This window comes from Triticum dicoccoides, chromosome 4B (assembly GCF_002162155.2).
Source record: "Triticum dicoccoides isolate Atlit2015 ecotype Zavitan chromosome 4B, WEW_v2.0, whole genome shotgun sequence".
Lineage (NCBI taxonomy): Eukaryota > Viridiplantae > Streptophyta > Magnoliopsida > Poales > Poaceae > Triticum > Triticum dicoccoides.
In genome coordinates, this window is record NC_041387.1 from 189,985,969 (window position 1) to 190,058,057 (window position 72,089).

At 43.1% G+C, this 72,089-nt stretch overlaps 2 long non-coding RNA genes across 10 annotated transcripts; both read right to left on the reverse strand.

The window, feature by feature from the left end:
- Positions 1-32,101: 32,101 nt before the first annotated feature.
- Positions 32,102-32,610, reverse strand: LOC119295731. Its single transcript, XR_005144190.1, has 2 exons — positions 32,522-32,610; positions 32,102-32,428 (listed from the first exon to the last, which is right to left on the reverse strand). It is a non-coding gene; the product is annotated as an uncharacterized LOC119295731 (long non-coding RNA).
- Positions 32,611-33,076: 466 nt separating this feature from the next.
- LOC119295729 lies at positions 33,077-40,761 on the reverse strand. Of its 9 annotated transcripts, XR_005144184.1 has the most exons (9): positions 40,111-40,761; positions 39,876-40,026; positions 39,169-39,769; positions 38,914-39,074; positions 38,657-38,816; positions 37,384-37,600; positions 37,158-37,281; positions 36,866-36,927; positions 33,077-33,435 (listed from the first exon to the last, which is right to left on the reverse strand). It is a non-coding gene; the product is annotated as an uncharacterized LOC119295729 (long non-coding RNA). The 9 variants fall into 9 exon arrangements; XR_005144188.1 differs by having other exon boundaries at positions 38,914-39,769; positions 39,876-40,023; XR_005144189.1 differs by having other exon boundaries at positions 38,724-38,816; positions 38,914-39,769.
- Positions 40,762-72,089: the final 31,328 nt, after the last annotated feature.

Here is a 72,089-nt window from a genome sequence, read left to right on the forward strand (position 1 = left end):
AAGAATTACTGCGTCATCATGACATCAGCGGTCAAAGTTCACCGTTGACCATTCAACTCACGGGTGGGTCCCGCATGTCATAGGCTATTAACTAATTAACAGTAGTTAGTTTTATTAGCAGGTTAACTATGTTTAAATAAACTAGATTAATTACATTAATTAATTGTTCAATTAATTATCTTTTTATTTATTTTATTTTTCTTAATGTTCTCAGGGTGTGGGCCCCGGCTGTCAATGGGCTAGCGGCCATAGCGGGTGGTGGGCGTTGCGGGTACGGGCATTGCGAGCGCCTGACCTGCACGAGGGCTAAGCAGGCGCTTCTGGGGACTGGCGCCGTGTCGGAGGTGGCCGCGGGCATGGCGGAGTGAAGCAACAGCAAGGTTGGGGCGGCGAAGCCGCGGCAGCACGGCGAGGAGGAGGGCCGCGGGTCGGATGGCCGCCGGCGGGTGCAGCCAAGGAAGTGGGAGGTGGAGGCGGGCTCGGTGTCGGGGTCGCGGCAGTGAGCACCGGTGGAGGCGAGGCGGCGCGGTAGCAGCGGGGTGCGGCGAGCGTCTCGGTTGGGCGCTGTGGGGAGGACCGTTGGCCACGATGCAGCAGGGGGAAGCAGAGCGCGGCAGAGGCGGCCAGGGCCGCTGGCGAAAGCGAGGCGGGTCTATGCTCAGGCGCGCGTCGCGGGACTCAGGGGGACAGCACTCAGCGAGCTCGAGCGGGAGGCAGGCGGGTGCGTCGTTGTGGGCGAGCGCCGGCCGGAGTCGGGCGCGTCGGGCGAGGCGTTGGGCGTGGCCAACACGCACGGTGGGAGCGGAGGTACAGCCATGGACGCGGTGGGTAGCGCGATAGAGGAGGAAAGGAGGGGAGGTGCGGTGCTCACGGCGGGAACTGATAACCCACAAGTGTAGGGGATAATTGTAGCCTCTTTTGATAAGTAAGAGTGTCGAACCCAACGAGGAGCTAAAGGTAGAACAAATACTCTCTCAAGTCCTATCTGCCACTGATACGACTCTACGCATGCTTAGTGTTCGCTTTACCTACAACAAGTATGAAACTAGAAGTACTTTGTAGGTGTTGTTGGATAGGTTTGCAAGATAATAAAGAACACATAAATAAAAAGTAGGGTCTGTTTAGATAAAGAAGCAATAAAGTAAATATAGCGAGTGTGGAAAAGTGGTGGTAGGAGTTGTGAAATTGTCCCTAAGCAATTGACTATGTTACTAGATCGGTATTCACTATTGCAATTCTATTTGAGGGGCAGGCATAAGCTAATATACTTTCTCTTCTTGGATCATATGAACTTATGATTGGAACTCTAGCAAGCATCCGCAACTACTAAAGATCATTAAGGTAAAACTCAACCATAGCATTAAAGTATCAAGTCCCCTTTATCCCATACGCAAACAACCTACTTACTCGGGTATGTGCTTCTGTCACTCACGCCACCCACCATAAGCAAATCATGAACATATTGCAAACGTATAGCGGGAATCCCTCACGCTTGCGCGACACGGAGGGCACAATAGGCCAGCACCAATAATAAAACATGCATTTCAAACCAATCATAGTAATTCATCAATCACCGGTAGGACAACGAAAATCTACTCAGACATCATAGGATGGCAACACATCATTGGATAATAATATGAAGCATAAAGCACCATGTTCAAGTAGAGGGTACAGCGGGTTGAGGGAGAGTGGACCGCTGAATATAGATGGGGGAAGGTGATGGAGATGTTGGTGAAGATGGCGGAGGTGTTGGTGAAGATCGTGGTGATGATGATGGCCCCCCGGCAGCGCTCCGGCGCTACCGGAAGCAAGGGGGAGAGAGCCCCCTTCTTCTTCTTCTTCCTTGACCTTATCCCTAGATGGGAGAAGGGTTTCCCCTCTGGTCCTTGGCTCCCATGGAGTGGGAGGGGTGACATCCCCTCCGAGATTGGATCTATCTCTCTGTCCCTCTCTGTTTTTGCGCTCGCTGATTCTGCCCCTTCACTGTTTCTTTTATATCCAGAGATCCGTAACTCCGATTGGGGTGAATCTTTCACCCAGATCTTTCTCATGAAATTAGCTTTCTTGCAGCAAAAGAAGAGATTCAACCGCCTTACGGGGTGCCCAAGGGAGTCCAGGGAGCGCTGCCTCCTTGGGGCGCGCCCCCTGTCTCCTGGCCCCCTCGGGCACCGTCTCGCGTTGATTTTACTTCCCAAAAATCATAAATATTCCAAAATAATTTTCCATCCATTTTTATCCCGTTTGGGCTTCGTTTGATATTGGGTTTCTGTGAAACATAAAACATGCAACAAACAGGAACTGACACTGGGCACGGGATCAATATGTTAGTCCCAAAAATAGTATAAAACGTTGCCAAAAGTATATGAAAGTTGAATAATATTGGCATGGAACAATCAAAAATTATAGATACGACGGAGACGTATCAGCATCCCCAAGCTTAATTCCTGCTCATCCTCGAGTAGGTAAATGATAAAAAAGATAATTTTTGATGTGGAATTCTACCTAGCATAATCTTGATCATTTGACTAATCATGGCATGAATATTAAGACACGAGTGATTCAAAGCAATAGTCTATCGTTTGACATAAAAACAATAATACTTAGGGCATCCCAACAAGCAATCATGTCTTTCAAAATATCAATGCTTCCAGAATGTTATCCCTACAAAATCATATAGTCTTGTATGCTCCCTTTTCTTAACACAAGGTACCCCTCATGCCTATCCCGGTGTCAGCCAAGCAATTGTTACATACATTAGTATTCTCAAACTTTTTCAACTCACGCAATACATGAGCGTGAGCCATGGATATAGCACTATAGGTGGAATAGAATATGATGGTGGGGGTTATGTGGAGAAGACAAAAAAGGAGAAAGTCTCACATCGACGCGGCTAATCAACGGGCTATGGAGATGCCCATCAATTGATGTCAATGCGAGGAGTAGGGATTGCCATGCAATGGATGCACTAGAGCTATAAGTGTATGAAAGCTCAAACTGAAACTAAGTGGGTGTGCATCCAACTTGCTTGCTGATGAAGACCTAGGGCATTTGAGGAAGCCCATCATTGGAATATACAAGCCAAGTTCTATAATGAAAATTCCCACTAGTATATGAAAGTGATAACATAGGAGACTCTCTATATGAAGAACATGGTGCTACTCTGAAGCACAAGTGTGGTAAAAGGATAGTAACATTGCCCCTTTTCTTTTTTTTTCTTTTTTTCTTTTTTTGAATGGGCTTCTTTGGCCCCCTTTTTTTATTTAGGCTTCTTTGGCCTTTCATTTTTTTTCATTTTGCATAATAATTTTTTTTCATGGGGCAATGCTCTATAATGATGATCATCACACTTTTATTTACTTGCAACTCAATATTACAACTCGATACTGGAACAAAGATATGACTCTATATGAAGGCCTCCAGCGGTGTACCGGGATGTGCAATGATCTAGTGTAGCAATGACATCAAAAAACGGACAAGCCATGAAAACATCATGCTAGTTATCTTACGATCATGCAAGGCAATATGACAATGAATGCTCAAGTCATGTATATGATGATGATGGAAGTTGCATGGCAATATATCTCGGAATGGCTATGGAAATGCCATAATATGCAGGTATGGTGGCTGTTTTGAGGAAGATATAAGGAGGCTTATGTGTGATAGAGCGTATCGTATCACGGGGTTTGGATGCATCGGTGAAGTTTGCACCGACTCTCAAGGTGAGAAAGGGCAATGCACGGTACCGAAGAGTCTAGCAATGATGGAAGGGTGAGAGTGCGTATAATCCATGGACTCAACATTAGTCATAAAGAACTCACATACTTATTGCAAAAATTTATTAGCCATTGAAACAAAGTACTACGTGCATGCTCCTAGGGGGGAGGTTGGTAGGAGTTAACCATCGCGCGCCCCCGACCTTCACGCAAAGATAAACAATCAAAATACAATGCGCGCCAATTTGGTTACATAGTTAGTAGACCATACGTGCATGCTTCGGGAATCACAAACCTTAACACCAACATCCTTACTAAACACAACCATCTACTAGTACCTCCCACATATTATCATCTCTATATCGCAAAACTATTGCCAGGAATCAAACATATCATATTCAGTGATCCACAAGTTTATGTAGGATTTTATGACTAACCATGTGAATGACCAATTCATGTCATCTCTCTAAATAGATATAAGTGAAGCAAGAGAGTTTAATTCTTTCTACAAAAGATATACCCACGCTCTAACAAATATAAGTGAAGCAAAAGAGCATTCTACAAATGGCGGTTTTCTATGTGAAGAGAAACAGGCAATCCAAACTTAAAATGATATAAGTGAAGCACATGAAGCATTCTATAAAGCCATACTCAAAAGATTTAAGTGAAGTGCAATGAGCATTCTATAAATCAACCAAGGACTATCTCATACCAGCATGGTGCACAAAATAAAAGTGAAAACTAAATGCAAAAGACGCTCCAAGACTTGCACATATCACATGAACGAAACGAATACGAAAACATACTGATACTTGTTGAAGAAAGAGGGGATGCCTTCCGGGGCATTCCCAAGCTTAGATGCTTGAGTCTCCTTGAATATTTACTTGGGGTGCCTCGGGAATCCCCAAGCTTGAGCTCTTGCCTCTCTTCCTTTTCCTCATATCGAGACCTCCTCGATCAAACACTTCATCCACACAAAACTTCAACAGAAAACTTGGTAAGATCCGTTAGTATAATAAAGAAAATCACTACTCTAAGTACTGTAGCAAACCAATTCATATTTTTTTTTGAATTGTTCCTACTGTAATATAGCTTTTCCATGGCTTAATCCACTGATATAAATTGATAGGTTCATCAAAACAAGTAAAGTATGCATCAAAAACAGAATCTGTCAAAACCAGAACAGTCTGTAGCAATCTGAACATTCACCATACTTCTGGTACCCCAAAAATTCTACTAGAATTAGTAAAAATAAAAAAAATTGTATGGAAATACAGTACAAAAAGAATTAGAACGGTTTGACATTCCAGTAAAAAATGTAAAATCACACACTACAGCCAAAGTTTCTGTCCTGCACCGTACAAATCGACAAGCATTGTAAACATCCTAAAGGCAAACCTTGGCACATTATTTTTACAATACAATGAATTTTACAAGGGGATAATTATTTTTTTTGAAAAGTTTCTGTAATCAAGATTCACAAAGTTTCCGTGAGCATGAACAAAGTGCAAGGCTAGCTCCCACTTTAACAATGCTTATCTCTCTCACTTTCACTTTCCTTTTTGAAACGTTTTGGGTTCCCCTCTTTATTTTTTTGTTTTTAGACTATATGAAAGCACACAACAGAAATAAATGACTCTCTAAAACTTCCGGGTTGTCTCCCTGGCAGTGCTTTCTTTAAAGCCATTAAGCCAGGCATATATTGCTCAAGTAATAGATCCACTCGGATCCCAAGGTATATCAAAGCCAATTTTAATTAACAATGATTTATAATTTAGTAGTGAGCACAAAGTAACATATATCATGCAACAATGAAGTCTAACTCTCTTCCTATGCATTGGCATGTCATAAAAGAACAATTCATGCACACATAGTAAAGGCCAATGCATAGTATAAACAGTTTCTTGCAATTTTATTGTATTGGAAACATACAGAGGTGGAGATGTAGTTCCTCTCTCATAATAATTGCAAGTAGGAGCAGCAAGCACATGCATATTATATCTATCAAAATTATCATGTGCAATGGTAAAAGGCAACCCATCAATATAATCCTTAATAAGCACAAACTTCTCTGGTATAGTGTAGTTTGGAGAATTTAAAAAGATAATAGGACTATCATGCGTGGGTGCAATAGCAATAATTTCATGTTTAACATAAGGAACTATAGCAAGTTCATCTCCATAAGCATAATTCATATTGGCATCTTGGCCACAAGCATAGCAAGCATCATCAAAAAGGGTTATTTCAAGAGAATCAACAGGATCATAACAATCATCATAGCAATCATCCTTCGGTAAGCACAAGGGGAATTAAACAATGTATGAGTTGAAGAGTTACTCTAATTAGAAGGTGGGCACGGGTAGCTAATCCGCTATTCCTCATTTTGTTCTTCGCTCTCCTCGTCATCTTTTTAATCCAATGAGCTCACAGTTTCATCAATTTCTTCTTCCATAGACTCCTGCAAAACATTAGTCTCTTATTGGACAGCGGAGACTTTCTCAATAAGTGCATCAATATTGTAATTGTATTCATAATTTTCATAGCAATATCTAAGTATAGCAAAATTTTCAGGTCTATAAACTGAATCATCAAAATCGTCAAACGTTTTAAACATAGATTCAATCTCATAAGCACCCATAAAAGCAACAAATTCTTCTATTTGTTCCACATCATAGTAGTCATAGATACCATTAGCATAAGAATCTAAGGTTTTATTCTCATTAAATTTGCATGAAAAGGAAAGGTGTGGAGCCTTCATCCTAGAGCAACAAGTATAATCATATATCAAGCATAGTTGACGAGCATACCAACATAACATATGAATTTGATCCCATAATAGTTTCCCTTTTTGTGTCAAGCGATAATCCCTAAAGTATTCACGTTGATCCAACGTGTCTCCCATAACATAATTGAATGGGGTTTTCTCAGGATTATCAAAGTAGTACATAATATCTTTCACATAACCAGCATCGAGGGTTTTAGGAGGTTCCCCGTCTCCATAAGTAGAAAGTACACCTAATTTTTTTGGTATTTCGTGTTCCATATCCATAACTAAAGATAGAGAACAACTTAGAACAACAAATAAAAATTACTTAGTGATAAAGCAAACAAGCACACACGAGAATATTAACCCCACGCTATGACTCCCCGGCAACGGCGCCAGAAAAAGGTCTTGATAACCCACAAGTGTAGGGGATAATTGTATCCTCTTTCGATAAGTAAGAGTGTCAAACCCAACGAGGAGCTAAAGGTAGAACAAATACTCTCTCAAGTCCTATCTGCCTCTGATACGACTCTATGCACGCTTAGTGTTCGCTTTACCTAGAACAAGTATGAAACTAGAAGTACTTTGTAGGTGTTGTTGGATAGGTTTGCAAGATAATAAAGAACACATAAATAAAAAGTAGGGGCTGTTTAGATAAAGAAGCAATAAATTAAATATAGCGAGTGTGGAATGGTGGTGGTAGGAATTGTGAAATTGTCCCTAAGCAATTGACTACATTACTAGACCGGTAATCACTATTGCAATTCTATTTGAGGGAGAGGCATAAATTCTCTTCTTGGATCATATGCACTTATGATTGGAACTCTAGCAAGCATCCGCAACTACTAAAGATCATTAAGGTAAAACCCAACCATAGCATTAAAGTATCAAGTCCCCTTTATCCCATACGCAAACAACCTACTTACTCGGGTCTGTGCTTCTGTCACTCACGCCACCCAACATAAGCAAATCATGAACATATTGCAAACCCTACAGCAGGAATCCCTCACGCTTGCACGACACGGAGGGCACAATAGGCCAGCACCAATAATAAAACATGCAATTCAAACCAATCATACCAATTCATCAATCACCGGTAGGACAACGAAAATCTACTCAGACATAATAGGATGGCAACACATCATTGGATAATAATATGAAGCATAAAGCACCATGTTCAAGTAGAGGGTACAGCAGGTTGCGGGAGAGTTGACCGCTGAATATAGATGGGGGAAGGTGATGGAGATGTTGATGAAGATGGCGGAGGTGTTGGTGAAGATCGCGGTGATGATGATGGCCCCCAGCAGCGCTCCGGTGCCACCGGAAGCAAGGGGGAGAGAGTCCCCCTTCTTCTTATTCTTCCTTGACCTTCTCCCTAGATGGGAGAAGGGGTTCCCCTCCGATCCTTGGCTCCCATGGCGTGGGAGGGGCGAGAGCCCCTCCGATATTGGATCTATCTCTCTGTCCCTCTCTGTTTCTGCGCTCTCTGATTCTGCCCCTTCACCATTTCTTTTATATCCAAAGATCCGTAACTCCGATTGGGGTGAATCTTTCGCCCAGATCTTTCTCACAAAATTAGATTTCTTGCGGCAAAATAAGAGCATCAACTGCCTTATGGGGTGCCCAGGAGAGTCCAGGGAGCGCCTGCCTCCCTGGGGCGCGCCCCCTGTCTCCTGGCCCCCTTGGGCACCGCCTCGCGTTGATTTTACTTCCCAAAAATCATAAATATTCCAAAATAATTCTCCGTCTGTTTTTACCCCTTGGACTCCGTTTGATATTGGGTTTCTGTGAAACATAAAATATGCAACAAACAGGAACTGGCACTGGGCACTGGATCAATATGTTAGTCCCAAAAATAGTATAAAAAGTTGCCAAAAGTATATGAAAGTTGAATAATATTGGCATGGAACAATCAAAAATTATAGATACGACGGAGATGTATTAGGACCGTAGGGAACTGGCAGCGGGCTCGGGAGGAGTCGGGGTCGGCGAGATGAGGCAGAGGAGCTCGGGTCGTGGAGGAGTGTAACGCCCCGAGGCCGATGCTCTAGTTTCCTTCCTTTTATTTTAGTTGTTGTCGTGGGGTTATTGTGTTTGTTGCATTATCATAATTATTGTTGTATATTTCATTCCTATATGCTTGTTGCCATGATCATGTTGAGTGCCTTGTCATATTTGCTTCTTGCTTCATGATCATCTTTGTTTACATTGCATTGTGCCTTTTTTCATTTTGCATTTCATCATAATCACCATGTGCATTGCATTCTTCATGATGTTGTCTTGCTCTATGCATGTTGCATGTGACCAAACCCCTTGCCATGTCTCTCAAATCTACCCATGCATCAACACCTCCTTCTTCCTTCTTATTTCCTTTCATTTTTGCTAGTGCCATTTTCTGTCCTCCATAAATGTTCATTCTTTTCCTATAAATCTTGCACATTCCATACAGCCTATCTGCCAAATTTCACCCTTTTTGAAGTGGTTTTGGTTAGGTTAACAAATGGAGCAAGTTTGAAGTAAATTCAAACTTGATTTATTTTTCTATCGGTAAAAGTGCCCAAACCAATTTATTCAAATAGTGCACATTTCAAGGAGCATGAGGATGTTCTCATATCTCTCTCAACCCTCGCATATATTCCTGTGCTTTTCGGTCTTTATTTTTTCTGTCTGAAGAAAAAATAAAAGAAAGAAGAAGCAGTAGCAGCCCAGCGTAGCAGCCCACCTGTCACTTACCTGTTTGATTTCAGCCCACTAAGCCCATCAGAGACGATCCTCCTGTTCTTCTCCTACCTCATGTACGGCAGGCCATCAGGAGGCTCCACGTGGGTAGCCGGCTTGATTTGATGGCCGGGACAGCCTCCCTACCTCCTATAAATCATTACCCGGTGCCCTAGTCTTCATCCTCCCTCCATTTCACCCTTCCCTTCCTCCTGCCACCGCCAGGTAAGGCACCAAGCTTCACGCCGACGCCATGGCCAAGAAAAGGCCGAGCTCCTCCCCGACTTGACCAGCTCGGCCCGTCCTTCTCCTTCCGCGGGGAGCAACGCCCGCGTCTCCATCTTCTTCCTCAACCTCGCAAGCGTCCATTCGAGCCCGGATCGACCTCCTCCTCGACGTCTTCTTCCCCTGCTTCCTCTTCTTCATGTACCCCGAGAACCGTAGCCATGATCAGCACGTATTCCCGCCGGCCACGGCCACCCTCGACCTTGTACAACTCCAGCAGCACCCCCACGGTGACGATCCGCTCCTCTTAGCCCTCCTCTCTCATGTGTTTCATTCCCGTAGACGTTGTCCAGACAAGCAGGAACTCATGGTCTCCATGAGCGCCATGGCGTGAGTTCGAGTTCGTCTTTGTGCCGCTGCTTCTTCCCGCTGATCCCAGACACCGCCGTCTGCACACACACACAGCCTCCATGCTCGCGTCCTTGCTAGTTTCCACGCCTCGCCGCGTTTTTCTTCCCTGCCACTACGCGCGTCCGCATGCCCGAGCCGAGCAACGCTCGAGCTCGAGCGCCCCGCATCCCTCCGCTTGAGCGCGCCAAATCCCCCTACCAAACTCGCATGCCCGCCACTACTCAGCCGCCCTCGCCGCCGTCGTGTTTGCTCGCCAGCAACAATGGCCGAAGCGAGGCTCAGCCTTGCGCCAGCCCCGCCTTGCGCATCCAGGCCCGCACCCTCGCATGCTCGCACACATGCATCACAACCCATCACCCTGTATGCTCCATCCAGGGAGTAGCAGCTCCTTGCAGCTCCTTGACATGGCCGGCCCTTGCTTCCTGAGCACGTCGGAAGGCAAGTCCGGTGAGGTGGCTCTGCCTCCTCTGCTTCTTTGCACGCACGCACGTCCTCTGCACACGTGCTTCCCCTTCGCTGTCACACATCCACGCACACGCATATGCACACCCGCATGCCCGTAGCGTCTACTTGCCTCACCCAGTGCCTGCCCGCACATCTCCGAGGTGACCATGCCATGGCCGAGAGCATCGAACTCGCGTGCATCCCTCCCTAGCGAGCCCAAGCACATGTGCGCCCCATAGCTGCTACCCTCACCGCCTTCTGCAACCCCGCTGGCCCTTTGCTGCCGCGGTTTCTGTTGTTGTGCCCGTCTGCGTCGCCGGCACCATCGTGAGCATCCATGGCTCCAAGCTCGAGCATTTCTGTAGCTATTAAAGTTGTTCTAGTAGCCCATTGGTTTCAGCAACGTAGCTGCAACACAGTGGTCAGAGCATAACGCAAGCACAGGAGGTCTTGGGATCAAATCCCAGGGTGCCCTCAATTCTTTTGCCCCTCCTTTTCTCTGCTTCTTTTAGTTTTGCACACACTCAGCCGCTGGGCCAAATCTCCTCCTGGGCCGCTGCACTGTGTTGCATTCGGCCCGCGTAGTTTTTTTCCCTTCTCTGTAGTTTTAGTATTTTTCTCAAGCGCATGCATAATTACATGACTGCCACTGTTTTGCATTATTAACAACTAAATGTGCATTCATCCAAATTAAACAAACTATATATGTAAAATGCTTAGAATCTCATGTAGTTTCACAATATTCAACTTTCATCTATGTTAAAGATGTTTAAAATTACTGTTTGCATTAATTTGCATGTTTGATAAGTTAAAATGGTTTATTTCATAACTAAATAACCGTAGCTCTAAATTTAATAAACTTTATATGTAAATGGGGTAGAAAAATGCATAGAGATTAACATGATGAACTTTCTTTGCATGCTTAACAACTTTAAAATTGTGTATAGGGCAGAACAGTACCAAATTTGAAATATGCATATGAGGATTTCCCGGAATTGTTGTTTGTTGTTCCGGCCTCATTTAAACTTGCCTAAATAGGTAGTTTTATTGTGTTGCACCTCTTGCCATGTTAACAACATTTAATATTGTTGGGTAGCATAAATGGGAGTGAATTAAATAATTGGATGTGGTGTTTCATCAATGTGCAACTCGTTGCATATTGAGCTCCACTTAATTTGTAGTATTGTTTGTTGCACTTTGCCATGCCATGACTCTTTAAACTGGACATGCATCATGCTTGTTTGTGCATCATGTCATGTTTATGCTTGTGTGTTTACTATGTTGTTTGCTTCTTTCCAGTTGTGCTTCTTCTCGGTAGTTCTTGTTTTGTTGCGGTCGTGAGGATTTGTTCGACTACGCTTGGTTAATCTACGCCCGTTCGTCTTCTTCATGGACCCAGTCTTCTTCCTAGCGGGATTTCAGGCAAGATGACTGTTACCCTGGATCTCATTACTATCATTGCTATGCTAGTTGTTTCGATGATATCGCTATGTCGCGCTTCCTACCACTTGTTTATCAAGCCTCCCAAATTGCCATGTCAGTCTCTAACCTTTTTCGCCCTTCCTAGCAAACCGTTGCTTGGCTATGTTATCGCTTTTGCTCAGCCCCTCTTATAGCGGTGTTAGTTGCAGGTGAAGTTGAAGATTCCTCCATGATGGACAGGATTATGTTGGGATATCACAATATCTCTTATTTAATTAATGCACCTATATACTTGGTAAAGGGTGGAAGGCTCGGCCTTATGCCTGGTGTTTTGTTCCACTCTTGCCGCCCTAGTTTCCGTCATACCGGTGTTATGTTCCTTGATTTTGCGTTCCTTACGCGGTTGGGTTATTTATGGGACCCTCTTGATAGTTCGCTTTGAATAAAACTCCTCCAGCAAGGCCCAACCTTGGTTTTACATTTGCCTCACCTAGCCTTTTTTCCCTTGGGAGTCGTGCTCCTGAGGGTCATCTTATTTTACCCCCCCCCCCTCGCCCCACGGGCCAGTGCTCGTCGTGAGTGTTGGTCCAACCTGTCAGCCGCCGGTGGCCACCGGGAGCAACTCTAGGCTGGCCTACCAGAAGTTTGGACAATCCGGTGTGCCCTGAGAATGAGATATGTGCAGCTCCTATCGGGATTTGTCGGCACATTCAGGCGGCTTTGCTGGTCTTGTTTTACCATTATCGAAATGTCTTGTAACTAGGATTTCGAGTCTGATCGGGTCTTCCTGGGAGAAGGAATATCCTTCATTGACCGTGAGAGCTTGTGATGGACTAAGTTGGGACACCCCTGCAGAGTATAAACTTTCAAGAGTCGTGCCCGCGGTTATGTGGCAGATGGGAATTTGTTAATATCCGGTTGTAGAGAACTTGACACTTGACTTAATTAAATGCATCAACCGCGTGCGTAGCCGTGATGGTTTCTTTTCGGTGGAGTCCGGGAAGTGAACACGGTTTTTGGGTGATGTATGAACGTAAGTAGTTTCAGGATCACCCCTTGATCCCTTATAGCTTCTCGACCGTTCCGTTTGCTTCTCTTCTCGCCCTTATTTGCGTATGTTAGCCACCATATATGCTTAGTCGCTATTGCAACCTCACCACTTATCCTTTCCATACCCTTTAAGCTTTTCTAGTCTTGATACCCATGATAATAGGATTGCTGAGTCCTCGTGGCTCATAGATTACTACAACAACAGTTGCAGGTACAGGTTATGCAATAATCTTGACGCGAGAGCGATGTTAACTTGTTTTGGAGTTCTTCTTCTGCTTCTTCTTCGATCAGGGGATAGGTTCCAGGTCGGCAGCCTGGGCTAGCAGGGTGGATGTCGTTTGAGTTTCTGTTTGTGTTTCATCCATACTCGGATATTGATCTTATGTATGATGTGTTGTTGTATTCATGTGGCATTATATGCCTCTGGTATGTATCCCCATCTATTATGTAATGTTGACGTAATGATATCCACCTTGCAAAAGCGTTTCAATATGCGGTTCTATCCTTGGTGGGACCTTCGAGTCTCTTTAGGATAGTATCGCATATTGGGCGTGACAAGTTGGTATCAGAGCCTCGACCGACCTTAGGAGCCCCCCTTGTTTGATCGTGTAGCTTGGCGGCTGTCGAGTCTAGAAGAAAACTTTTCGGAGTCTAGGTATATTGGAGAGTAGGAATTCTTTTTTACTCCTCAGCCCCTTCGTCGCTCTGGTGAGGAATCTTGGCGTAGGTGATTTGAGTTACTCCTCTTCACCTTCAAATTTTTCTTTAGGATCACGCAGTTGGGTTTTTTTGATCGTTGTTCCTCAGCTCTTTGCATCTGGTGCATTTCTCGTCAAGTTGACTCAAGCCTCTTCTTCTTTGCCAAGTTCAATCCTCAGTTGTTTTCTTTTTCCTACCCGCCCACCCCTTTTCATCTCGGAGTCGGAGTCCGTAATTGAGTATCCATCCTACTCATGCGAAGCATTTGCATTCTTTCAACTGGTGTTTCCTCTTAAATTTATTCATCGGTTTTCCCCTTCCAAGTTGCCTTTGTTTTCCCGCCCTCCCACCCTCTTCTTCCCGGAGTCTGAGTCTTGATAACCCACAAGTATAGGGGATCGCAACAGTTTTTGAGGGTAGAGTATTCAACCCAAATTTGTGGATTCGACACAAGGGGAGCCAAAGAATATTCTCAAGTATTAGCAGCTGAGTTGTCAATTCAACCACACCTGGAAACTTAGTATCTGCAGCAATGCGTTTAGTAGCAAAGTAATATGATAGTGGTGGTAATGGTAACAAAAGTAAAGACAGCAAAAGTAATGTTTTTGGTATTTTGTAGTGATTGTAACAGTAGCAACGGAAAAGTAAATAAGCGAGAACCAGTATATGGAAAACTCGTAGGCACCGGATTAGTGATGGATAATTATGTCGGATGCTTTTCGTCATGTAACAGTCATAACATAGGGTGACATAGAACTAGCTCCAGTTCATCAATGTAATGTAGGCATGTATTCCGTATATGGTCATACGTGCTTATGGAAAAGAACTTTCATGACATCTTTTGTCCTACCCTCCCGTGGCAGCGGGGTCCTATTGGAAACTAAGGGATATTAAGGCCTCCTTTTAATAGAGAACCAGAACAAAGCATTAGCACATAGTGAATACATGAACTCCTCAAACTATGGTCATCACCGGGAGTGGTCCCGTTTATTGTCACTTCGGGGTTGCCAGATCATAACACATAGTAGGTGACTATAGACTTGCAAGATAGGATCAAGAACTCACATATATCCATGAAAACATAATAGGTTCAGATCTGAAATCATGGCACTTGGGCCCTAGTGACAAACATTAAGCATAGCAAAGTCATAGCAACATCAATCTCAGAACATAATGGATACTAGGGATCAAACCCTAACAAAACTAACTCGATTACATGATAAATCTCATCCAACCCATCACCATCCAGCAAGCCTACGATGGAATTACTCACGCATGGCGGTGAGCATCATGAAATTGGTGATGGAGGATGGTTGATGATGACGACGATGACGAATCCCCCTCTCCGGAGCCCCGAACGGACTCTAGATCAGCCCTCCCGAGAGAGATTAGGGCTTGGCGGCGGCTCTATATCATAAAACGCGTTGATTTCTTCTCTCTGATTTGTTTCTCCCCGAAAGCCAATATATGGAGTTGGAGTTGGCGTTGGAGGGCCACCAGGGGGCCCACGAGGTAGGGGGGCGCGCCCAGGGGGGTGCCCCCCACCCTCATGAGCAGGGTGTGGGCCCCCTGGTCTTCATCTTTGGCGAGGATTTTTTATTGTTTTTTCTAAGGTGTTCCATGGAGTTTCAGGTCATTCCGAGAACTTTTACTTTCTGCACATAAAACAACACCATGGCAATTCTGCTGAAAACAGCGTCAGTCCGGGTTAGTTCCATTCAAATCATACAAGTTAGAGTCCAAAACTAGGGCAAAAGTGTTTGGAAAAGTAGATACGACGGAGACGTATCAACTCCCCCAAGCTTAAACCCTTGCTTGTCCTCAAGCAATTCAGTTGACAAACTGAAAGAGAAAAAGAAAAACTTTTACGAACTCTGTTTGCTCTTGTTGTTGTAAACATGAAAAGCCAGCATTCAAGTATCAGCAAATATTATGAACTAACCATACTAACAACAACACGTAGGTCTCACAATTACTCATATCAATAGCATAATCAGCTAGCGAGCCATAATAATAAAACTCGGATGACAACACTTTCTCAAAATAATCATAACATGATATAAAAAATGGTATCTCGCTAGCCCTTTCTGAGACCGCAAAACATAAATGCAGATCACCTTTAAAGATCAAGGACTGACTAAACATTGTAATTCATGGTAAAAGAGATCCAGTCAAGTCATACCCAATATAAACCAATTATAATGAATGCAAACGACAGTGTGCTCTCCAGCGGGTGCTTTTTAATAAGAAGGGTGATGACTCAACATAAAAGTAAATAGATAGGCACTTCGCAGAGGGAAGCAGGGATTTGTAGAGGTGCCAGAGCTCGGTTTTGAAATAGAGATAAATTATATTTTGAGCGGCATACTTTCATTGTCAATATAGCAACTAAAAGACGACGATATCTTCCATGCTAAACATATTATAGGCGGTTCCCAAACAGAATGGTAAAGTTTATACTCCCCCTCCTCCACAGGCATCAATCCATGGCTTGCTCGAAACAACGAGTGCCTCCAACATTCAATGGGTCCCAGGGGGGTTTTGTTTGCAGTTATTTTGATTTAGTTTGCATAAAGCATGGGACTGGGCATCCCGGTTACCAACCATTTTCTCATGAATGAGGAGAGGAGTCCACTCCTCTTGAGAATAACCCACCTAACACGGAAGATAAGGGCAGCTCTAGTTGACATATGAGCTATTCGAGCATGCAAAACAGAATGTTTATTTGAAGGTTTAGAGTTCGGCACATACAAATTTACTTGGAACGGCAGGTAAATACCGCATATAGGTAGGTATAGTGGACTCATATGGAACAACTTTGGGGTTTAAGGAGTTTGGATGCACAAGTAGTATTCCCGCTTAGTACAAGTGAAGGCTAGCAAAAGACTGGGAAGCGACCAACTGAGAGAGCGACAACAGTCGTAAACATGCATTAAAATTAATTTACACCGAATACAAGCATGAGTAGGATATAATCTACCATGAACATAAATATCATGAAGGCTATGTTGATTTGATTCAACTACATGCATGAACATGTGCGAAGTCGAGTCACTCAATTCATTTAAAGGAGGATACCATCCCATCATACCACATCATAATCATTCTAATAGCATGTTGGCACGCAAGGTAAACCATTATAACTCATAGCTAATCAAGCATGGCACAAGCAACTATAATTTCTAAATGTCATTGCAAATATGTTTACTTCATAATAGCTGACTCAGGAACGATGAATCATCATATTTACAAAAACAAGAAAGGTCGAGTTCATACCAGCTTCTCTCATCCCAATAAGTCCATCATATATCATCATTATTGCCTTTCACTTGCACGACCGAACGATGTGTATAATAATAAGAGTGCACGTGCATCGGACTAAGCTGGAATCTGCAAGCATTCAACTCAAGAGAGTAGACAAGTAATATGGGCTCTAAGTTAAATAAACAATCATGCATATGAGAGCCACTAAGCATTTTCAATATGGTCTTCTCAACCCCCAAAAGAAAGAAAATAAAATAAAACTATTTACACGGGAAAGCTCCCAACAAGTAAGAAGAAGAATGGGAAATATTTTTTTGGGTTTTCTTTTTAATTTCTACTACAAGCAAAGAAGTAAACTACTACTGATTTTTTTTGGTTTTTCCTTAAGGTTTATTAAACACACAAGAAGAAAGCAGGAAAAAGAAAATAAACTAGCATGGATATTACAGTGAAAGAGTATGAGCACCGACATCTAGCAATGAGTGTGTGTGAACATGAATGTAATGTCGGTGAGAAATACGTACTCCCCCAAGCTTAGGCTTTTGGCCTAAGTTGGTCTATTGCCAGGGGTAGCCTGGCGGATACCCTTAGGTGAAGCTGGGGTCATACTGCGATGAAGAAGGCTCCGGCTGCCACTGGCTGGCAACCTCCTCTGGATCCCAGGAATAAATAGATAGTCGTGGAGGCTCATCTTGTGGCTCCGGTTCCGGAGCTGGTGCAGGATTCTGATAGGCTTTAACAGCCAACCACGGGACGAGGTGAGGACCTGCAGATAAGTTAAACAAAGAAGGAGCAGGCAAGGTAATAGTCTCAGGGTGATGTTTATCAAAGTATAATTTGTATTTGAGCTCCCCTTCGCGACTCTTACCAAGAAAGTCATGCGCTATCAAACTCTTATAATCTAAATAAGCACGGGGCAGCGCTGTTTCTTCTTTCTCCTCATGCCTAATAGGTATTTCAAAATGTTCAGCTAGGCGTGAAGCATAAATGCCTCCAAAGATAGGGCCCTTAGTACGGTTCAGACTTAACCGTCTAGCAACAATTCCACCCATACTAACAGAGTTATTGCGGTGTAAACCATGGAACAAAATAATAATATTAGGAATACTAAGGTTCCCACAGTTCCCGCGTCCAATCAAGCAACGACTAGCAAATAAGGCAAAGTAGCGTAAAACAGGAAAATGTATGCTAGTAATCCTTGCATCAGAAACCTTCCTGGTTTCTCCCACAGTGATAGTGTTAATAAAAGCTTCTACTTCGTTACGGTGGGGTTCATCTAAGGTGCCCTCAAAGGGTATTCTGCAAACCTCACAGATTTCAGCTAATGTCATCTCTTTAACAATGTCATATAAATGAAACTCTACTATTGGAGGTGATTTCTTAGGGAAAAAGTAGAAGTTTTGCACAAAAGTATTTGTGAGTAAGAGATACTGATGACGTTGGTCGTGGAGGAAGTTGGTGAGGCCAGCATTCTCAATCAATAAATAGAAATCCTCATAAATCCCAGCTCTCCTCAAGAAGTCATCAGAAGGCCATTCACACGGCCGGACCTCCGCGGTGCGAGGCAAATTAAATTTGGGCTTCTGCTCTTCTTCCTTTTTTTTTCCTTCGAGCTTCGGCTCGACGAGCCCCTCAAAATTCTCTTCATTATTTCTGAAACAATCTGAAATTTTTAATAACCTCAAATAAAAGTGAACCAACTTCTGTAAAATTGATAGCAACCACTCCCACAAGTGCCTAGAGCCTATATCAAGCATTAGAACTACTTGGAACCATATAAATTTGACATGCAAGCTCAAGAACATGGTCACCTATGCAGCACAAATTTGCAATGAATAAAGCACTAGAACAAAAACCAACTGGACCAATGGAGGAGTCACATACCAAGGGACAATCTCCCCAAGAAGTTTTGCGAGAGGTGCTTTGAGCAAGGAGATCGAAAATCACAGCAATGGGGGCTGGAACTCGTGCTTGAGTTGGTTTTCATGTTTGTGTGAAGCAGAGGAAGAAGATGGGTGCAGGGATAAGTGGAGGAGGGCCATCATGGGCCCACAAGGCAGGGGGGCGCGCCTAGGGGGGTAGGTTGTGCCCTCCACCCTCGTGACCAGGTGGCAGCTCCCCCGGCGGTAATTTTTGCATAGTAAATCCTCAAATATTCCCGAAAAAATCATATTAAATTGGCATGGCATTATGAGGACTTTTATTTTTGGGATATTTTTATATTGCACGGATAAGTCAAGAGACAGACAGAAAAATACTATTTTACTTTATTTCTACTAAATAACAGAAAATATAAAGAGAGTACAAAAGGTTGTGCTTCTAGTTTCATCCATCTCGTGATCATCAAAATGAACCCACTAACAAGGTTGATCAAGTCTTGTTAACAAACTCATTCCGAATAATCACGAAACCGGAGAAATTTCGAATAACACTAAGTTACCTCAACGGGGATATGAAAATCCCCAACAACAAGAATATCATACTTTTTCTTAACAGTAGGGACAGGAAATTCAAAACCTCCAAATATAATCGATGGAATTTTTCCAATAGAGTTGATACTATAAACTTGAGGTTGTTTTCTCAGAAAATGTACCGTTTTCTCATTGCCATTAACATGAAAAGTGACATTGCCTTTGTTGCAATCAATAACAGCCCCTGCAGTATTATGGAAAGGTCTTCCAAGAATAATAGACATACTATCATCCTCGGGGATATCAAGAATAACGAAGTCCGTTAAAATAGTAACGTTCGCAACTACAACAGGCACATCCTCACAAATACCGACAGGTATAGCAGTTGATTTATTAGCCACTTGCAAAGATATTTCTGTAGGTGTCAACTTATTCAAGTCAAGTCTATGATATAAAGAGAGAAGCATAACACTGACACCGGCTCCAAGATCACATAGAGCAGTTTTAATATAATTTCTCTTAATGGAGCATGGTATAGTAGGTACTCCTGGATCTCCAAGTTTCTTTGGTATTCCACCCTTAAAAGTATAATTAGCAAGCATGGTGGAAATTTCAGCTTCAGGTACCTTTCTTTTATTAGTAATGATATCCTTCATATACTTAGCATAAGGATTTGTTTTGAGCACATCAGTTAATCGCATACGCAAAAAGATGGGTCTAATCATTTCAGCAAAGCGCTCAAAATCCTCATCATCCTTTTTCTTGGATGGTTTTGGAGGAAAAGGCATGGGTTTCTGAACCCATGGTTCCCTTTCTTTACCATGTTTCCAAGCAACGAAGTCTCTTTTATCATAATGTTGATTCTTTGATTGTGGGTTATCAAGATCAACAGCAGGTTCAACTTCTACATCATTATCATTACTAGGTTGAGCATCAACATGAACATTATCATTAACATTATCACTAGATTCATGTTCATCACCTGATTGTGTTTCAGCATTAGAAATAGAGATATCATTTGGATTCTCAGCTGGTTTAGCAATAGGTTCACTAGAAGTTTGCAAAGTCCTATCATTTTTCTTTTTCTTCCTCTTAGAAGAACTAGGTACATCAATATTATTTCTCTGAGAATCTTGCTCGATTCTCTTAGGGTGGCCTTCAGGATACAAAGGTTCCTGAGTCATCCTACCAGTTCTAGTAGCCACTCTAACAGCATAATCATTTTTCTTACTATTCATTTCATCAAGCACTTCTTTCTGAGCTTTAAGTACTTGTTTCTACTTGAGTGGTAACCATAGAAGCATGTTTGCTAACAAGTTTAAGTTCACCTCTAATATCAGCCATATAATCACCCAAGCGCTTAATCATAAAGGTATTCTATTTTAATTGTCTACCAAAATAAGCATTAAAGTCATCTTGCTTAAACATAAAGTCATCAAACTCATCCAAGCACTGACTAGCAATTTTATTAGGAGGGACTTCAGCTTTATCATATCTATAGAGAGAATTTACCTTTACTACTTGTGTCGGGATATCGGGAGGTTCTTCAGTAAATAAGTAATTGAGATCATATACTTCTTCAACAAGTGGTAAATTAACCATGTATTTCTTCAATAGGAGGTAAATTCTTACCTTTTTCTTTCATAGATTTCTTTGCCTCTTGCATATCTTCAGGACTGAGAAATAGGACACCTCTCTTCTTCGGAGTTGGTTTAGGAATAGGCTCAGTAATTGGCTCTGGAGCTGGCTCAGGAGGTGGCTTCGGAGGTGCCCAATTATTTTCATTTGTCAACATATTATTCAATAGAATTTCAGCTTCATCCGGTGTTCTTTCCCTGAAAATAGAACCAGCACAACTATCTAGGTAATCTCTGGAAGCATCAGTTAGTCCATTATAAAAGATATCAAGTATTTCAGGTTTCTTAAGAGGATGATCAGGCAAAGCATTAAGTAACTTGAGAAGCCTCCCCAAGCTTGTGGGAGACTCTCTTCTTCAATTTGCACGAAGTTGTATATTTCCCTCAAAACAGCTTGTTTCTTATGAGCTGGGAAATATTTAGCAGAGAAGTAATAAATCATATCCTGGGGACTTTGCACACAACCAGGATCAAGAGAATTAAACCATATCTTAGCATCACCATTTAATGAGAACGGAAATATTTTGAGTAAATAAAGGTAGCGCGATCTCTCATCAATAGTAAACAGGGCAGCTATATCATTTAACTTAGTAATATGTGCCACAACAGTTTCAGATTCATAGCCATAGAAAGGATCAGATTCAACCAAAGTAATTATATCTAGATCAACAGAAAATTCATAATAATCCTTATCGGGAACACAGATAGGTGAAGTAGCAAAAGCAGGGTCGGGTCTCATCCTATCTCTAAGAGATTCTTTACTCCATTTAACTAGCAACCTCTTAAGTTCGTATCTATCCTGGCAAGCAAAAATAGCTGCAGAAGATTCTGCATCAAAAAGATAACCCTCAGGAATAGAAGGCATATTCTCATCATCACTATCATCATCGTATTCAGGTTCAATAATTTCTCTTTCTCTAGACCTAGCAATTTGCTCATCAAGAAATTCACCAAGGGGCACAGTAGTATCAAGCATAGAAGTAGTTTCATCATAAGTATCATGCATAGCAGAAGTGGCATCATCAATAACATGCGACATATCAGAATTCATAGCAGTAGCAGGTTTAGGTGTCGCAAGCTTACTTATAACAGAAGGTGAATCAAGTACAGAGCTAGATGGCAGTTCCTTACGTCCCCTCGTAGTTGAGGGCAAAATAGTAGTTCGATCGTCTTTCAAGTTCTTCATAGTGTCCATCAGATATAAATCCCAAGTGACTCAAAGAATAGAGCTATGATCCCCGGCAACGGCGCCATAAAAAGGTCTTGATAACCCACAAGTATAGGGGATCGCAACAGTTTTCGAGGGTAGAGTATTCAACCCAAATTTGTTGATTCGACACAAGGGGAGCCAAAGAATATTCTCAAGTATTAGCAGTTGAGTTGTCAATTCAACCACACCTGGAAACTTAGTATCTGCAGCAAAGCGTTTAGTAGCAAAGTAATATGATAGTGGTGGTAATGGTAACAAAAGTAAAGATAGCAAAAGTAATGTTTTTGGTATTTTGTAGTGATTGTAACAGTAGCAACGTAAAAGTAAATAAGCGAGAACCAGTATATGGAAAAGTCGTAGGCACCGGATTAGTGATGGATAATTATGCCGGATGCGGTTCGTCATGTAACAGTCATAACATAGGGTGACACAGAACTAGCTCCAGTTCATCAATGTAATGTAGGCATGTATTCCGTATATGGTCATACGTGCTTATGGAAAAGAACTTGCATGACATCTTTTGTCCTACCCTCCCGTGGCAGCGGGGTCCTATTGGAAACTATGGGATATTAAGGCCTCCTTTTAATAGAGAACCGGGATAAAGCATTAGCACATAGTGAATACATGAACTCCTCAAACTATGGTCATCACAGGGAGTGGTCCCGATTATTGTCACTTCGGGGTTGCCGGATCATAAAACATAGTAGGTGGCTATAGACTTGCAAGATAGGATCAAGAACTCACATATATCCATGAAAACATAATAGGTTCAGATCTGAAATCATGGCACTCGGGACCTAGTGACAAGCATTAAGCATAGCAAAGTCATAGCAAAATCAATCTTAGAACATAATGGATACTAGGGATCAAACCCTAACAAAACTAACTCGATTATATGATAAATCTCATCCAAGCCATCACCGTCCAGCAAGCCTACAATGGAATTACTCACGCACGGCGGTGAGCATCATGAAATTGGTGATGGAGGATGGTTGATGATGATGACAGCAACGAATCCCCCTCTCCGGAGCCCCGAACGGACTCCAGATCGGCCCTCCCGAGAGAGATTAGGGCTTGGCGGCGGCTCCGTATCGTAAAACGCGATGATTTGTTCTCTCTGATTTTTTTCTCCCTGAAATCCAATATATGGAGTTGGAGTTGGCGTCGGAGGGCCACCAGGGGGCCCACGAGGTAGGGGGGCGCGCCCGGGGGGGGCACCCCCCACCCTTGTGAGCAGGGTGTGGGTCCCCTGGTCTTCATCTTTGGTGAGGATTTTTTATTGTTTTTTCTAAGGTGTCACATGGAGTTTCAGGTCATTCCGAGAACTTTTATTTTCTGCACATAAAACAACACCATGGCAATTCTGCTGAAAACAGCGTCAGTCCGGGTTAGTTCCATTCAAATCATACAAGTTAGAGTCCAAAACAAGGGCAAAAGTGTTTGGAAAAGTAGATACGACAGAGACGTATCAAGTCTCTTTCGAGCATCAATTTTCATTCGTACGGAGCCTCTTCAGTCTTTCGACAATTGTTTCAACCGGTGAATTCTCGTTTTATTCGAGATTCTTCATCTCTTTTTCTTCTCCAGTGGACTCAATTCAAGTTTTTTGGTTGATCATATTCTTTTCCTTGGATCAAGTGTTTTCCCTGCTCGTTCGCCTCTCGCCAGTTTATCCTTCCGGAGTGCTCAAGACATCTCAGGAGATTCGTCTGTGTTTGAATTAATTCGAGGTTGTCACCTCATTCAAATATTTCAATTGTTCCGGTGCATCATCTATCTCTTCAATAATCCTTTCCAACGGTGTTATCTCTTTAGTGGGCCCTAACCCACAGGACTTTTCCCAGGATCTTACCTGACTCTTCTAATTATTCCGGAGCTATTCCCAATTCTTTTCAAAGTGTGATGTAAGATTGGATTCCGTTAGTCACATGCCTTCTCCAAGATCGCTTTCAAATTCTTTTCATTGTTGGCTCAACCTCTTCGCTTTTCATTCTTACGGAGTGTCTCAACAATTTTGGTGGTGTTTCTCGTCGTCATTCTACACAATTGAAGACCGAAGAAGAGTTTCTCTTAAATCTTCTCCACTCTACCGAAGATTTGCGGTTCTGGTTTCTTGTTATCCTCTCGAATTATTCCGTTTGTCAGATATTCTCTTCTTACCCATCCAGATTATTTCAGGAGTTGATTTCTGTTTCGTTTCACCAGAGGCCATCATTCCGGAAGAATTCTTCGTCCTCACATTCCAGCTACCGTCATCCAATTATCTCGGCGCTTCGTTCAAGTGCTCTTTAATCAGTTCGAGTTCTTCCCATTATTTTGCATCTAAATCCCCTCAAGCATATTTGTTCTTCTAATTCTTCTTGGTGATTCATTCTCTTTCATCAACCATTTTCTAATTCTTACGGTGGTTCCTTCAAATTCCTTTTCCTTCGACATCATATTAGTTCATTCGTTTTTTCCAATCCTACCAGTGGTTCATTGAAGACCTTTCTCAAGTTTTGCGCCATATACCCCTCAATCCTTTTCCAACAAGAATAAGTAGTATGCGAAATCCATTGCTTGTCATCAATTTAATTTGATGAAGGATAAGCATACAATAAATCTTATTCTATTTTCCTCAAAGTGATTAATCCCTTCCTTCGGAGTTTGTTCTTGATAATAAATTCTAGTTCCAAGTGTTTCATCATTTTCCTTTCCGGAGTTCCAAGTTTTCTCGCTTATGTCGTCGGAACCTCCATCTAAATCACCGCAGAGCCTTAATCTTATTATTTTCATTATTCAATTCTATCTTATCATCCTTTTGTCACTGAAGTTCTTCATGGTGGTTCTTCATGATTTAATTCATTCCTCAAGTGTTCATCAAGATTCATGCTAGTGGAGCTCAAGTTTTATTATTCGTGCATCTCGAAGTGCAACTAATTCTTCGTATTCTTCTGAAGTGGAGTTTTGCATTCCTTTTGTTCTTCTCAGCTATTCAAGCATTCGGTTGTGGCATAACTTCACCTCAAGTTTTTGAGATGTTTTTCCAAAAGTCCACAACAAGCTTATTCTTTTGTTGTTGATTTTCCAACAACTCCGTTCAATCCTTCCTTCTAAGGATGCTATCTAATTCATTCGTGGTGGTAGTTGTTGTTCTCTTATCCGTTCTTTTCGTTCCTCTATTCTTTCGGAGGCATTGTGTTGTTTGTTTCGTCAAGTGTCATTCCAACTTGTGAAGTTCATGTCTCCATTCCTTCCATTTTCAGCCGGAGTGCTGCCCAAATTCTTTTGTTTTTATTTCCTTTTTTACCTTGTTCTAACCGGAGTGGTTTCAGAGTCTATCTTATTCAATGGGCTTTTGGTTCTCGTCATGTTCGTCGTTCCTCTTTTCTACCGAGTGCTCTCGGTCTTGTTCATCTTCTCTCTTGCGTTCTTACTTCACCTATTCCTCTTTCTCTTCCGTCTCGTTCCTAAGATCTCGGGACGAGATCTTCTGTTCGTGGAGGAGAGTTGTAATGCCCCGAGACCGATGCTCTAGTTGCCTTCCTTTTATTTTAGTTGTTGTCGTGTGGTTATTGTGCTTGTTGCATTATCATAATTATTGTTGCATATTTCATTCCTATATGTTTGTTGCCATGATCATGGTGAGTGCCTTGTCATATTTGCTTCTTGCTTCATGATCATCTTTGATTACATTGCATTGTGCCTTTTTTCATTTTGCATTTCATCATAATCACCATGTGCATTGCATTCTTCATGATGTTGTCTTGCTCTATGCATGTTGCATGTGACCAAACCCCTTGCTATGCCTCTCAAATCTACCCATGCATCAACACCTCCTTCTTCCTTATTTCCTTTCATTTTTGCTAGTGCCATTTTCTGTCCTCCATAAATGTTCATTCTTTTCCTATAAATCTTGCACATTCCCTACAGCCTATCTACCAAATTTCACCCTTTTTGAAGTGGTTTTGGTTAGGTTCAAAAATGGAGCAAGTTTGAAGTAAATTCAAACTTGATTTATTTTTCTATCGGTAAAAGTGCCCAAACTAATTTATTCAAATAGTGCATATTTCAAGGAGCATGAGGATGTTCTCATATCTCTCTCAACCCTCGCATATATTCCAGTGCTTTTCGGTCTTTATTTTTTCTGTCTGAAGAAAAAATAAAAGAAAGAAGAAGCAGTAGCAGCCCAGCATAGCAGCCCACCTGCCAATTACCTGTTTGATTTTAGCCCACTAAGCCCATCAGAGGCGATCCTCATGTTCTTCTCCCACCTCCTGTACGGCAGGCCATCAGGAGGCTCCACATCGGCAGCCGGCTTGATTTGACGGCCAGGACAGCCTCCCGACCTCCTATAAATCATCCCCCGGTGCCCTAGTCTTCATCCTCCCTCCATTTCACCCTTCCCTTCCTCCTGCCGCCGCCAGGTAAGGCACCAAGCTTCATGCCGACGCCATGGCCAAGAAAAGGCCGAGCTCCTCCCCGACTTGACCAGCTCGGCCCGTCCTTCTTCTTCCGCGGGGAGCAACGCCCGCATCTCCATCTTCTTCCTCAACCTTGCAAGCGTCCATTCGAGCCCGGATCGACCTCCTCCTCGACGTCTTCTTCCCCTGCTTCCTCTGCTTCATGTACCCCGAGCACCGTCGCCACGATCAGCACGTCCTCCCACCGGCCACGGCCACCCTCGACCTTGTACAACTCCAGTAGCACCCCCACGGTGATGATCCGCTCCTCTTAGCCCTCCTCTCTCGTGCGTTTTGTTCCCGTAGACGTTGTCTAGACAAGCAGGAACTCACGGTCGCCATGAGCGCCATGGCGTGAGTTCGAGTTCGTCTTTGTGCCGCTGCTTCTTCTCGCCGATCCCACACACCGCCGTCTGCACAAACACACAGCCTCCGTGCTCGCGTCCTTGCCAGTTTCCCCGCCTCGCCATGTTTTTCTTCCCTGCCACTGCGCGCGTCCGCATGCCCGAGCCGAGCAACACTCGAGCTGGAGCCCCCCGCATCCCTCCGCTTGAGCGCGCCAAATCCCCCTACCAAACACGCATGCCCGCCACTGCTCAGCCGCCGTCGCGTTTGCTCGCCAGCAACCATGGCCGAAGCGAGGCTCGGCCTTGCGCCAGCCCCGCCTTGCGCATCCAAGCCCGCACCCTCGCGTGCTCGCAGACACGCATCACAACCCATCGCCCTGTATGCTCCATCCAGGGAGCAGCAGCTCCGTGTAGCTCCTTGACATGGCGGGCCCTTGCTTCCTGAGCACGTCGGAAGGCAAGTCCGGTGAGGTGGCTCTGCCTCCTCTGCTTCTTTGCACGCATGTGCGTCCTCTGCACACGTGTTGCCCCTTCGCTGTCACACCTCCACGCACATGCATATGCACGCCCGCATGCCCGTAGCGCCCGCTTGCCTCACCCAGTGCCTGCACGCACATCTCCGAGGCAACCATGCCATGGCCGAGAGCATCGATCTCACGCGCATCCCTCCCTAGCGAGCCCAAGTACATGTGCGCCCCATAGCTGCTACCCTCACCGTCTTCGCACCCCCGCCGGCCCTTTGCAGCCGCGGTTTCTGCTGTTGTGCCCGTCTGCGTCGCCGACACCATCGTGAGCATCCACGGCTCCAAGCTCGGGCATTTCTGTAGCTATTCAAGTTTTTCTAGTAGCCCATTGGTTTCAGCAACGCAGTGGTCAGAGCACAACGCAAGCACAGGAGGTCTTGGGATCAAATCCCAGGGTGCCCTCAATTCTTTTGCCCCTCCTTTTCTCTGCTTCTTTTAGTTTTGCACACACTCAGCCGATGGGTCAAATCTCCTCCTAGGCCGCTACATTGTGTTGCATTCGGCTCGCGTAGTTTTTTTTCCTTCTCTGTAGGTTTAGTACTTTTCTCAAGCGCATGCATAATTACATGACTGCCACTGTTTTGCATTGTTAATAACTAAATGTGCATTCATCCAAATTAAACAAACTATATATTTAAAATGCTTAGAATCTCATGTAGTTTCACAATATTCAACTTTCATCTATGTTAAAGATGTTTAAAATTACTGTTTGCATTAATTTGCATATTTGACATGTTAAAATGGTTTATTTCATAACTAAATAACCGTAGCTCCGAATTTAATAAACTTTATATGTAAATGGGGTAGAAAAATGCATAGATTAACATGATGCACTTTCTTTGCATGCTTAACAATTTTAAAATTGTGTGTAGGGCAGAACAGTACCAAATTCGAAATATGCATATGAGGATTTCCCGGAATTATTGTTTGTTGTTCCGGCCTCATTTAAACTTGCCTAAATAGGTAGTTTTATTGTGTTGCACATCCTGCCATGTTAACAACATTTAATATTGTTGGATAGCATAAATGGGAGTGAATTAAATAATTGGATGTGGTGTTTTGTCAATATGGCAACTCGTTGCATATTGAGCTCCACTTAATTTGTAGTATTTTTGTTGCACTTTGCCATGCCATGACTCTTTAAACCGGACATGCATCATGTTTGTTTGTGCATCATGTCATGTTTATGCTTGTGTGTTTACTATGTTGTTTGTTCTTTCCGGTTGTGCTTCTTCTCCGTAGTTCTTGTTTCGTTGCGATCGTGAGGATTCGTTCGACTACGCTTGGTTCATCTACGCCCGTTCGTCTTCTTCATGGACCCAGTCTTCTTCCTAGCGGGATTTCAGGCAAGATGACCGTTACCCTGGATCTCATTACTATCATTGCTATGCTAGTTATTTTGATGCTATCGCTATGTCGCGCTTCCTACCACTTGTTTATCAAGCCTCCCAAATTGCCATGTCAGCCTCTAACCTTTTTCACCATTCCTAGCAAACCGTTGCTTGGCTATGTTATCGCTTTTGCTCAGCCCCTCTTATAGCGGTGTTAGTTGCAGGTGAAGTTGAAGATTGCTCCATGATGGACAGGATTATGTTGGGATATCACAATATCTCTTATTTAATTAATGCACCTATATACTTGGTAAAGGGTGGAAGGCTCGGCCTTATGCATGGTACTTTGTTCCACTCTTGCCGCCCTAGTTTCCGTCATACCGGTGTTATGTTCCTTGATTTTGCGTTCCTTACGCGGTTGGGTGATTTATGGGACTGATGACCCGCAAATATACGGGATAGTTGTAGCCTCTTTCGATAAGTAAGAGTGTCGAACCCAACGAGGAGCTAAAGGTAGAACAAATACTCTCTCAAGTCCTATCTGCCACTGATACGACTCTACGCACGCTTGACGTTCGCTTTACCTAGAACAAGTATGAAACTAAAAGTACTTTGTAGGTGTGATAGGATAGGTTTGCAAGATAATAAATAGCATGTAAACATAAACTAGGGGTTGTTTAGATAAAGATGCAATAAAGTAAATATAGCGAGTGTGGAAAAGTGGTGGTAAGAGTTGTGAAATTGTCCCTAAGCAATTGACTATGTTACTAGACCGGTAATCACTATTGCAATTCTATTTGAGGGAGGGGCATAAGCTAACATACTTTCTCTACTTGGATCATATGCACTTATGATTGGGACTCTAGCAAGCATCCGCAACTACTAAAGATTCATTAAGGTAAAACCCAACCATAGCATTAAAGTATCAAGTCCCTTTTATCCCATACGCAACAATCTACTTACTCGGGTTTGTGTTTCAGTCACTCACGCAACCCACTATAAGCGAATCATCAACGCGTTGCAACACCCTACAGCGGGAATCCCTCACGCTTGCGCGACACGGAGGGCACCATAGGACAGCACCAATAATAAAACATGCAACTCAAACCAATCATAGCAATTCATCAATCATCGGTAGGACAACGAAAATCTACTCAGACATCATAGGATGGCAACACATCATTGGACAATAATATGAAGCATAAAACACCATGTTCAAGTAGAGGGTACAGCGGGTTGCGGGAGAGTGGACCGCTGGATATAGAAGGGGGAAGGTGATGGAGATGTTGGTGAAGATGACGGCGGTGTTGGTGAAGATCGCGGTGATGATGATGGCCCCCGTCGGCGTTCCGGCGCCACCGGAAGCAAGGGGAGATGGCCCCCCTTCTTCTTCTTCTTCCTTGACCTTCTCCCTAGATGGGAGAAGGGTTTCCCCTCTGGTCCTTGGCTCCCATGGTGTGGGAGGGGCGAAAGCCCCTCCGAGATTGGATCTATCTCTCTGTTTCTACGTTCTCAGATTCTACCCCTTCACCGTTTTTTAAATATCCGGAGATCCGTAACTCCGATTGGGGTGAATCTTTCGCCCAGATCTTTCTCATATAATTAGCTTTCTTGCGGCCAAAAAAGGGCATCAACCGCCTTACGGGTGGCCCACGAGAGTGGGGGCCGCGCCCTCTTTAAGTGGGCGTGGGCCCCTATCTCGTGGCCACCTCGGGCATCGTCTCACGTTGATTCTTCCTCCCAAAAATCACAAATATTCCAAAATAATTCTCCGTCCGTTTTTATCCCGTTTGGACTTTGTTTGATATTGGGTTTCTGCGAAACAAAAAACATGCAACAGATAGGAGCTGGCACTGCGCACTGGATCAATATGTTAGTCCCAAAAAATAGTATAAAAAGTTGCCAAAAGTATATAAAAGTTGTAGAATATTGGCATAGAACAATAAAAAATTATAGATACGACGGAGACGTATCAGCATCCCCAAGCTTAATTCCTACTCGTCCTCGAGTAGGTAAATGATAAAAAAGATAATTTTTGATGTGGAATGCTACCTAGCATAATCTTGATCATATGTCTAATCATGGCATGAATATTAAGACACGAGTGATTCAAAGCAATAGTCTATCATTTGATATAAAAACAATAATACTTTGAGCGTACCAATAAAGCAATCATGTCTTTTCAAAACAACAAGGCCAAAGCAAGCTTATCCCTACAAAATCATACAGTTTGGCCATGCTTCATTTTCGTCACACAAAATGCCCCCATCATGCACAACCCCGATGACAAGCCGAGCAATTGGTTCATACTTTTTAACGCGCTTTAGCTTTTTCAACCCTCACGCAATACATGAGCGCAAGCCATGGATATAGCACTATAGGTGGTATAGAATATAATGATGGAGGTTATGTGGAGAAGACAAAAAAGGAGAATGTCTCACATCGACCCGGCTAATCAACGGGCTATGGAAATGCCCATCAATTGATGTCAATGCGAGGAGTAGGGATTGTCATACAACGGATGCACTAAGAGCTATAAGTGTATGAAAGCTCAACAAAAGAAACTAAGTGGGTGTGCATCCAACTTGCTTGCTCATGAAGACCTAGGGCATTTGAGGAAGCCCATCGTTGGAATATACAAGCCAAGTTCTATAATGAAAATTCCCACTAGTATATGAAAGTGACAACATAGGAGACAATCTATATGAAGAACATGGTGCTACTTTGAAGCACAAGATATGAGACTCACTTCATGAAGAACATGGTGCTACTTTGAAGCACAAGTGTGGAAAAAGAGATAGTAACATTGCCCCTTTTTATTTATTTTTTTATTTTTTTATTTTTTTATTTTTTTTATTTTTCTTTTTTTTGGCATTTCTTTTTTTTTGCCTTTGGGGGGGCAATGCTCTAATAATGATGATCATCACACTTTTATTTAAACTCGATATTACAACAAAGATATAACTCTATATGAATGCTTCCGGCGGTGTACTGAGATGTGCAATGATCTAGCGTAGCAATGACATCAAAAAAAAAACGGACAAGCCATGAAAACATCATGCTAGCTATCTTACGATCATGCAAAGCAATATGACAATGAATGCTCAAGTCATGTATACTAGATAGAAAGTGTGGTTTGCCGCACCCGACGGCGGTGCTGTCGGGTACACTCATATCCAATCCCAATAATGTAGTCAATGGGAAAACTAATTTTCTGTTAAAAAAACCAATCACTCCGTCCAAAAGCAAGACATCACCGAATTTAGCACGATCATGAGAATATAGAAGCTAATAAGAGAACAAATGCTCATATTGCCTACGACAATAAGTTCAATGCAAAAGAAGCACGCATGCAATCTGTCTCGGCACTAACCATGCATTTGATATTTCACATAATATGACATAGATCAAAAGCGCTAATTAGGAGCATTGAAATTGCATAATTAATTATTAAAATAGCCATGCGACTTGAAAGGAGCACATATGTCAGACTGACAACTTAACAAAGTGTATGAGAGATTTAAATTAATGGTGGTCTCACTTGTTCATAAGATAACTGAAACACACACCACAAATTTCATCCTATATTATTGGTAGACCTTAAATTCAACTCTAAACCCCTCGACATTCCTCCCTGAGAATTTGGTAGGAAAACCCGGCCAATTCGCCACAACAAATAGTCAAATATGATCTAAGGATAATAAACCATAAAAACACAAGCATCTTCTCAGTTTTCTCATTCCCTCTTCTTGCACAAGGCTTGAGCATCCACAACTTCCTCAGTTCCTCTCCAACCCACCTTTGTAACTACTATTCCTGCAGGTTGATTACATTGGTGTAATTAACATTAATAAATAAAAATATACTTAAATTGATAGTTTAATTGAAAATTCTACCAAGGACGAATACCTTTCATGGCTGTGGTACCCACTTCAGCTTTGTATACAACTGTGCGGGAGGCCATTTATAGCAAAACAAGTTCAATTTTGAACCTGTTGGAACAATAGATCTATTGATTGTAAGCCATTTTTTTATGCAGATGAGATAGACCAACATCTATATCATTTACAGCTATTTATAAACAAAATAGTTGTAAGGCATGTTTACAGCTCAAAACTCATGAATTTTGCTCTCTATGATTTGGCAAAAAACTCAACATTTTAACTTACTTGAGCATGGATCAAGTATCTAAAAGCTAAAACTATTTATTTTTCAAGGCAAGTATCTAAAAATGTGGCTCAGGCGAAGAAATAATCCATGCAAACTAAAGGAAAATAAAGGTCATATTATGAAAGTGGTACACAACACAAGACAAAGATTATATAATAAGCATGGAAGATTTTTCTGGTAGCAAGGGTAGAGGAGAATATCATACTTATTTGATTAAGCTTTAGAGAGGGAGTGGACCATAAATTATTCAATCAGAAATCACCAAATATATCAAATACAGTTTGGAGGCTTGCCTCGTTCTTATTTGAACAAACTGAAAAGCCAATCCGACGGTCGAGAGTGCCTGAGCGCTGAGAGGGCTCCATTCTCCCCTAGGTTCTTGTTTCTTGATGAGTAGTAATACTAATCCACGTGGAAGCAAGCCATAAAGGCACACCTCCCAAGCTATGACCAATTTAAGTCCGGTTTGACTTGATGTGTGCTTACGCAACGCTACCAGCTCCAAATCTGCTATACCTGTTAGCAGATAAATCATCAGGTGACATTATTTCAGTTAATTATTTTGTATGGATTGTTTGTCCAGAATATATCTGTTTTGCTGGTGTGCCTTGTTTTCTGCACGCAGATTACTGCAGCCGACATCTCTTGATGATCTGATAAATTTATTAGCAACATTTGTAGACAGTGGCAAGCCCCTCAAATATATAAACATTTGTGCAGCAAACAGTATAACCAAAAATCTGTCAGCAAATTCACAGATGTAAACTACTACCTCCATTCCAAAATATAAAACGTTTCGGTAGGCTAAAATGGCCTACCAAAACAGGATCTCCTATGCGCCGCTCGTTGCGGCAAATGCCGAGCAAACGCACAGGGGCGACTCCAGCTGGGCCGGTCCATTAGCGAAACACAGTAAAAAATACAAAAAAGACTAAAACTGCTGGAGGAGGTAGGAATCGAACCTGGCACCTCCTGTGACTTACGCACGACCCTAGCCAATGGGCTACATAAGTTTACTTGTTTTACTATGGCGAGCGCAGCTAGAGGTAATGCGGATGCGAACATTATTTTGAGAAAAGTATTTTTTAATGCGAACACTTTCCAAATTTGAGAAGAAAAACTAAAAAAATATAATCAGAATTTACTGCACCAACACGAGTTTTAAAAAAATTCGATCAACACAAAAAAGTTTTTCGAAAATCTGAACAAGTATTTAATAGTGATTTTTGCAAAAACATGAATATTTTTGAAAGGAGAACAAATTTTGAATTGTGAACAAAAAAAATTTGTAAACATGATTTTTTTTGGTAAACATGAACATTTTTAAAATTATCGAACAAAATTTAGAAATGGGAACGAGTTTTAAAATAACAAGCAAATTTTGAATTTTTCGAACAAATTGTAAAATGGAGAACAATTTTGAAAATCCCAAACAAATTTGAAATGTGAACAATTTTTTAATAAGTGAACAAAAAATTTAAAAACAAGAACATTTTTCTGAAATTTTTGAACAATTTTTGAATACAGGCATTTTTTGAAATCCATGTCATTATTTTCAAATTTCTTAAAAAATGGAAAAAGGTAATTCGAACATTTTTTGAAAAAACAAGAACATTTTCTGAAAATTCAGAACAAAAATTTTGAAACCCGAAACATTTTTTGAGTTTATGAACAAATTTTGTAAAATGGGAACATTTTTTGAATTTATGAACAAAATCTGAAAAACAGGAACATTTTTTGGAATTCGGATTTTTGTTGAAATAAACTTGAAAAGGAAAAAAAGATAAAAGAAAAGAAAACAGAAAAAAAGAAACAGAAAAAAAGAAACAGAAAAAAGAAAAGAAAAAAGAAAAAGAAGATAAATAGAAAAAGAAAAACGAAAAAGAAAAAGACGGTTTAGGAATCTTCTAGAAGGTTCCCAAAACCGGAAAAAACCGGCTGGAGAAGGTTCCCAAAGCCGAGTCTGCTTTAACGCTAAATGGGCCGGCCCACTCGTTCGCTCGCTCGCACCTCCCTATGCGAAGCTTTGACAGCTTGTCGCAACGAGCGGCAAGTAGGATTTTCCGACTCTTTGCCCCCCAAAGCGTGGGGTGACAGGCCTGTGCCACCAGGCCCGGCGATACAGGTGCACGAGCGTCTCCTTTTAAGCATGTCGCCAACGATCACAATTACCCGTGTGGGACTAAAAATTGGGAACTCCTATTGGACGCCTTCTGCGTCAAAATGTCGTCGCCACGCACAGGGGCGCAGCCTGACTGGGCCGGCCCATCGCAGTGTACCGGTGGAAAGAAAAGGAAGCAAAAAAGGGTCGCCACGCACAAGGGCGCAGCCTAACTAGGCCGGCCCATCACAGTGTACCGGTGGAAAGAAAAGGAAGCAAAAAAGGGAAGGGAGACGCCACTCGAACCTGCGACCTACAGATTCGAAGTGCATGCTCCCAGCCAGTCCAACTGAGTAGTATTGCTTGTATAAATCCAACGCACACTTATAATAACTTAGCACAACCGTACAACCGAACTTCTCTACTGTATCGAACCAGAATTACACACTGTAGTGAACATCTTAAAACAAATTCTAAATTTTTTTTTAAAGTGTATATTTTGAAAAAGTGCAACCATTTTTTTCATTTCTGAACATATTTTGCACATAGGAACATATTTTGTACAAAATGTGTATATTTTTTGTACACAGTGTTCCAAATATTGAGAACAAATTTTGAAACTGAGAACAAATTTAGAAGAACAAACAATTTTTTAAAGCACAAACATGTTTTGAATCTTCAAAACAAATTTAGAAATGGAGAACAAATTTGGAAGCGCGAACAATTTTTAAAGCACGAACATTTTTTGAATCTCGAGAACAAAATTTGAAAACTCCTGAACAAATTCGGAAGCACGAACAATTTTTTAAAGCACGAACATTTTTTGAATCTCGAGGACAAATTTTGAAATAGAGAACAAATTTGGAAGCGTGAACAATTTTTTAAAGCACAAACATTTTTTTGAATCTTGAGAACAAATTTTGAAATAGAGAACAATTTTGAAAATTCCAAACAAATTTGGAAGCACGAACATTTTATGAAATCCAGTATATTTTCTGCATTTCGAAAGTTTTGAACTTTTTTGTGTAATGGGAACAAATTTTGGATTTGGAGAACATTTTTCGAATAACTGAAAATTTTATCAAAATACGAACAAAATTTGAATATTTTGAATTTATTTTGAAAAAAGAGAACAAAAAGGAAATGAAAAAGCAAGAAAACAAACAAAAAAATCAGGAACATTTTTCAAAATTGTGAACAAAAATTTGAAAATCTGAAGACTATTTCGGAAATATGAACAAAGTTTGATAAAAAGAACATTTTGGAAAATTCTGAACCATATTTGAACTTTTTGAAAAGGTTACAAAGAAAAATGAAAAATATTAAAAAATAAAAAAATAAAGAAAACGTGAAAAAATAAGAACAGAATAAGACTGTGAAGAAAAACTAGAAATAACCAGTAGAAGGAACAAAAGTTTTTTGGAATTACCGCAAACTGGTTTTATGTTTCGCTTTTAGTTTCTTTAGGTTTGGCACTGTTTTTCTAACACATCCAGGTGCTAGGCGCGGTGGCTACCGCGGTCTGTGCGTATACAAGAGGTCGTTGGTTCGATCCCAGGAGCGACAATTTTTGCCGTTTTTAATCTCGCGAAGCAAAACCACTCGAATGGGCCCGGCCCAGGTAAGCTGCGCCCCTGTGCGAAGCGGCGACTAGTTGCCGCAGTTAGCGGCAAATAGGGAATTCCTACCAAAACATCTTATATATTGAAACGGAGGTAGAGTAAGGTACTAACAAAGCAAACCGATATTTTCAGTGCTTGACATTAAAAGCTCCACCATGGAACTGGTAAATGAAGACCACTAAATAGGAATCCAAGTTACACAAATAAAAGACACATTGCGATTTACATTTCAAAGTTCAAAATAACTTTGCTGCAACGTGGCTCTGGTTAGTGAAACCATCACCATCATCGAAGAAAACATTTTCTCTTGTATGCATCACAAAAACGGAGTCACAACGAACATGTAACAGTCGCACTCACCTAAGATGAAGTGCAGCATATGCGTACATATGCTCCATTCAAATACTTCAATGGCTCCAATCCTGCACATACCAGGGTGAAAATGTCAAAGTCAGCTTACCGCATCACCAATAAGAAACAAACAAAGATTTTGTTCCCAAGAACATGAGTGAAAAAATGTCCCTAATTCAAGTGATATTAGAATATCTTGAGTAATTAAAATATCGGCAATAAAGAGGAAGAAAGAGCAGATCATCACTCTCAAAATTCCATGGGCACTTAACATCAAACACTGACATGGTTAGTTGGTTACCATTCACTGATTTGAAAGAAACCCATCCCAAGCAGATGGTTAGCATCCCATGTCCTGGATCTGCCCCCCATAGCTCGTCCCTTAGATATGACTGGATGCTGACGTTTACACGATGGTTCTTCTCCTAAATTAGCAACATGTGATCATCTATTTAACGAATGATTCAGTTAAACAATAAGCGAGCGCGGAAAGGGTACATCAAACACTGACATGGTTAGTTGGTTACCATTCATGATTCTTTTTAACAGAACTGAATCTCCAAGAAGTCCTAACCAAGAATAACTGGTAGTGGTTTTTTCTTGAACAATACAGCAACACCAGAAAAATAAAAAAGGACCCCGTCTACCATTTCAACAGAAACAGAGCTGTGGGACACCAGCAACAGAGCTAATTAGAAACTTGATCATGCCTCCCAGCCTGTCGTGTCTCTACAGCAGCTGAACCTGAGGAAAGACAGGTCTTACTTAGATGAAGGAAACCGAGTTCTAAGTGTATAAACCGCGATGATTCATTCATTGCAGAGAAATAGTAGTTTCTAACATATTGTATTGCCAACTAAACTCTCACAAGTAAGACAACTCATCGGCAAGCTAAATGTCAAAGATCACAAGAAGTATTACTTCCGTCCCAAATTACTTGTCTTAGGTTTGTTTGGATACATCCAAATGTAGACAAATCTAAGATAGTAATTCAGGATGGAGGGAGTACTTGTGAACTGTATCTTGCAAGTTCAGACCCTTGCTTGAAGCCAGACAAAAAGAAAACAGAATGGCCATAGCAAGAACAAACTTCCAGTGACAACACATAATGATAATTACCGATTGGTTAACACCACACGCATGGACAGGGTGCCACGAAATCAAACAGCATAATAGATAGGTGATAGTGCTCTTTCTGGGCCATCCATTAAAAATGTAAAAATAGTGACTAGCAGCATGCACTTGTAAGTGAATCTAAACCACCATAAAAACACACTCCAATGTAGGAAGAAACAACCAACACAATATTGTAAGAGTTCAGAGGGAGGATTAAAATGGTAGCTGCTAATTGGATAAGAACACTCTACTTACAACATTTCACATAGAAAAAATAGATTAGGGATGTGTTGTTGTCTACGCAATAAAAAAAGGACCTTGCAAAAGTTTGGTAGTAAACATGCAAGCAAAATAATGTATGCAAGAAAAGAGACGGACCTAAGCAGCAAAGCAATATCCTTTGCAACCAATCATTTCCATGCTTTTTATTTTAAATTTGTTGGCGATGATCGAATACTAACAGAAATTCCTCACAGAGATACTACAATAGTAATCTTAAAGCAGTTTCTACCAAATAAATTCTAAACCTCAGCTAGCAACATATTTGTGAAGCACAACTGAAAGCTCGTTTAGAAAAAATAAATGCCTAGAAGAATCAACTCGTAGGTCTGCAATTCAAATTTGCTACACATGACCGTTTGCAAGTAAGTAGCTCAAAATTCAATTGTATCAAGACGTACGTACAGGAGTTTTTGTCCCAAAAAACTCCATCGCTTACAATACACATAGGAGTGGAGAGGCCATCCATTACAAGGTTCGGTGGCGACACTTGCTCCAGAGGGTGCGCCGTGGCCGGCGTGGACTCGTCGAGAAAGCGATCAAAGTCAAAGTGCCACGGACATTTCTGATTGCCACAACAAATGCATATAAGAAAATCTACATGTAGAAAGAAAGAGAAGTGTCGCTAGTAAATTAAGTTGCCTGAAAATGGCACTCCTTACCTTTTTTCAGCTCTGATAAGAGCAAGCAACTTGTTGTGATCATCTGAAACAAGCATCATACGCCCCACCGACATGGCCATCTTTCTGTACTGGCACACCTCGGCGAGATGCCTCTTGTAGAGTCTGCATGGCCGCATGCTTTTGCTTCTTTGCTTTCAGACCTTGCCAAGGAAAGCTCAAAAGAAAACAATGTTACATCTGATTCATTAATATATCTTATGTGGCACACAATAAGAATCCAGAAAATAAACCAACCTTCCCTGTAGGAAGTGCATAATAACATATCCAAGAGATTCCAAGTCATCTCATTGACTTGGTTCTCCTTCGGAGAAGTATTTATGCTGACCTGCTGTGTTTTTTATGGAAGGATATCGATAATTTGAAGAAGAACTAAGGAAACAGTCATGTATGTTATTGTTAGAGAAGTGCAATTGCAAGTGAAGGTACTACACACTCAAATACAGGTTTGTAAGAAATAAGAACCTCTACCAGGTCGTTGGTAACTTTCACGTTGCCATGAATCATAAAACAAAATCAAAAGTATCAATACTCAATAATATAGTCAGTTTGAAAATGGAAAAGGACATATTTAAATTCAAACATGACCGAGCATTACACTCAATCTTTTGCTGGTGTTGAAGGTAGAGAGAAATTAAACAAAATCCTTGGAGTTCAATCCATCAACCATGCATGGCAACCTCTTCGAGAAAGAACAGAAATAACAGATAAAACCAGCCTGATGTTTATAATTGACCAGCGTTGAGGAGCAAGCGGTTGGGGTGGCTTTCTTCTCTATGCGAGGACGACGGTGTCGTGAACCTAAAGATCTAATGATCTGTGAAGATATAATTCGACCCTACAAGCATAATGAGAACATGAGTTAGCTCCGAAGCATTGTAATTTTGTAAGCAATCCCTAGGAATCCAACAAAACAAATGAGAAAATCCAAAAATTCTAGTTACCTCATTGTACTGTCCTGCCCTGTCACCCTTGCAATATGAATTGTACTAATGCATTGGGAGATTATCTATAGAGGCAATCTCTGACTGAACTAAGCCAATGATGTGAGATGAATTACTTGTGTGGCAGATGTGAAGTTGTTTTCTATTCCTTCTACAACAAACAAGACTGTCAATAAAATAAATAAATTCAGAGAGAGATTAGGAGCGGAGGGGAACAGGGATTGGGGAAGCTTACCTTGCCATCAGCCACTGGTCTGATGCACGTATTGCCTGCCAAACTCTGCATGTGATCGTCCATCCCGGCTGCCGCACACATGCTGCACCAGGCGGCGTGATGGGGAAAAACCAGGTTGTGGCAGCACTGACATGTGGATCACGGATTGAACGCCCAGCCGCCATCAATCTCGACCCGGGCGACCTCGGCCAGCACCTCAAGGCGTCCAGGGAAGGGGGGAGGCGAGTGGCGGCTGGGAAGGGGGGTGAGCGAGCACGGGAAGACGCAGGAGGAGGCACGAATGAGTGGCGGCAATGACAGCACGCTCCGCCTAGACTCCTCCCGTCGATGGCGACGGTGGGCACTGCCGGGAACAACAGCGTGGGCTACGACACGCTCCGCCTGACCTCCTCCCGTCGATGGCGCGACGGCGCGCTTTGCCGGGAACAGCAGCGTGGGCATCCTCTCCCCCCGGGGCGTGACGCTCGAGCTCGACGGGGATGCGGCGGCGTGAGCTCGACGAGGATGCGGCGGTGCGAGCTCCACGGGGATGCTGCGGCGCGAGCTCCACGGGGATGCGGTGACGCAAGATCGAAGGGGATGCGGCGGCGCGAGCGGCATGAGGGGCGGGAGGAAGTGAGAGGGAGTCGGGGGAGAGTGGGAAAAGAGAGAGGCAGCTAGGGTTTCACCACGGGGGTGCTGGCTTTTATACCTCAGTGTGTGAAAAGACGAGTATGCCCTCCGTTCCTAAATATAAGTCTTTGTAGAGATTTCACTAGATGGACTACATACGGAGCAAAATGAATGAATCTAAACTTAAAATGCATCTATATACATCTGTATGCGGTTTACAGTGAAATCTCTATAAAGACTTACATTTAGGAACGGAGGGAGTAGAAATTACCGACGGTGGCAGTGTCTTACCCGATCCGACGTCCAGAAACGCTCCATCTCGATCGGATGGCCCGGATCGCTCCATCTCGCGATCCAACGGCCAGGACGAGTCAGGGAGCTCGATCGGACGGTCCACAATCCAAACGAACGGGAGAGCTCCATTTTGCTTCGGACTCTAATAAAAGGATGATGATGATGAAAGTTTCATGGCAATATATCTCGGAATGGCTATGAAAATGCCATGATAGATAGGTATGGTGGCTGTTTTGAGGAAGATATAATGAGGCTTATGTGTGATAGAGTGTATCATATCACGGGGTTTGGATGCACCGGCGAAGTTTGCACCAACTCTCAAGGTGAGAAAGGACAATGCATGGTACCAAAGAGGCTAGCAATGATGGAAAGGTAAAAGTGCGTATAATCCATGGACTCACATTAGTCATAAAGAACTCATATATTTATTGCAAAAGTTTATTAGCCCTCGAATCAAAGTACTACTAGGCATGCCCCTAGGGGGATAGATTGGTAGGAAAAGACCATCGCTCGTCCCCGACCGCCACTCATAAGGAAGACAATCAAAAAAACACCTCATGCTTCAAATTTGTCACACAACGGTTACCACACGTGCATGCTACGGGACTTGCAAACCTCAACACAAGTGTATCTACAATCCACAACCACCCACTAGCATGACTCTAATATCACCATCTTTATATCGCAAAACTATCGCAAGGAATCAAACATATCATATTCAGCGATCTATAAGTTTATGTAGGATTTTATGACTAACCATGTGATTGACCAATTTCTGTCATCTCTCTAAATAGATATAAGTGAAGCAAGAGAGTTTAATTCTTTCTACAAAAGATATACCCACGCACTAACAATTATAAGTGAAGCAAAAGAGCATTCTACAAATGGCGGTTTTATATGTGAAGAGAAACAGGCAATCCAAACTTCAAAAGATATAAGTGAAGCACATGAAGCATTCTATAAAGCCATACTCAAAAGACTTAAGTGAAGTGCAGTGAGCATTCTATAAATCAACCAAGGACTATCTCATACCAGCATGGTGCATAAAAGAAAAATGAAAACTAAATGCAAAATACGCTCCAAGACTTGCACATAATGCATGAACGAAACAAATATGAAAACATACCGATACTTGTTGAAGAAAGAGGGGATGCCTTCCGGGGCATCCCCAAGCTTAGGCGCTTGAGTTTCCTTGAATATTTACTTAGGGTGCCTTGGGAATCCCCAAGCTTGAGCTCTTGCCTCTCTTTCTTTTCCTCATATCGAGACCTCCTCGTTTAGACACTTCATCCATACAAAACTTCAACAGAAAACTCGGTAAGATTCGTTAGTATAATGAAGCAAATCACCACTCTAAGTACTGTAGCAAACCAATTTATATTTTGTCTTTGCATTGTGTATACTGTAATATAACTTTTTCATGGCTTAATCCACTGATATAAATTGATAGATTCATCAAAACAAGCAAACTATGCATCAAAAACAGAATCTGTCAAAAACAGAACAGTTTGTAGAAATCTGAACATCCACCATACTTATGGTACCCCACAAATTCTACCAAAACTAGGAAAAATAAAAAAGTTTTATAGCAAGACAGTGCAAAAGGAATCAGAACCATTTGACGTTCCAATTAAAAATGTAAAATCGCGCACTACAGCCAAAGTTTATGTCCTGCACCGTACAAACCAACAAGCATTGTAAACATCCTAAAGGCAAACCTTAGCATATTATTTTTATAATACAAGGGGATAATTATTTTTGTTCAAAAGTTTCTGTAATCAAGATTCACAAAGTTTCCGTGAGCATGAACAAAGTTCAAGGGTAGCTCCCACTTCAATAAAGCTTATCTTTCTCACTTTCACTTTCCTTTTTGAAAAGTTTTAGGTTCCCCTCTTTATTTTTTTTGTTTTTAAACTATATAAAAGCACTCAACAGAAATAAATGACTCTCTAAAACTTCTGGTTTGTCTTCCTGGCAGCGCTTTCTTTAAAGCCATTAAGCTAGGCATTTAGTGCTCAAGTAATGAATCCACCCGGATCCCAAGGTATATCAAAGCCAATTTTAATTAACAATGATTTGTAATTTAGTAGTGAGCACAAAGTAATATATATCATGCAAGAACGAAGTCTAACTCTCTTCCTATGCATCGGCATGTCATAAAAGAACAATTCATGCACACATAGTAAAGGCCAATGCATAGTATAAGCAGTTTCTTGCAATTTCATAGTATGGGAAACATAGAGTGGTGGAGAAATAGTTCCTCTCTCATAATAATGGCAAGTAGGAGCAGCAAGCACATGCATATTACATTCATCAAAATCATCATGTGCAACAGTAAAAGGCAACCCATCAATATAATCCTTAATAAGCACAAACTTCTCCGATAAAGTGTGGTAGGAAGAATTCAAAAAGATAATAGGACTATCATGCGTGGGTGCAATAGCAACAATCTCATGTTTAACATAAGGAACTATAGCAAGTTCATCTCCATAAGCATAATTCATATTGGCATCTTGGCCACAAGTATAGCAAGCATCATCAAAAAGGGATATTTCAAGAGAATCAACGGGATCATAACAATCATCATAGCAATCATCCTTCGGTAAGCACGAAGGGGAATTAAATAATGTATGGGTTGGAGGGTTACTCTCATTAGAAGGTGGGCACGGGTAGCTAATCCGCTCTTCCTCCTTTTGTTCTTCGCTCTCCTCATCATCTTTTTCATCCAATGAGCTCACAGTTTCATCAATTTCTTCTTCCATGGCTTCCTGCAAAATATTAGTCTCTTCTTGGACAGCGGAGACTTTCTCAATAAATGCATTAATATAGTAATTGTATTCATAATTTCGTAGTAATATCTAAGTATAGCAAGATTTTCAGGCCTATAAGCATCATCATCTAAAGCTTCATACTTTTCAAACAAAGATTCAATTTCATAAGCAGCCTTAAAAGCAACAAATTCTTCTATTTGTTCCACATCATAGTAATCATATATACCATTAGCATAAGAAGCTAAGGTTTCATTATCATTAAATTCGCATGAAAAGGGAAGGTGTGGAGCCTCCATCCTAGAGCAACAAGTAATATCATATCTCAAGCAGAGATTCCAGGCATACCAATGCAACATAATAAATTGATCCCATAATAGTTTCCCTTTTTGTGTCGAGCGATAATCCCTAAAGTATTCACGTTGATCCAACGTGTCTCCCATTATAAAGTTGAATGGGGTTTTCTCAGGATTATCAAAGTAGTATATAATATCTCTCGCATAATGAGAATCGAGGGTTTTAGGAGTTACCCCATCCTCATGAGTAGCAAGTACAGCTAATTGTTTTGGTATTTTGCGTTCCATATCCATAATTAAGATAGAGAACAACTTAGAACAGCAAATAAAAATTACTTAGTGATAAAGCAAACAAGCACACACGAGAATATTCACCCCACACTATGACTCCCCGGCAACGGTGCCAGAAAAAGGTCTTGATGACCTGCAAGTATACGGGATAGTTGTAGCATCTTTCGATAAGTAAGAGTGTCAAACCCAACGAGGAGCTAAAGGTAGAACAAATACTCTCTCAAGTCCTATCTTCCACTGATACGACTCTACGCACGCTTGACGTTCGCTTTACCTAGAACAAGTATGAAACTAGAAGTACTTTGTAGGTGTGATAGGATAGGTTTGCAAGATAATAAAGAGCATGTAAACATAAACTAGGGGCTGTTTAGATAAAGATGCAATAAAGTAAATATAGGGAGTGTGGAAAAGTGGTGGTAGGAGTTATGAAATTGTCCCTAAGCAATTGACTACGTTACTAGACCGGTAATCACTATTGCAATTCTATTTGAGGGAGAGGCATAAGCTAACATACTTTCTCTACTTGGATCATATGCACTTTTGCTTGGAACTCTAGCAAGCATCCGCAACTACTAAAGATTCATTAAGGTAAAACCCAACCATAGCATTAAAGTATCAAGTCCCCTTTATCCCATACGCAGCAATCTACTTACTCGGGTTTGTGTTTCAGTCACTCACGCAACCCACTATAAGCGAATCATGAACGCATTGCAACACCCTACAACGGGAATCCCTCACGCTTGCGCGACACGGAGGGCACCATAGAACAGCACCAATAATAAAACATGCAACTCAAACCAATCATAGCAATTCATCAATCACCGGTAGGACAACGTAAATCTACTCAGACATCATAGGATGGCAACACATCATTGGACAATAATATGAAGCATAAAACACCATGTTCAAGTAGAGGGTACAGCGGGTTGCGGGAGATTGGACCGCTGGATATAGAAGGGGGAAGGTGATGGAGATGTTGGTGAAGATGATGGCGGTGTTGGTGAAGATCGCGGTGATGATGATGGCCCCCGGCGGCGTTCCGGCGCCACCGGAAGCAAGGGGGAGAGGTCCCCCCTTCTTCTTCTTCTTCCTTGACCTTCTCCCTAGATGGGAGAAGGGTTTCCCCTCTGGTCCTTGGCTCCCATGGCGTGGGAGGGGCGAGAGCCCCTCAGAGATTGGATCTATCTCTCTGTTTCTGCGTTCTCAGATTCTACCCCTTCACTGTTTCTTAAATATCCGGAGATCCGTAACTCCGATTGGGGTGAATCTTTCGCCCAGATCTTTCTCATAAAATTAGCTTTCTTGCGGCCAAAGAAGGGCATCAACCGCCTTACGGGTGGCCCACGAGAATGGGGTCCGCGCCTTCTTTAAGTGGGCGTGGGCCCCTATCTCGTGGCCACCTCGGGCATCGTCTCGCGTTGATTCTTCCTCCCAAAAAATCACAAATATTCCAAAATAATTCTTCGTTCGTTTTTATCCCGCTTGGACTCCGTTTGATATTGGGTTTTTGCAAAACAAAAAACATGCAACAGACAGGAACTGACACTGGGCACTAGATCAATATGTTAGTCCCAAAAAATAGTATAAAAAGTTGCCAAAGTATATAAAAGTTGTAGAATATTGGCATGGAACAATAAAAAATTATAGATACGACAGAGACATATCAGGGACCCCCTTGACAGTTCGCTTTGAATAAAACTCCTCTAGCAAGGCCCAACCTTGGTTTTACATTTGCCTCACCTAGCCTTTTTTCCCTTGGGAGTCGCGCTCCTGAGGGTAATCTTATTTTACCCCCCCCCCCAGGTCAGTGCTTGTCGTGAGTGTTGGTCCAACCTGTCAGCCGCCGGTGGCCATCAGGGGCAACTCGGGGCTGGCCTACCGGAAGTTTGGACAATTTGGTGTGCCCTGAGAACGAGATATGTGCAACTCCTATCGGGATTTGTCGGCACATTCGGGCGGCTTTGCTGGTCTTGTTTTACCATTGTCAAAATGTCTTGTAACTGGGATTCCGAGTCTGATGAGGTCTTCATGGGAGAAGGAATATCCTTCGTTGACCGTGAGAGCTTGTGATGGGCTAAGTTGGGACAACCCTGCAGGGTATAAACTTTTGAGAGTCGTGCCCGCGGTTATGTGGCAGACGGGAATTTGTTAAGATCCGGTTGTAGAGAACTTGACACTTGACTTAATTAAACGCATCAACCGCGTGTGTAGCCGTGATGGTCTCTTTTCGGCGGAGTCCGGGAAGTGAACACGGTTTTTGGGTTATGTATGAACGTAAGTAGTTTCAGGATCACCCCTTGATCCCTTATAGCTTCTCGACCATTCCGTTTGCTTCTCTTCTCGCTCTTATTTGCGTATGTTAGCCACCATATATGCTTAGTTGCTGCTGCAACCTCATCACTTATCCTTTCCATACCCTTTAAGCTTTGCTAGTCTTGATACCCATGGTAATGGGATTGCTGAGTCCTCGTGGCTCACAGATTACTACAACAACAGTTGCAGGTACAGGTTATGCGATGATCTTGACGCGAGAGCGATGTTAACTTATTTTGGAGTTCTTCTTCCGCTTCTAGTATGTATCCCCATCTATTATGTAATGCTGACGTAATGATATCTACCTTGCAAAAGCGTTTCAATATGCGGTTTTATCCTTGGTGGGACCTTCGGGTCTCTTTAGGATAGTATCGCATATTGGGCGTGACAAGTTGGTATCAGAGCCTCGACCGACCTTAGGAGCCCCCCTTGTTTGATCATGTAGCTTGGCCGCTGTCGAGTCTAGAAGAAAACTTTTCGGAGTCTAGGTATATCGGAGAGTAGGAATTCTTTTTACTCCTCAGCCCCTTCGTCGCTCTGGTGAGGAATCTTGATGTAGGTGTTTTGAGTTACTCCTCTTCCCCTTCAAATTTTTCTTTAGGATCACGCAGTTGGTTTTTTTCCGATCGTTGTTCCTCAGCTCTTTGCATCCGGTGCATTTCTCGTCAAGTTGACTCGAGCCTCTTCTTCTTTGCCAAGTTCAATCCTCAGTAGTTTTCTTTTTCCCACCCGCCCACCCCTTTTCATCTCAGAGTCGGAGTCCGTAATCGAGTATCCATCCTACTCGTGCGAAGCATTTGCATTCTTTCAACCGGTGTTTCCCCTTGAAGTTATTCATCGGTTTTCCCCTTCCAAGTTGCCTTTGTTTTCCCGCCCTCCCACCCTCTTCTTCCCGGAGCCTGAGTCTCTTTCGAGCATCAATTTTCATTCGTACGGAGCCTCTTCAGTCTTTCGACAATTGTTTCAACCGGTGAATTCTCGTTTTGTTCGACATTCTTCATCTCTTTTTCTTCTCCGGTGGACTCAATTCACGTTTTTCGGTTGATCATATTCTTTTCCTTGGATCAAGTGTTTTCCCTTCTCGTTCGCCTCTCGCCAGTTTATCCTTCCAGAGTGCTCAAGACATCTCAGGAGATTCGTCTGTGTTTGAATTACTTCGAGGTTGTCACCTCATTCAAATATTTCAATTGTTCCGGTGCATCATCTATCTCTTCAACAATCCTTTCCAACGGTGTTATCTCTTCAGTGGGCCCTAACCCACAGGACTTTTCCCAGGATCTTACCCGACTCTTCTAATTATTCCGGAGCTGTTCCCAATTCTTTTCAAAGTGTGATGTAAGATTGGATTCCATTAGTCACATGCCTTCTCATACAACTCCAATTTCATCTTCTCTTCTTCAATTCTTTAATTTTTTCTTTCAAATACTCATTTTTCTTTTTCAACTAAATTTAACTTCTCGACAAGAGGGTCGGTTGCAACTTCTGGTTCACATACCTCCTAGATAAAAATATCTCTACGTCAACTTGATGGCCATAATTGTCATAAATGCAAAATGCAACAAGTAGTTATAAAAACAGAATATACCACATCCGAATCATAAACCAGGCGAGGGCCGACGGAGACGGATATCAAAACCATGGCACTGTGTATAACAAACAATCATACAAAGTAAGAAAATTATACAGGTAACTATATAAATCATACAAGTAACTATATAAATCAAGTACAACATAATAAAAATTGAATACCTAATAATAATCTTGATCGCCGGGTTCAATAAATGTTCCGGGATCAATAAATGCATCATCATCATCACTATCATGAATGAAGTGCTCATCGGGTTCAGCCGCATCAACATGTGGAAGGCCATCTTTAAGTAACCGGTCAAGCATTGACAAGTCATCCACAACAGTAACCTCTTACTGTTCGTACTCTTCTTGTTCCAGCTCAGGGGTGAAGTCGGGTTCACTATCACTGTCTACTTTAATGTTCTGGGGTGAACTAGAGCATTTCTTGAAGCGTTTTTTTGGAAAGACGTGTTTCTTAACTCACCTTCATATGTGTTTGGGTTAATGTGAGGTTCATAATCCTCTTCATTGGGGGGAGGTGGTCTAACACGTGGTGAAGAAGAAGAAGAAGTCATTTAGGAGGATAATTATCTAAGTATGTATTTTTTGGGGAAAGTTGGGAAAGTATTGTTGGGGAACGTAGTAATTTCAAAAAATTGCCTACGTACATGCAAGATCATGGTGATGGCATAACAACGAGAGGGGAGAGTGTCCGTCCACGTACCCTCGTAGACCGTAAGCGGAAGCGTTATGACAACGCGGTTGATGTAGTTATACGTCTTCACGATCCGACCGATCCAAGCACCGAACGTACGGCACCTTCGAGTTCAGCACATGTTCAGCTCGATGACGATCCCCGGGCTCCGATCCAGCAAAGCTTCGGGGATGAGTTCCGTCAGCACGACGGCATGGTGACGATGATGCTCTACCGGCGCAGGGCTTCGCCTAAACTCCGCGACGATATGACCGAGGTGGAATATGGTGGAGGGGGGCACCGCACACGGCTAAGGAACGATCCGTAGATCAACTTGTGTGTTATGGGGTGCCCCCGTATATAAAGGAGGGAGGGGGAGGTGCGGCCGGCCCCCTTGGGGTGCGCCTGGAGGAGTCCTACTCCCACCGGGAGTAGGACTCCCCCCTCTTGCCTTGGTGGAGAAGGAAAGGGGGGAGGGGAAAGAGGAGAGGGGGGCGCCGCCCCCCCCCCTTCCTTGTCCTATTTGGACTAGGGGGGAGGGGGCGCGCGGCCTGCCCTGGCCGGCCCTCCTCTTCTTCCTCATGGCCCACTAAGGCCCATTAACCCCCGGGAGGGTTCCGGTAACCCCCCGGTGTTCCAGTAAAATCCCGATTTCACCCGGAACCTTTTTGATGTCCAAACATAGGCTTCCAATATATCAATCTTTATGTCTCGACCATTTCGAGACTCCTCGTCATGTCCGTGATCACATCCGGGACTCCGAACAAACTTCGGTACATCAAAACTTATAAACTCATAATAAAACTGTCATCGTAACGTTAAGCGTGCGGACCCTACGGGTTCGAGAACTATGTAGACATGACCTAGAACCATTCTCGGTCAATAACCAATAGCGGGACCTGGATGCCCATATTGGTTCCTACATATTCTACGAAGATCTTTATCGGTCAAACTGCATAACAACATACGTTGGTCCCTTTGTCATCGGTATGTTACTTGCCCGAGATTTGATCGTCGGTATCCAATACCTAGTTCAATCTCGTTACCGGCAAGTCTCTTTACTCGTTCTGTAATGCATCATCCCGTAACCAACTCATTTGGTCACATTGCTTGCAAGGCTTATAATGATGTGCATTACCGAGAGGGCCCAGAGATACCTATCCGACAATTGGAGTGACAAAACCTAATCTCGAAATACGCCAACTCAGCATGTACCTTCGGAGACACCTGTAGTACTCCTTTATAATCACCCAGTTACGTTGTGACGTTTGGTAGTACCCAAAGTGTTCCTCCGGTAAACGGGAGTTGCATATTTCTCATAGTTACAGGAACATGTATAAGTCATGAAGAAAGCAATAGCAGTATACTAAACGATCAAGTGCTAGGCTAACGGAATGGGTCATGTCAATCACATCATTCTTCTAATGATGTGATCCCATTAATCAAATGACAACACATGTCTATGGTTAGGAAACATAACCATCTTTGATTAATGAGCTAGTCAAGTAGAGGCATACTAGTGACTATATGTTTGTCTATGTATTCACACATGTATCATGTTTCCGGTTAATACAATTCTAGCATGAATAATAAACATTTATCATGATATGAGGAAATAAATAATAACTTTATTATTGCCTCTAGGGCATATTTCCTTCAATCTCCCACTTGCACTAGAGTCAATAATCTAGATTACATAGTAATGATTCTAACACCCATGGAGTCTTGGTGTTGATCATGTTTTGCTCGTGAGAGAGGCTTAGTCAACGGGTCTGCAACATTCAGATCCGTATGTATTTTGCAAATCTCTATGTCTCCCACTTGGACTTGGTCCCGAATGGAATTGAAGCGTCTCTTGATGTGCTTGGTCCTCTTGTGAAATCTGGATTCCTTTGCCAAAGCAATTGCACCAGTATTGTCACAGAAGATCTTCATTGGTCCCGATGCACTAGGTATGACACCTAGATCGGTAATGAACTCCTTCATCCAGACTCCTTCATTTGCTGCTTCAGAAGCAGCTATGTACTCCGCTTCACATGTAGATCCCGCCACGACGCTTTGTTTAGAACTGCACCAACTTACAGCTTCACCATTTAATAAAAACACGTATCCGGTTTGCGATTTAGAATCGTCCGGATCAGTGTCAAAGCTTGCATCAATGTAACCATTTACGACTAGCTCTTTGTCACCTCCATATACGAGAAACATATCCTTAGTCCTTTTCAGGTATTTCAGGATGTTCTTGACCGCTGTCCAGTGATCCACTCCTGGATTACTTTGGTACCTTCCTGCCAAGCTTATTGCTAAGCATACGTCAGGTCTGGTACACAGCATTGCATACATGATAGAGCCTATGGCTGAAGCATAGGGAACATCTTTCATTTTCTCTCTATCTTCTGCTGTGGTCGGGCATTGAGTTTGACTCAACTTCACACCTTGTAGCACAGGCAAGAAACCTTTCTTTGCCTGATCCATTTTGAACTTTTTCAAAATTTTATCAAGGTATGTGCTTTGTGAAAGTTCTATTAAGCGTCTTGATCTATCTCTATAGATCTTGATGCCCAATATGTAAGCAGCTTCACCGAGGTCTTTCATTGAAAAACTTTTATTCAAGTATCCCTTTATGCTATCCAGAAATTCTATGTCATTTCCAATTAATAATATGTCATCTACATATAAAATCAGAAATGCTACAGAGCTCCCATTCACTTTCTTGTAAATACAGGCTTCTCCAAAAGTCTGTATAAAACCATATGCTTTGATCACACTATCAAAACGTTTATTCCAACTCCGAGATGCTTGCACCAGTCCATAAATGGATCGCTGGAGCTTGCACACTTTGTTAGCACCTTTTGGATCAACAAAACCTTCTGGTTGCATCATATACAACTCTTCTTCCAGAAATCCATTCAAGAATGCAGTTTTGACATCCATTTGCCAAATTTCATAATCATGAAATGCAGCAATAGCTAACATGATTCGGACAGACTTAAGCATCACTACGGGTGAGAAAGTCTCATCGTAGTCAACCCCTTGAACTTGTCGAAAACCTTTCGCAACAAGTCGAGCTTTATAGACAGTTATATTACCATCAGCGTCAGTCTTCTTCTTAAAGATCCATTTATTCTCAATGGCTTGCCAATCATCGGGCAAGTCAACCAAAGTCCATACTTTGTTTTTGTACATGGATCCCATCTCAGATTTCATGGCCTCTAGCCATTTTGCAGAATCTGGGCTCATCATCGCTTCCTCATAGTTCTTGGGTTCATCATGGTCAAGTAACATGACTTCCAGAATAGGATTATCGTACCACTCTGGTGCGGATCTTACTCTGGTAGACCTACGAGGTTCAGTAGAAACTTGATCTGAAGTTTCATGATCAATATCATCAGCTTCCTCACTAGTTGGTGTAGTTGTCACAGGAACCGGTTCTTGTGATGAACTACTTTCCAACAAGGGAGTAGATATAGTTATCTCATCAAGTTCTACTTTCCTCCCACTCACTTCTTTCGAGAGAAACTCCTTCTCTAGAAAGGATCCGATTTTAGCAACGAAAATCTTGCCCTCAGATCTGTGATAGAAGGTGTACCCAATAGTCTCTTTTGGGTATCCTATGAAGACACATTTCTCCGATTTGGGTTCGAGCTCATCTGGTTGAAGTTTCTTCACATAAGCATCGCAGCCCCAAACTTTAAGAAACGACAACTTTGGTTTCTTGCCAAACCATAGTTCATAAGGTGTTGTCTCAACGGATTTTGATGGTGCCCTATTTAACGTGAATGCAGCCGTCTCTAAAGCATAACCCCAAAACGATAGCGGTAAATCAGTAAGAGACATCATAGATCGCACCATATCTAGTAAAGTACGATTACGACGTTCGGACACACCATTTCGTTGTGGTGTTCCGGGTGGCGTGAGTTGCGAAACTATTCCGCATTGTTTCAAGTGCAGACCAAACTCGTAACTCAAATATTCTCCTCCACGATCAGATCGTAGAAACTTTATTTTCTTGTTATGATGATTTTCCACTTCACTCTGAAATTCTTTGAACTTTTCAAATGTTCCAGACTTGTGTTTCATTAAGTAGATATACCCATATCTGCTCAAATCATCTGTGAAGGTGAGAAAATAACGATACCCGCCGCGAGCCTCAACATTCATTGGACCACAAACATCAGTATGTATGATCTCCAACAAATTAGTTGCTCGCTCCATAGTTCCGGAGAACGGCGTTTTAGTCATCTTGCCCATGAGGCACGGTTCGCAAGTACCAAGTGATTCATAATCAAGTGATTCCAAAAGCCCATCAGTATGGAGTTTCTTCATGCGCTTTACACCGATATGACCTAAACGGCAGTGCCACAAATAAGTTGCACTATTGTTATCAACTCTGCATCTTTTGGTTTCAACACTATGAATATGTGTATTACTACTATCGAGATTCAATAAAAATAGACCACTCTTCAAGGGTGCATGACCATAAAAGATATTACTCATATAAATAGAACAACCATTATTCTCTGATTTAAATGAATAACCATCTCGCATCAAACAACATCCAGATATAATGTTCATGCTCAACGCTGGCACCAAATAACAATTATTTAGGTCTAAAACTAATCCTGATGGTAGATGTAGAGGTAGCGCGCCGACCGCGATCACATCGACTTTGGAACCATTTCCCACGTGCATCGTCACCTCGTCCTTAGCCAATCTTCGCTTAATTCGTAGTCCCTGTTTTGAGTTGCAAATATTAGCAACAGAACCAGTATCAAATACCCAGGTGCTACTGTGAGCATTAGTAAGGTACACATCAATAACATGTATATCACATATACCTTTGTTCACTTTGCCATCCTTCTTATCCGCCAAATACTTGGGGCAGTTCCGCTTCCAGTGTCCAGTCTCCTTGCAGTAGAAGCACTCAGTTTCAGGCTTAGGTCCAGACTTGGGTTTCTTCTCTTGAGCAGCAACTTGCTTGCTGTTCTTTTTGAAGTTCCCCTTCTTCTTCCCTTTGCCCTTTTTCTTGAAACTGGTGGTCTTGTTAACCATCAACACTTGATGCTCCTTCTTGATTTCTACCTCCGCGGCTTTTAGCATCGCGAAGAGCTCGGGAATAGTCTTGTTCATCCTTTGCATATTATAGTTCATCACGAAGCTCTTGTAGCTTGGTGGCAGTGATTGAAGAATTTTGTCAATGACACTATCATTAGGAAGATTAACTCCCAGTTGAATCAAGTGATTATTATACCCAGACATTTTGAGTATGTGTTCACTGACAGAACTATTCTCCTCCATCTTGCAGCTATAGAACTTATTGGAGACTTCATATCTCTCAATCCGGGCATTTTCTTGAAATATTAACTTCAATTTCTGAAACATCTCATATGCTCCATGACGTTCAAAACGTCGTTGAAGACCCGGTTCTAAGCCGTAAAGCATGGCACACTGAACTATCGAGTAGTCATCAGCTTTGCTCTGCCAGACGTTCTTAACGCCGTCAGTTGCATCAGCAGCAGGCCTGGCACCCAGCGGTGCTTTCAGGACATAACTTTTCTGTGCAGCAATGAGGATAATCCTCAGGTTACGGACCCAGTCCGTGTAATTGCTACCATCATCTTTCAACTTTGCTTTCTCAAGGAACGCATTAAAATTTAACGGAACAACAGCACGAGCCATCTATCTACAAACAAACATAGACAAGCAAAATACTATCAGGTACTAAGTTCATGATAAATTTAAGTTCAATTAATCATATTACTAAAGAACTCCCACTTAGACAGACATCTCTCTAGTCATCTAAGTGATTACGTGATCCAAATCAACTAAACCATGTCCGATCATCACGTGAGATGGAGTAGTTTCAATGGTGAACATCACTATGTTGATCATATCTACTATATGATTCACGTTCGACCTTTCGGTCTCCATGTTCCGAGGCCATATCTGTATATGCTAGGCTCGTCAAGTATGACCTGAGTATTCCGCGTGTGCAACTGTTTTGCACCCGTTGTATTTGAACGTAGAGCCTATCACACCCGATCATCACGTGGTGTCTTAGCACAAAGAACTTTCGCAACGGTGCATACTCAGGGAGAACACTTCTTGATTATTAAGTGAGAGATCATCTTAAAATGCTACTGTCAATCAAAGCAAGATAAGATGCATAAAGGATAAACATCACATGCAATCAATATAAGTGATATGATATGGCCATCATCATCTTGTGCTTGTGATCTCCATCTTCGAAGCACCGTCGTGATCACCATCGTCACCGACGCGACACCTTGATCTCCATCGTAGCATCATTGTCGTTACGCCATCTATTGCTTCTACGACTATCGCTACCGCTTAGTGATAAAGTAAAGCAATTACAGGGCGTTTGCATTTCATACAATAAAGCGACAACCATATGGCTCCTGCCAGTTGCCGATATCTTTGGTTACAAAACATGATCATCTCATACAATAAAATATAGCATCACGTCTTGACCATATCACATCACAACATGCCCTGCAAAAACAAGTTAGACGTCCTCTGCTTTGTTGTTGCAATTTTTACGTGGCTGCTACGGGCTTAGCAAGAACCGTTCTTACCTACGCATCAAAACCACAACGATAGTTTGTCAAGTTGGTGCTGTTTTAACCTTCACAAGGACCGGGCGTAGCCACACTCGGTTCAACTAAAGTGAGAGAGACAGACACCTGCCGGTCACCTTTAAGCAACGAGTGCTCGTAGCGGTGAAACCAGTCTCGCGTAAGCGCACGCGTAATGTCGGTCCGGGCCGCTTCATCTCACAATGCTGCTGAACCAAAGTATGACATGCTGGTAAGCAGTATGACTTATATCGCCCACAACTCACTTGTGTTCTACTCGTGCATATAACATCAACGCATAAAACCTAGGCTCGGATGCCACTGTTGGGGAACGTAGTAATTTCAAAAAATTTCCTATGTACATGCAAGATCATGGTGATGGCATAGCAACGAGAGGGGAGAGTGTCCGTCCACGTACCCTCGTAGACCGTAAGCGGAAGCGTTATGACAACGCGGTTGATGTAGTTGTATGTCTTCACGATCCGACCGATCCAAGCACCGAACGTACGACACCTCCGAGTTCAGCACACGTTCAGCTCGATGACGATCCCCGGGCTCCTATCCAGCAAAGCTTCGGGGATGAGTTTCGTCAGCACGACGGCATGGTGACGATGATGCTCTATGGTGCAGGGCTTCGCCTAAACTCCGCGACGATATGACCGAGGTGGAATATGGTGGAGGGGGGGCACCGCACACGGCTAAGGAACGATCCCTAGATCAACTTGTGTGTTATGGGGTGCCCCCTGCCCCCGATATAAAGGAGGGAGGGGGAGGTGCGGCCGGCCCCCTTGGGGTGCGCCTGGAGGAGTCCTACTCCCACTGGGAGTAGGACTCCCCCCTCTTGCCTTGGTGGAGAAGGAAAGGGGGGAGGGGAAAGAGGAGAGGGGGCGCCGCCCCCCTCTTCCTTGTCCTATTCGGACTAGGGAGGGAGGGGGCGCGCGGCCTGCCCTGGCCGGCCCTCCTCTTCTTCCTCATGGCCCACTAAGGCCCATTAACCCCCGGGAGGGTTCCGGTAACCCCCCGGTGTTCCGGTAAAATCCCGATTTCACCCGGAACCTTTTCGATGTCCAAACATAGGCTTCCAATATATCAATCTTTATGTCTCGACCATTTCGAGACTCCTCGTCATGTCCGTGATCACATCCGGGACTCCGAACAAACTTCGGTACATCAAAACTTATAAACTCATAATAAAACTGTCATCATAACGTTAAGCATGCGGACCCTACAGGTTCGAGAACTATGTAGACATGACCTAGAACCATTCTCGGTCAATAACCAATAGCGGGACCTGGATGCCCATATTGGTTCCTACATATTCTACGAAGATCTTTATCGGTCAAACCGCATAACAACATACGTTGTTCCCTTTGTCATCGGTATGTTACTTGCCCGAGATTTGATCGTCGGTATCCAATACCTAGTTCAATCTCGTTACCGGCAAGTCTCTTTACTCGTTCCGTAATGCATCATCCCGTAACCAACTCATTTGGTCACATTGCTTGCAAGGCTTATAATGATGTGCATTACCGAGAGGGCCCAGAGATACCTCTCCGACAATCGGAGTGACAAAACCTAATCTCGAAATACGCCAACTCAACATGTACCTTCGGAGACACCTGTAGTACTCCTTTATAATCACCCAGTTACGTTGTGACGTTTGGTAGTACCCAAAGTGTTCCTCCGGTAAACGGGAGTTGCATATTTCTCATAGTTACAGGAACATGTATAAGTCATGAAGAAAGCAATAGCAGTATACTAAACGATCAAGTGCTAGGCTAACGGAATGGGTCATGTCAATCACATCATTCTTCTAATGATGTGATCCCATTAATCAAATGACAACACATGTCTATGGTTAGGAAACATAACCATCTTTGATTAATGAGCTAGTCAAGTAGAGGCATACTAGTGACTATATGTTTGTCTATGTATTCACACATGTATCATGTTTCCGGTTAATACAATTCTAGCATGAATAATAAACATTTATCATGATATGAGGAAATAAATAATAACTTTATTATTGCCTCTAGGGCATATTTCCTTCAAGTATGTGGCATAATAGGGCTAACAAGCATGTACGAAGCTACGTATGCATTTGTTAAGCAAAACACTAGAGAAAACTTACCCTCATCACAACAAATGCGATGAAGATTGCAACTAAGGTAACAATTGATCCAATGGCATAATGATACCAAGCCTCATTATCAATGGCATATTTTTCTAATCTTTTTAATCTTTAAGCGCGTTGCATCCATCTTCAAGCGCATTGCATTCATCTTCATCTTGTGATCATCGACGACTTCGGCAACATACAACTCCAATTTCATATTCTCTTCTTCAATTCTTTAAAAAATTTCTTTCAAATACTCATTTTTCTTTTTCAACTAAATTTGAGTTCTCGACAAGAGGGTCGGTTGCAATTTCTGGTTCACATACCTCCTGGAGAAAAATATCTCTATGTCAACTTGATGGCCATAATTGTCATAAATGCGAAGTGCAACAAGTAGTTATAAAAGAGAATATACCACATCCCAATCATAAATCGGGTGAGGGCCGACGGGGACGGATATCAAGACCATGGCACTGTGTATAACAAACAATCATACAAAGTAAGAAAATTATACAACTAACTATATAAATCATACAAGTAACTATATAAATCAAGTACAACATAATAAGAATTGTATACCTAATAATAATCTTGATCGTCAGGTTCAATAAATGCTCCAGGATCAATAAATGCATCATCATCATCACTATCATGAATGAAGTGCTCATCGGGTTCAGTGGCGTGAACATGTGGAAGGCCACCTTTAAGTAATCGGTAAAGCATTGACAAGTCATCTGCAATAGTAACCTTTTCTTGTTCAGGCTCTTCTTGTTCCGGCTCAGGGGTGAATTCGGGTTCACTATCGTTATCTACTTCAATGTTCTGGGGTGAATTAGAGCGTTTCTTGAAGCGTTTTTTGGAAAGACGTGTTTCTTAACTCACCTTCATATGTGTTTGGGTTAATATGAGGTTCATAATCCTCTTCATTGGGGGTAGGGTGTCTAACACGTGGCGGCACTTCATAAACGACATCACAACCATTCAGATTTGGATCAGTTTGGCAGGCCCACGATAGATAGAAAACTTGGGTCGCGTGTTGAGCCGTAATATAGACATCGGGAACATCTAAATGAGTGCTTTGTTTGATTTCGACTAGCCCTATATGTTCATGAGTCCTTCTAGTCTCCTCCGGCTAGAACCAATAACATTTGAAGACTACGATGTTCGATGCATTTTGACCATAGAATAGAAGTTCATAAATTGCTTCAACTCTCCCATAATACTCGATACCTCCATCGCGAATAGCAGAGACACAACAATTTGTAGACTTTCGGTTGGCCATAGATGGCTCTTTGTTGTAGGTATGAAAGCAATACCCATAGATGTCGTATTTGTCAAATGAGCGGACCATAAAGTCAAAACCATTAGCGACTTGTCCCAGTTCGGTGTCCATAGACTCTGAATTAGCCCACAAGTTTAATACGAAAGGGTTGTTGCATTAGCCGCAAATTAGACGAAGAAATGAGAATGGTCTAATGGAAATTACCGTTTGTTTGAACCAAGAGATGAAACCGGCAAAGCAGCCTCCTTGCTTTGCCAGAAGCCCATACTCTTCGACGAATTCCTTTTGGATCACCGCTCCATCCGAGAATTTGGCGACATATCGATTGTATCAAAAAATATCCGGGAATAAGAGCAGTTCAAAGGAATTAGAAGTTGCGAAACAATGTACCGCGAGAACTTACTCAATGTACGGCCGCACTTCTATTAGGATGGTGAAGATATACAACGAAATGGTCCTCCATCCTTTGACATCCAACGATATTGGTTTTGAAGCACCGGCTGGTGCGAGATTCCCTTTGAATAGGCTGAGGTTGGATCCACCCTTTTTTGGTCGCTAGCATTGTACCGAGACTTCGGATTATGCAAATGATGATTTTGGGCTTCGTAGTGTGTTGTCACAAAGTTTGCTGCCTCCTCAGTAATGAATGCCTCGGCCATCGATGCTTCAATTCTACGTTTATTTTTACATTTTGCTCGGAGCGTCTTCCGCATCCTCTCAGTTGCGTAGCACCAACGATTTTGCACGGGCCCCGTCAATCTTGCCTTGGTAGGGAGATGCAAAATCAAGTGTTGCATTGGATTAAAGAACCCTGATGGAAAGATCTTCTCTAACTTGCAGATCAACTCTGGCACCAGCTCTTCCATTTCTTCTAGCACGGCAGGCGATACTTCTTTTGCACAAAGAACACAAAAGAAATAGCTCAGCTCTGCCAGTAATAGCCATTCATCCTTAGGAATGAAGCCACACAACATCATCGGCATTACCAGCTCAATCCATATGTGCCAATCATGACTCTTGAGACCAAATATTTGCAATTTCTCAAGACTCGCTCCCCTCTTTAGATTCACCGCATACCCATCGGGGAACATCAAATGCATTTTCACCCACAAGATAATTTCCCTCATAGCTGGCCTTCCAAGATTGAACCATGCCTTTAGCTTCATCTAGTTATGCTTTCCTTTCGGTTCTTGCATGTTTTGTAACGGTGTATGGCATAGCGCCTCCTGATCGACTCTAGCCTTATTATTATCCTTTGACTTCCCCTCTATGCCGAACAATGTACCAAAAAGTGCCTCGGTGATATTCTTTTCAGTGTGCATCACGTCGATGTTGTGTGGGCAGAGGAGGTCTTTGAAGTAAGGCAGATCCCACAAGCATGTCTTGTGAGTCTAAGCGTGTTTCGAATTATACCCCTTGAAATACCCTGGACGCTCTGGATCTGGCTCTAGAGCGTTTAACAGATCCAGGGTCTCTTGGCCTGTCAACGGAGGTGGTGTAGAGTTTTTGACAACTCTACCTTTCATGAAGCTCTTCTTGTCTTTCCTGAACTTATGGCGAGGACCCAGGAACTGTCTATGCAAGTCGAAGCAAGAAAACTTGCGACTCGCCTGCAGCCAACGAAACTCAAGAGCTGCCATGCATGTGGGGCACGGGAACCTTCCATGCACACACCAGCCAACGAATAGCGCATACGCCGGCAAGTCATGCATTGAGAGATTGCATGTACACATTCATATTCTTCCCCAGATAGTTCTGTTGGGGAACGTTGCAGAAAATTAAAATTTTTCCTATGGTTTCACCAAGATCCATCTATGAGTTCATCTAAGCAACGAGTCATGGGAGATGCATCTACATACCACTTTGTAGATCGCGAGCGGAAGCGTTCAAAAGAACGGGGTTGAAGTAGTCGTTCTCGTCGTGATCCTATCACCGGAGATCCTAGCGCCGAACGGACGGCACCTCCGTGTTCAACACACGTACGGAGCGGATGACGTCTCCTCCTTCTTGATCCAGCAAGGGGGAAGGAGAGGTTGATGATGATGGCTCCAGCAGCAGCACAACGGCGTGGTGGTGGTGGAACAGCAGCACTCCGGCAGGGCTTCGCCAAGCACGTGACGGAGGAGGAAGAGGTGTAGCAGGGGGAGGGAGGCGCCAGAACTTCAGGGTGCGGCTGCCACCTCCCCCTCCCTTTATATAGGCCCCCAGGGGGGCGCCGGCCCTGGGAGATCCAATCTCCCAAGGGGGGCGGTGGCCAAGGGGGTGGAGTACCCCCCAAGGCAAGTGGGGCGCCCCCCACCCTAGGGTTTCAACCCTAGGCGTAGGGGGTGGGCCAAGGGGGGCGCACCAGCCCACTATGGGCTGGTTCCCCTCCCCACTTCAGCCCTTGGGGCCCTCCGGGATGGGTGGCCCCACCCGGTGGACCCCCGGGACCCTTTCGGTGGTCCCGGTATAATACCGGGCGACCCCGAAACTTTCCCGATGGCCGAAATATCACTTCCTATATATAATTCTTCACCTCCGGACCATTCTGGAACTCCTCATGACGTCCGGGATCTCATACGGGACTCCGAACAACATTCGGTATGCTGCATACTCATATTCATACAACCCTAGCGTCATCGAACCTTAAGTGTGTAGACCCTACGGGTTCAGGAGACACGTAGACATGACCGAGACGGCTCTCGGGCAATAACCAACAGCGGGATCTGGATACCCATGTTGGCTCCCACATGCTCCTCGATGATCTCATCGGATGAACCACGATGTCGAGGATTCAAACAACCCCGTATACAATTCCCTTTGTCAATCGGTACGTTACATGCCCGGGACTCGATCGTCGGTATCCCAATACCTCGTTCAGTCTCGTTACCGGCAAGTCACTTTACTCGTACCGTAATGCATGATCCCGTGACCAAACACTTGGTCACTTTGAGCTCATTATGATGATGCATTACCGAGTGGGCCCAGAGATACCTCTCCGTCATACGGAGTGACAAATCCCAGTCTCGATCCGTGTCGACCCAACAGACACTTTTGGAGATACCTGTAGTGCACCTTTATAGTCACCCAGTTACGTTGTGACATTTGGTACACCCAAAGCACTCTTACGGTATCCGGGAGTTACACGATCTCATGGTCTAAGGAAGTGATACTTGACACTGAAAAAGCTCTAGCAAAACGAACTACATGATCTTGTGCTATGCTTAGGATTGGGTCTTGTCCATCACATCATTCTCCTAACGATGTGATCCCGTTGTCAATTACATCTAATGTCCGTAGTCAGGAAACCATGACTATCTGTTGACCAACGAGCTAGTCAACTAGAGGCTCACTAGGGACATGTTATGGTCTGTGTATTCACACGTGTATTACGATTTCCGGATAATACAGTTATAGCATGAATAAAAGACAATTATCATGAACAAGGAAATATAATAATAACCCTTTTATTATTGCCTCTAGGGCATATTTCCAACAGTCTCCCACTTGCACTAGAGTCAATAATCTAGTTACATTGTGATGAATCGAACACCCATAGAGTTCTGGTGTTGATCATGTTTTGCTCGCGAGAGAGGTTTAGTCAACGGATCTGCGACATTCAGATCCGTATGTACTTTGCAAATATCTATGTCTCCATCTTGAACATTTTCACGGATGGAGTTGAAACGACGCTTGATGTGCTTGGTCTTCTTGTGAAACCTGGGCTCCTTGGCAAGGGCAATAGCTCCAGTGTTGTCACAGAAGAGTTTGATAGGCCCCGACGCATTGGGTATGACTCCTAGGTCGGTGATGAACTCCTTCACCCAAATTGCTTCATGCGCTGCCTCCGAGGCTGCCATGTACTCCGCTTCACATGTAGATCCTGCCACGACGCTCTGCTTGCAGCTACACCAGCTTACTGCTCCACCATTCAACATATACACGTATCCGGTTTGTGACTTAGAGTCATCCAGATCCGTGTCGAAGCTAGCGTCGACGTAACCCTTTACGACGAGCTCTTCGTCACCTCCATAAACGAGAAACATGTCCTTCGTCCTTTTCAGGTACTTTAGGATATTCTTGACCACTGTCCAGTGTTCCTTGCCGGGATTACTTTGGTACCTTCCTACCAAACTTACGGCAAGGTTTACATCAGGTCTGGTACACAGCATGGCATACATAATAGATCCTATGGCTGAAGCATAGGGGATGACACTCATCTCTTCTTTATCTTTTGCCGTGGTCGGGCATTGAGCCGAGCTCAATCTCACACCTTGCAATACCGGCAAGAACCCCTTCTTGGACTGATCCATTTTGAACTTCTTCAAAATCTTATCAAGGTATGTGCTTTGTGAAAGACCTATGAGGCGTCTCGATCTATCTCTATAGATCTTGATGCCTAATATATAAGCAGCTTCTCCAAGGTCCTTCATTGAAAAACACTTATTCAAGTAGGCCTTAATGCTGTCCAAAAGTTCTATATCATTTCCCATCAAAAGTATGTCATCTACATATAATATGAGAAATGCTACAGAGCTCCCACTCACTTTCTTGTAAACGCAGGCTTCTCCATAAGTCTGCATAAATCCAAACGCTTTGATCATCTCATCAAAGCGAATGTTCCAACTCCGAGATGCTTGCACTAGCCCATAAATGGATCGCTGGAGCTTGCATACTTTGTTAGTGTTCTTAGGATCGACAAAACCTTCCGGCTGCATCATATACAATTCTTCCTTAAGATGTCCGTTAAGGAATGCCATTTTGACGTCCATCTGCCATATCTCATAATCATAGTATGCGGCAATTGCTAACATGATTCAGACGGACTTCAGCTTCGCTACGGGAGAGAATGTCTCGTCGTAGTCAACCCCTTGAACTTGTCGATAACCCTTAGCGACAAGTCGAGCTTTATAGACGGTAATATTACCATCCGCGTCCGTCTTCTTCTTAAAGATCCATTTGTTTTCTATCGCTCGCCGTTCATCGGGCAAGTCTGTCAAAGTCCATACTTTGTTTTCATACATGGATTCTATCTCGGATTTCATGGCTTCAAGCCATTTGTTGGAATCTGGCCCGCCATTGCTTCTTCATAGTTCGAAGGTTCACCGTTGTCCAACAACATTGATTTCCAGGACAGGGTTGTCGTACCACTCTGGTGCGGAACGTGTCCTTGTGGACCTACGAAGTTCAGTAGCAACTTGATCCGAAGTACCTTGATCATCATCATTATTTTCCTCTTCAGTTGGTGTAGGCATCACAGGAACAATTTCCTGAGCTGCACTACTATCCCGTTCAAGAGGTAGTACTTCATCAAGTTCTACTTTCCTCCCACTTACTTCTTTCGAGAGAAACTCTTTTTCCAGAAAGGATCTGTTCTTGGCAACAAAGATCTTGCCCTCGGATCTTAAGTAGAAGGTATACCCAATGGTTTCTTTAGGGTATCCTATGAAGACGCATTTTTCCGACTTGGGTTCGAGCTTTTCAGGTTGAAGTTTCTTGACATAAGCATCGCATCCCCAAACTTTTAGAAACGACAGCTTAGGTTTCTTCCCAAACCATAATTCATACGGTGTCATCTCAACGGATTTAGACGGTGCCCTATTTAAAGTGAATGTAGCTGTCTCTAGAGCGTATCCCCAAAATGATAGCGATAAATCGGTAAGAGACATCATAGATCGCACCATATCCAATAGAGTGCGATTGCGACGTTCGGACACACCGTTACGCTGAGGTGTTCCAGGCGGCGTGAGTTGTGAAACGATTCCACATTTTCTTAAGTGTGTACCAAATTCGTGACTTAAATATTCTCCTCCACGATCCGATCGCAAGAATTTTATCTTTCGGTCACGTTGATTCTCTACTTCATTCTGAAATTCCTTGAACTTTTCAAAGGTCTCAGACTTGTGTTTCATCAAGTAGACATATCCATATCTACTCATGTCATCAATGAGAGTGAGAACATAACGATATCCTCCGCGAGCCTCAACGCTCATTGGACCGCACACATCGGTACGTATGATTTCCAACAAGTTGGTTGCTCGCTCCATTGTTCCGGAGAACGGGGTCTTGGTCATTTTGCCCACGAGGCATGGTTCGCATGTGTCAAATGATTCATAATTGAGAGACTCTAAAAGTCCATCAGTATGGAGCTTCTTCATGCGCTTGACACCAATATGACCAAGGCGGCAGTGCCACAAGTATGTGGGACTATCGTTATCAACTTTACATCTTTTGGTATTCATGCTATGAATATGTGTAACATTACGTTCGAGATTCATTAAGAATAAACCATTGACCATTGACGCATGAACATAAAACATATCTCTCATATAAATAGAACAACCATTATTCTCAGATTTAAATGAGTAGCCATCTCGTATTAAACGATATCCAGATACAATGTTCATGCTCAAACTTGGCACTAAATAACAATTATTGAGGTTTAAAACTAATCCCGTAGGTAAATGTAGAGGTAGCGTGCCGACGGCGATCACATCGACCTTGGAACCATTCCCGACGCGCATCGTCACCTCGTCCTTCGCCAGTCTCCGCTTATTCCGCAGCTCCTGCTGTGAGTTATAAATGTGAGCAACGGCACCGGTATCAAATACCCAGGAGTTACTACGAGTACTGGTAAGGTACACATCAATTACATGTATATCAAATATACCTTTAGTGTTGCCGGCCTTCTTGTCCGCTAAGTATTTGGGGCAGTTCCGCTTCCAGTGACCCTTCCCCTTGCAATAAAAGCACTCAGTTTCAGGCTTGGGTCCATTCTTTGACTTCTTCCCGGCAACTGGCTTACCGGGTGCGGCAACATCTTTGCCGTCCTTCTTGAAGTTCTTCTTACCCTTGCCCTTCTTGAACTTAGTGGTCTTATTGACCATCAACACTTGATGTTCTCTCTTGATTTCAACCTCTGCTGACTTCAGCATTGAAAATACTTCAGGAATGGTCTTCACCATCCCCTGCATATTGTAGTTCATCACAAAGCTCTTGTAGCTTGGTGGGAGCGACTGAAGGATTCTGTCAATGACCGCCTCATCCGGGAGGTTAATGTCCAACTGGGATAGGCGGTTGTGCAACCCAGACATTTTGAGTATATGCTCACTGACAGAACTATTTCCCTCCATCTTACAACTATAGAACTTGTCGGAGACTTCATATCTCTCGACCCGGGCATGAGCTTGGAAAACTAGTTTCAGCTCCTCGAACATCTCATATGCTCCGTGTTGCTTAAAACGCTTTTGGAGCCCCGGTTCTAAGCTGTAAAGCATGCCGCACTGAATGAGGGAGTAATCATCAGCGCGAGACTGCCAAGCATTCATAATGTCTTGGTTCTCTGGGACGGGTGCATCACCTAGCGGTCCTTCTAGGACATATTGTTTCCTGGCAGCTATGAGGATGATCCTCAGGTTCCGGACCCAGTCCGTATAGTTGCTGCCATCATCTTTCAGCTTGGTTTTCTCTAGGAACGCGTTGAAGTTCATGTTGACATGAGCGGCGGCCATTTGATCTACAAGACATATTTGCAAAGGTTTTAGACTAAGTTCATGATAATTATTCATCTTATCAAATTATTATAATGAACTCCCACTCAGGTTATACATCCCTCTAGTCATCTAAGTGTTACACGATCCGAGTCGACTAGGCCGTGTCCGATCATCACGTGAGACGGACTAGTCATCGTCGGTGAACATCTCCATGTTGATCGTATCTTCCATACGACTCGTGTTCGACCTTTCGGTCTCTGTGTTCCGAGGCCATGTCTGTACATGCTAGGCTCGTCAAGTTAACCCTAAGTGTTCTGCATGTGTAAATCTGTCTTACACCCGTTGTATGTGAACTTAAGGATCTATCACACCCGATCATCACGTGGTGCTTCAAAACGACGAACTTTAGCAACGGTGCACAGTTAGGGGGAACACTTTCTTGAAATTATTATAAGGGATCATCTTATTTACTACCGCCGTTCTAAGTAAACAAGATGCATAAAACATAATAAACATCACATGCAATTATATAGTAGTGACATGATATGGCCAATATCATATAGCTCCTTCGATCTCCATCTTCGGGGCTCCATGATCATCTTCGTCACTGGCATGACACCATGATCTCCATCATCATGATCTCCATCATTGTGTCTTCATGAAGTTGTCACGCCAACGACTACTTCTACTTCTATGGCTAACGCGTTTAGCAATAAAGTAAAGTAATTTACATGGCGTTCTTCAATGACACGCAGGTCATACAAAAAATAAAGACAACTCCTATGGCTCCTGCCGGTTGTCATACTCATCGACATGCAAGTCGTGATTCCTATTACAAGAACATGATCTCATACATCACAATATATCATTCATCATTCATCACAACTTCTGGCCATATCACATCACATGACAATTGCTGCAAAAACAAGTTAGACGTCCTCTAATTATTGTTGCATCTTTTACGTGGCTGCAATTGGGTTCTAGCAAGAACGTTTTATTACCTACGAATAACCACAACGTGATTTTGTCAACTTCTATTTACCCTTCATAAGGACCCTTTTCATCGAATCCGCTCCAATTAAAGTGGGAGAGACAGACACCCGCCAGCCACCTTATGCAACTAGTGCATGTCAGTCGGTGGAACCGGTCTCATGTAAGCATACGTGTAAGGTTGGTCCGGGCCGCTTCATCCCACAATACCGCTGAAGCAAGATAAGACTAGTAGCAGCAAGCAAGTTGACAAGATCTACGCCCACAACAAAATTGTGTTCTACTTGTGCAATAGAGAACTACGCATAGACCTGGCTCATGATGCCACTGTTGGGGAACGTTGCAGAAAATTAAAATTTTTCCTGCGGTTTCACCAAGATCCATCTATGAGTTCATCTAAGCAACGAGTCATGGGAAATGCATCTACATACCACTTTGTAGATCGAGCGAAAGCGTTCAAAAGAACGGGGTTGAAGTAGTCGTTCTCGTTGTGATCCTATCACCGGAGATCCTAGCGCCGAACGGACGGCACCTCCGCGTTCAACACACGTACGGAGAGGATGACGTCTCCTCCTTCTTGATCCAGCAAGGGGGAAGGAGAGGTTGATGATGATGGCTCCAGCAGCAGCACAACGGCGTGGTGGTGGTGGAACAGCAGCACTCCGGCAGGGCTTCGCCAAGCACGTGACGAAGGAGGAAGAGGTGTAGCAGGGGGAGGGAGGCGCCAGAACTTCAGGGTGCAGCTGCCCCCTCCCCCTCCCTTTATATAGGCCCCCATGGGGGGAACCGGCCCTGGGAGATCCAATCTCCCAAGGGGGGTGGCGGCCAAGGGGGTGGAGTACCCCCCAAGGCAAGTGGGGCGCCCCCCCACCCTAGGGTTTCAACCCTAGGCGTAGGGGGTGGGCCAAGGGGGGCGCACCAGCCCACTATGGGCTGGTTCCCCTCCCCACTTCAGCCCTTGGGGCCCTCCGGGATGGGTGGCCCCACCCGGTGGACCCCCGGGACCCTTTCGGTGGTCCCGGTATAATACCGGGCGACCCCGAAACTTTCCCGATGGCCGAAATATCACTTCCTATATATAATTCTTCACCTCCGGACCATTCTGGAACTCCTCATGACGTCCGGGATCTCATCCGGGACTCCGAACAACATTCGGTATGCTGCATACTCATATTCATACAACCCTAGCGTCATCGAACCTTAAGTGTGTAGACCCTACGGGTTCAGGAGACACGTAGACATGACCGAGACGGCTCTCGGGCAATAACCAACAGCGGGATCTGGATACCCATGTTGGCTCCCACATGCTCCTCGATGATCTCATCGAATGAACCACGATGTCGAGGATTCGAACAACCCCGTATACAATTCCCTTTGTCAATCGGTACGTTACATGCCCGAGACTCGATCGTCGGTATCCCAATACCTCGTTCAGTCTCGTTACCGGCAATTCACTTTACTCGTACCGTAATGCATGATCCCGTGACCAAACACTTGGTCACTTTGAGCTCATTACGATGATGCATTACCGAGTGGGCCCAGAGATACCTCTCCGTCATACGGAGTGACAAATCCCAGTCTCGATCCGTGTCAACCCAACAGACACTTTTGGAGATACCTGTAGTGCACCTTTATAGTCACCCAGTTACGTTGTGACGTTTGGTACACCCAAAGCACTCTTACGGTATCCGGGAGTTACACGATCTCATGGTCTAAGGAAGTGATACTTGACATTGAAAAAGCTCTAGCAAAACGAACTACACGATCTTGTGCTATGCTTAGGATTGGGTCTTGTCCATCACATCATTCTCCTAACGATGTGATCCCGTTGTCAATGACATCTAATGTCCATAGTCAGGAAACCACGACTATCTGTTGACCAACGAGCTAGTCAACTAGAGGCTCACTAGGGACATGTTATGGTCTGTGTATTCACAGGTGTATTACGATTTCCGGATAATACAGTTATAGCATGAATAAAAGACAATTATCATGAACAAGGAAATATAATAATAACCCTTTTATTATTGCCTCTAGGGCATATTTCCAACAAGTTCGGCCCTGGAATTATCAATGTTAGGAAAATGTTTTTTCTTTGCATAATCTTTCCGGGGGGGGGGGGAGATTTAGTAGAAAGACAAATACGGGCCAACAACTGTATCGGGTTGCCGTCAGACCAAACACACTGAACCCATTCGTGCTGATGACAACTCGAGGATGCCTTGGATCTGCCACTTTTTCCGCATATAATGCATCGAAGCACTTCCACGCTCCACCATCCGACATGTGTGCTATCATTAGATTTCCATCTGCATCTAGTTCAGTTCTTTTGCCCGTTTTGGGCCATGTCATCTGTCTGTCTGTCTCTCCGACCATGAAAAGGCGTTGAAGTCTTGGTACGATTGGCATATACCGAAGAACATTAAACGGGATTTTGTTCTGCGTCTTCTGATACGTCCATTTTGCATCATGCTTTTATATTGATATTTATTGCATTATGGGCTGTTATTACACGTTATGTCACAATACTTATGCCTATTCTCTCTCATTTTACAAGGTTTACATGAAGAGGGAGAATGCCGACAGCTGGGATTCTGGGCTGGAAAAGGAGCAAATATTAGAGACCTATTCTGCACAACTCCAAAAGTCCTGAAACTCCTCGAAAGTCATTTTTGGAATTAATAAAAAATAGTAGGCTAAGAAAGTACCAGAGGGGGCCCACACCCTGGCCACTAGGGTGGGGGGGGCACCCTACCCCCTGGGTGCGCTCCCTGCCTCATGGGCCCCCTGGCAGTCCTCCGATGACCATCTTCTGCTATATGAATCTTTTACCCTGGAAAAAATCATAAGCAAGCTTTCAGGAAGAAACACCGCCGCCACGAGGCGGAACCTTGGCGGAACCACTCTAGGGCTCCGGCGGAGCTGTTCTTCCGGGGAAACATCCCTCAGGGAGGGGGAAATTGTCACGCCCAATATGTGACCCTATCCTAAAGGAAGTTGAAGGTCCCACCAAGGATAGAAGCGCATATTGGAGACGCTTTTGCAAGGTGGATATCATTACATCGTACCATTACATAATAGTTGGGGATACATACAAGAGGCATAGAATGCCACATGAATACAACATCACAATACATAAGAGCAACATCCGACTACGGATGAAACACAAACAGAAACTCAAACGACATCCACCCTGCTAGCCCAGGCTGCCGACCTGGAACCTATCCCTGAACGAAGAAGAAGCAGGAGAAGAACTCCAAAACAAGCAAGCATCCTCTCGCGTCATGATCATCGCATAACCTGTACCTGCAACTATTGTTGTAGTAATCTGTGAGCCACGAGGATTCAGTAATCCCATTACCATGGGTATCAAGACTAGCAAAGCTTAATGGGAAAGGAAGGGGTAAAGTGGTGAGGTTGCAGCAGCGACTAAGCACATATGGTGGCTAACATACACAAATAAGAGCGAGAAGAGAAGCAACGGAACGGTCGTGAAGCTAGCAATGATCCAGAGGTGATCCTGAACTCCTACTTACGTCAAACATAACCCAAAACCGTGTTCACTTCCCGGACTCCGCCGAAAAGAGACCATCACGGCTACACACGCGGTTGATGCGTTTTAATTCGAATCTGGTGTCAAGTTATCTACAACCGGACATTAACAAATTCCCATCTGCCACATAACCGCGGGCACAACTCTCGAAAGTTTATACCCTGTAGGGGTGTCCCAACTTAGCCCATCACAAGCTCTCATAGTCAACGAAGGATATTCCTTCTCCCAGGAAGACCCGATCAGTCTCAGAATCCCGGTTTATAAGACATTTCGACAATGGTAAAACAAGACCGGCAAGACCGCCCGATGTGTCGACAATCCCGATAGGAGTCAGACGTATCTCGTTCTCAGGACACACCGTATAAGCTAAGCGTACAGGTACCGACGTAACGCAAGTTGCCAAGGGATGGTACCGCACAGTGCTCTAGTTTGTACCAACACTTAGACAAGCATTGGCCTGGGGGTGCTAAAATAAAGATGACCCTCGGGTTAATTACTCCCAAGGGAAAGGTATATGTGGTAGGCAAGTGGTAAAACCAATGTTGAGCCTTGCTGGAGGAGTTTTATTCAAAGCGAACTATCAAGGGGGTCCCATAAATCACCCAACCGTGTTAGGGACGCAAAATCCGGGAACATAATACCGATATGACGGAAACTAGGGCGGCAAGAGTGGAACAAAACACCAGGCATAAGGCCGAGCCTTCCACCCTTTACCAAGTATATAGATGCATTAATTAAATAAGAGATATTGTGATATCCCAACATAATCCTGTCCATCATGGAGCAATCTTCAACTTCACCTGCAACTAACAACGCTATAAGAGGGGCTGAGCAAAAGCGGTAACATAGCCAAGCAACGGTTTGCTAGGAAAGGTGAAAAGGTTAGAGGCTGACATGGCAATTTGGGAGGCTTGAAGAACAAGTGATAGGGAGCGCAGCATAGCGATAGAACGAAGAAACAAGCATAGCAATGATAGTAGTGAGATCCAAGGTAGCGGTCGTCTTGCCTGAAATCCCGCTAGGAAGAAGAACGAGTCCATGAAGAAGATGAAGCCACGAAGACGAACCAAGCGTAGACGAACGAATCCTCACGATCGCAACGAAACAGGAACTATCGAGAAGAAGCACGC